This window comes from Lactuca saligna, chromosome 6, assembly GCF_052625555.1.
Source record: "Lactuca saligna cultivar CGN05327 chromosome 6, ASM5262555v1, whole genome shotgun sequence".
In the NCBI taxonomy this organism is placed as follows: domain Eukaryota; kingdom Viridiplantae; phylum Streptophyta; class Magnoliopsida; order Asterales; family Asteraceae; genus Lactuca; species Lactuca saligna.
In genome coordinates this window covers 13,010,352-13,070,000 of record NC_136422.1, presented here as the reverse complement: position 1 = coordinate 13,070,000, position 59,649 = coordinate 13,010,352, and the positions used below count along the sequence as shown (strand labels likewise).

Here is a 59,649-nt window from a genome sequence, read left to right as displayed (position 1 = left end):
AATAATATTATACATACGTTTATATAAATATTACACATACACACTTTTAAATAAATATTATACATATATTTATATAAATTTTACACATACACATTTTTAAATAAATATTATACATGCATTTATAATATATTTATCACATGGACAATATTTTAATAACGTAGAGGATCTGAATCTTGTTTACCTTATTACTAGGCTAATAATGTCGTCATTTGTAGATTTTTATTAAATTATTAGTGTAATATATAGGTTAATTGCATGGTTAATAATATATATTATTGTGTTTGTAATATATATTTTAATTATATATTTTTGTAAAATACGTTATCGTATTTTAAAATTTCAATATGTATTAAAATTTTTATATGAATGTGATACATAAAAAACAAACTTTATATTTATAATTAATTAATATAATCTAATATATAACAAAATATTATAAATATTAAATATTACATTTAAATTATAATTAGTAGAAAAAAATAAACTTAAAATATAAAAATATATAAAAAATACTAAAACCGACAATTCAAAACGAGATAAAATTGGAGAATAATGAAGAAAAAATATAAGGAAATATGAAAAATAAGAATAGGCTGGAGACATTTATCATAAGAACAAAAAAACAAATTAGCCAATAAGTTTATAAATGTCTTTTTTATTGTTATCAACTCGAGGATATAAAAATGATTTTTTTTTTCTTCTCTATTTTATTTTACCTTTCTTTCTTCCTATTTTGTTATTTAACAAAAACCTAAAAACGGTTTAATTTTTATTTTAACATAATTTAAATTTTAATTTATTTATAACTCCGTATCACCGTAGGACTTCAAAGTTTATATTATAATACTAAAAATATTTTTATTCATAAATTAAAAAAATTAAATTAATTGTAATAAGCCCAAGTGTTTGAAAAGTTGCAAGATAAGATGATAACAGTGGGCTCACCGCCAAATTCGGCCCCAAATCTGTTCTATAAATGCAATGCATACACGTCTCATCTCTCGGAAGTTTTTGCTCTTGTGTATGTTAACGTTTTTTTTCTAGGGTTAACGTTTCACTGTAATCTTTCTCTATCTTCTCCATCTATGGATTAGGGCACGTCTCGCTCATAAATTTCAACTCAATCCGCGTATTTTCATTTCAGGTGAGCGTCTCTTGTTTATTATGGCCTAATATCTATGTGGATTTATTTGTTTTGTGATTGTTTGATTGATGATTGTATGCGAATTTTCTTAAACTTACTTGTTTTTTCGTCGACGGTTGTTTTAGCGTAGAAAGATTTGGGTTTTGTTTCTGAATTCGTCGTTGATAGGAGTTTGTATTAGGGCTTTAAGTGAATTAATATTTGTTCCGTTGGAAAGTTGTATTTTGATGTGTGAAAATTGGGACCTTTTGTTTAGGCTTTTACGGTGGTTTTTATTATATTTGCTTGAGTTCACATTAAAGCTTTTATTGGTTGCTAGCGTCAAGGGGATTTGGGAATGGAATCCAGGAGATGCAAGTTTTTAATTTCGATTTCAAGATCAGTATTTGGTTTCTTATGATTAACGCTAATTTTATCGAGGGGATAATTCATAAACTGTTTTCTTGTTTAGTAAATTGTAACCTGTTAGTGTTGCATATCCATGTAGGTTTTGACGTTCATTAGAGTTTCGATGACTTCTATATCCTCACCCAAAATAAATAAATACATAAACAATCAACAACTGAAAGATTCATCTATATTATTATTGTTAGATAAGTGTCTTGTAACTACTTTTTTCTTATGAAAAAGTTATTATTAATGAAGAAATGTTCCTACACCTGTATGAGGTACTCGCTGGTCACATTGATGTGAGGTCTTTGTAGTGGTTTGCTTGTGCATTGATTTTATATCTTAATCATCCATGTTTCTCTCTCTCTCTCTCTCTCTCTCCATTTTTCCTTGGGTTACCTTACACCTGCTCTTCATATCTGTTTCTCTGTTGATCTATATTAATGTTATCAAGCAATGATTGGCATGGAGCTGGCAAGCTTATGATCCGGAAATGGGATGTATCAACTAATTTAAAACAAGATTTGAGAAATTTTATCTTTTTACAATCGATAGTGATTAATATGACTTGTTTTTCTAGTGGAAAAAGATAGTTTGGACTAATTAATAACAAGATACGAGAGGTTCATATGTTTTATTTGGGCAAAAATGATCCAGTGCTGTGCCCTAACCTCCTGAAATTGTTAATGTTTCAGTTGCTTTGGTGTATAATTAGCATAACTGGATGATTTCTCTCTTGCCATTGGTCAAGGCATTTCCCATGAGCTTCGCAGTATCTGGTGTTCAATTGGTTTAAAAATCACTTCATCTGAAGTCGGAGGGTCATATCAGCTACAACTGATATTTTGAACTTGTTATGCCCAAAGTTCTTACTTTTTGTTGTAGTTTAGGATGCTGTTTATGTAATTTTGATGTAAATTTTCTTGCATAGAGCTTTCGTGTTCCAACTTCAGGAGTGTTTACCACAAGAATCTGATTCTTCATGGTGCTTTTTGATCATTTTACACCACTAAATTGATGGGGATGTGAACCAAATGGCATAGCAAGAAGATCTTATCTGCATATCCAGTCTTTAGGCCAAGGGATGATGTGGCATTAATAAAACATAGCAGCAGATGGTGGAGTATCTGTTAAGGGGTTCTGGAAAGCTGTTGGAAGTTCTGACTATTAACATTTGTGGATGTATTTAGGATCCAGTCAAGGTCATTATTCATAATAACACCATTAGTACTCTCCAAAACCACCTCCCTCCACTCGTAACAAATAGAAAATTAGAGAAAGATTACATTTACTCCTTTTGGATAAGGGTATCTTCGTCTTTTAACCCTTTTTCACAAATTTGCTTTCTGTAATGTCTAAGAAGGAAAATCTGAAATGAACACATTTTTTACAAGATAGAGATCTATAGATGATGTACGAACATGCATGATTTAAATTTGACACAAGAATTAGAAAACTACAAGATTATTCTTTCCAAGATTGTTTTCCACAATATTTTGAAACCAGTTTTTGTCAATTTCAACTGATAACTGGATCAAGTAAGAACATCAAAATCAAGCTGTTCAAAATGAGATGGGAAAGAACTGATATAACTATCATTCGAATATGGAGTAGCTTGTAACATACATGAGGTTGATAGTTGACTTAATAGTGATTTCTCCTTAAGGGTTTTCCAGCAACTAATCAAATTATCAATGCAGAAGCAGAGTCATATGTTGATATTATACAATGTTTTGGGCATTCTTGAACTTCCTTGCTATATGTGTCTTATGTATATGGTCTAGGTGCTAAATATATGTGGGGTTCATTAAGTTGTCTAGTCATCTTGTATTTGCACTATTTTGAGTTTTATATCATATGATAAACATTACCTGAGTGAAGTTTCTCATATCCCTGAATTCTTTTTGTATTGTAGACTATAATCCTGGATGTTAATGGGGTGTGCTGGATAAGCTTTTATCATCAAGTCCAGTAGACATGAGCAGCATTGCATCTCAGCCATTATCAACACCTCTTCAAATGGAACCTGTTTCCAATCAAGACTCATCACTTAGTGTAGGCCAACAGAAGCCATTATTACCTTCAAAGAGGAAAGCTACAGCAGAATCTTTCTCCAATAATCCCTTACCTCTTCATTCATCAATTCCAAACAAACGTGTAGTTCAAATAGATGCTCATGTAAATTCAAGTTCACCTCGTGTGTCACCACTCTCTGTGAACAAGAAACAAACGCAAGTACAAACCACGGCTAATGGTCAACCGAATAAAAGAATGATGAGAAATGAGTCAATGTCAAATAAAACCGTGTCTCCAAGGGTACAAATGTCAAAGAGCAAGACTGCACCACAGGAAGTGTCACCAAAAGTTCAAAGTGAGTCATATGTACGTGCAAAAATGAGGGAAACTTTAGCTGCTGCTTTGTCTGTTGGCATTCAGAACAAAGAGGAACTTTCTAATGATGATAAGAATGTGGGCCCTCAGTCTACACCTACTGCTGATGTGGCCATCAAGGAGACAAGTGAGGGACAAAAGCCTCAGTATAACTATGTGATGCCTGACACTGATGGTTCATTTGGGGACACCTTTTTTGTGAAAGATGAGCTTCTGCAGGGAAATGGGCTATCATGGGCATGGGATATGGAAGTAGATGAAAAGTCAACTTCAGTGCCAATTGGTCAACAGGGTCAAGGTGATGAAAATGGAAATGGTAATGGTGTTGAAGAGGTGATTGATTCTCCTCAAGAATTGGGTTTGAAGATTGAAGGTGAACTGTTTAAGCTTTTTGGAGGTGTGAATAAGAAGTATAAAGAAAAGGGTAGGTCTTTGATGTTCAATTTAAAAGACCGAAGTAACCCTGAGCTTAGAGAGAAAGTTTTATCGGGTAAAATCTCTCCTGAAAGATTGTGTTCAATGACACCAGAGGAACTTGCTTCTAAGGAGCTTTCGGAATGGCGAATGGCAAAAGCAGAGGAATTGGATAAAATGATAGTATTACCTGATTCCGATGTTGATATGAGGCGTTTGGTTAAAAAAACACATAAGGGTGAGTATCAGGTGGTTGACTTTGAACAAGATGATGGTATTTCTGTTGAGGTGGCTGTAGGGTCAACCTCTATGGCTACTCAGTTTAGACCAAAGAAAAAGAAAGTGGAATCTGATGGTCAACAAGTCAAAGGTGAAGAAGTGAAAGAAGGAGAGGAGACAGGTAATCGGGTTACTGTTTCTACAGAGGGGACTGATTTCATGCAAGAGTTGATTGTGGAAGAGTTTAAAGATGAGGGATTCTTGCCACCAATTGTTTCATTGGATGAGTTTATGGAATCTCTTGATACTGAGCCTCCATTTGAAAACTTAAGTGTAGATGGTAAGGAAACGAAGGGTGCTGGTGTCTCAGATAAGAAGGACAAAAAAGAAACTGGTAATGAGAAGGTGTCTTCGGGGCCCACTTCTGCTGAGGTGGAAGCACGCGTGGAGTTGTCAAGTGTGAAAAGTGGGGAGACTTCTGTAGAGAGAAAAGTTTTGGCTTCTAGTGTAGCTATTGGTGAATGTTTATGGGAAGGTGACCTCCAGCTCAGCATCTCTTCTTCAGTGTCTGTTATGGGACTGTTCAGAAGGTATGTCTGCCAAGCTGTTTGTTTTAAATTCTTAATGATGAGAAATTTGTCAAGATTTATACGGGTCTGTTTGGTTGGATGGAATGGAATGATTACATTGTATTGTCATGGTATTTATATATTTGGATATAGTATTTATTCACAGTTTAAAAAAAAATAGATAATAGTATTGAGTTTATTTCCACTTTAGATATTAATGAATGAAATTTTTTGAATTTATTATTTATAGTAGTAAAAGAATAACATATAACAAAATCTCGTTAAAGCTTTGAATATTTTAGTAAATAGATATTTTATTTTATTTTCTTAAATAAATTAAAGCTGTTAACTTTTTTGAAAGATGTATGTTATTAAACGTTACACTGAAATGGGAATAATAAGTACTGTGTGATTGATAGTCAAATGTAAACCTTAAGAATGGTCCATTCCATTACACTAAACAAATGCCTTTTCTTTTTCTTCATTCCAATGGATGAACCATTCCATTCCATTTGTTCTCTGATTCCATCACTAGAATGATTTAACCATTCTGTTTGGTCTGTGTGAATGTCTAAATTGCTGGATGGATTTTCATGTATAAAAAAGTATTAGGTTATGTTTATAAACTGAATGGCGTGCATATACAGTTACATTTATCTAATATTTTATTTTTTTTATTTTAATAGTGGTGAAAAAACATCAACAAAAGAGTGGCCTGGATCTATTGAGATCAAGGGCAGAGTGAGACTGGAAGCATTTGAGAAATTCCTTCAACAACTCCCCATGTCAAGAAGCCGTGCTGTCATGGTATACTTATGCTACCAACTACCAAGTCATCTTGTTGCTTTTCATTGCAACTACATAGCTGATGATATCACTCAATTATCCATGCAACAATTTGTACAGCATATTATTATTATTTTTGTTATTACACCATTTTGGAATAATAAACCCTTAAATTTGACACTACAACATTTTTCAACTTTGTTTCCCCTTTGATGGTGTTGTGTGGTGTATACATTTACTTTTCCATGGTATGAGATCAAAACTAGTTGAAAAAAAATATTATTTTTTTTAATTTGTGTACAAAAAAGAATGTGGTTGACAAGAAATCCTAAAATATTTTCGCTACATAAAACTGTCAAACTACAATGAGATGAGACTATTTATTAATTTGGGTGTTTAAAGTATAACCAAAAAACCCATAAAAATTTTATTATCCGCATATTCGGAATAATTTTTTTAAAGCAAATGGCATTGATCAACTAAAGAAACCAATTATTGAAAGTTGCTTGTAGCCATGGAATCATATTAATGAAACTATACACTCTTTTGCAGGTTGTACACTTCAACCTGAAGGATAATTCTCCAGAGTTCCACAGAGCCAGTCTTTCTGAGGTGAGTTTATCAAAGAGGGTATTTTGGTCTTTTTACAGTGTGGCATCTTTTTAAATTTTTGTATACATTGATTGTTGCAGTCTATGGATTCATATGTAGCAGAAGAAAGAGTAGGATTTGGTGAACCAATTCCAGGAACCGAAGTCTATTTCTGTACACCGCATAAAAGAATCACAGAAATGCTGAGCAGACTGCTCTCCAAAGACCAGACCGATATACAAAAGTCAACAGACAACGGGCTCATCGGCGTGGTGGTCTGGCGCAGACCTCAGCCTGCTGCCGCCACGTTGCCGCCTCACCATAAACACCATAGAAAAAACACTCTCTCATCTAGAAGACAAGAAACTATCAACACCATTACAAATTCAAAACCGTTGCATCCACCACCACCTCCACCACCAGATCATGGTGGTGATGATGATGATGATGATGATGAGGACGATGATATTCCACCGGGATTCGGTCCTGGAGTTGTTGCCCGGGATGAGGATGACCTGCCCGAGTTTAATTTTTCCGGCGGCAGTGGCGGGTCAAATTCAAATTCTGCCCAGCTTTCAAGAATGGTTCAGTCTAATAATACTCCTAGGCCTGTAGCTCATATGAGACATCTTGTTCATGAATATGGTCAAACTGGAAATAATAATAATAACAATAATAATAATAATAGCATTAATAATAGTGGTAATAATAATAATAGTAATCATACACATTGGAATGGAAATAGACCTTGGAATCGTGATGAGGATGATGATATACCGGAATGGCAACCACAACCGCAACAGCAACTCCAAATCCATCATCAAGGTGAATTGCCTAACCATATGGTCAACCAAGTTAGACCCATGATGGGACCACCTGTTATGCATGTACGACCACCACCTAATTTGATGCAAAATGTATGGGTGCAACCGCCTGGCCCTCATGCTCTTCTGCCTAATGCCGCCGCCATGCCAGCTCGGCTTTATGGTGGGCAGTGGCGGCCGGAGGAGCCAAGGGGTAGAGGTTTTTGATTGTTGTAGATAGTTAGCTTAGGTTTAGCTTTGCTTTTTCTGTTTTGTGGTAGTTGAGTTTTGTAACATTTTACTTTGTGTACTTGAAATAATGTTTAGTATATTATGCTAATCATTTAGGATCTCTTATTGTATTGTATTGGGCTTTCGTTGGATGGTTGAGATTTTTTTTCTACGTTTTCAACTCTTGTGTTGCAAATCAACCCGACACTTATTTCTCATCTTAGATAAAATGGATTGTTTTATGATCCAGAAGTTGATGTAAGATTATGGTCATTGCTTATATACGAACCAAGATAAAACCTAGTGGTATTTTAGTGTCTCTTAACTTAGATGGCTCTAGTCTTGATGTAGTTAGGAGCATATTGGAGGGTGCATGACTCATCACAAGTCAACACCGATAATATGATATAACTCCAAATTCACCCTTTGATAAAAGGGGTATTCATATTAATTTCCTGTTTTGCAATTTCTAAGGTCTACATGATATTTTTGCAAAGTATAGTACACAAGGTTCGCCAATTTTGTGTTCTTAATCATTACGTTATGCCAAAAATCAATCCCTTCATCCCCAAATATGGGAATCCATAGCTTTCACCCTCAATTTACATCAAATGAAAACCATTGAACACGAGAAAAACTGGCATCTAATGGGTTTTTGATAGTCTCTAAGTTCCAATTATCAATAGAGAACTTCTATTGGTTTCTCCCTTGCCTCTCCATCCATATTTGCGAAAATCACAAAGAAACCCTAACACCCTGTTCCTGAATTAAAATTGAGGGGAAGGAAAGGAAGGAAAAGTAGGTAAAGGAAATGAAGGGGAACTTTCCGTTCATTTCATTTCCTTTCCCTCACAAAGAAACCCTAACATATATGTATCGTTATGTACCATGCTTACATGGTGTAACGTAACGTCATTTTTATTAGCTTCCTAATTTATTAACAATATTCACATTCAAACACTAATCAACTTTATAAGATATTAAAACGAGCAGTATCTTGGCTAGTGGTAGATGCATTTTATGTACCATTTAGTGTGTTCATTACATGGATTTGCATTGCATATAAGTGTTATGATTCATGCATTTTGATATTTTTGGGACATTTTATTAGAATCTTATTATTTGCATATTTTTTGGATGATTTCCAAAGTATTTGAAGTTTTAAGTATGATTGGGATGATGCTAGGGGGTTGCAGTCCAAATTTCAGGAATGAGAAAGTTAGAAATTTTGAGGACATAAGTTATTCTACACTTGGCCTTTCCTATACAGGTTGACCAAGTCGAGGCATGAAGAAAATTGAGAAGCTAGACATGGGAGGCTCGACTCGGTCGAGTAACTCTTTTACTTTGAATTGACAGGATCGAGTTGGGAAAACTGATAATTTTTGGGTCTTTAAATACCACTTTTCATCAGATCTGCCATTCATCTCGACTTTGGTCGCAATCAAGACAAATTTTAAAGAACTTTGAAGATCTCATCTAGAAACAAAATTTTGGTATTTTATTAGTTTGATTAACACTTTAAACTTGTTGAATTAAACTTTTGATTATTTAAAAGCTCTCATTTCCTGTTCAACGTTTGTCTCTGTGTGTTTGATTTCGTTGGATTGAAGTTTGGAATCTTCTTTAATCTAGTGATTCATGTTTTGTTTTTTATTCCTGAATGACCACTTGAGTTAGGTTGATTGTTTCATAAACTAGTAACAAACAATAAATTGGTTCTTTGTTTGTATTTAATCTCAACATAAACATGAAATCATATGTTTTTACACTTCCGATCATAAGAAGTATTAAACATTATTTGGAATACTAGTACAAAACTTAATGCAACTTTACAATTGAATTTAAGAGCTTGTTTAAATTAAGGTAATAAAGTTGGGTTTATTTAAAAAAAACTTATTTTTAACTAAATAATTTTACAAATAAAGTGATACCAGAGCTTGTTAGTGTTGCTTAGTAGTTAGTACCAACTTATATTAATAATGATTCAAACGTTAATTCCGACCTACATTATAGATGAGTAGAACACGAAACCGAAATTGATTCCTTGATTTTCTAAGAAAACTAGTATTTTTTTTTCATGCTATTACTTTTAGTCTTTTGAATAACAAAAGACCTCCATTTGTTACTTTTTATATTTTATTTATCATGTGAATTATACAACAAAGAGGTATTTAACAATTTATTTGTCTTAATGCACACCGATTTAACCCAATATGGATTCAACCCTGCTTTCACTTAGAGCAGCCACATCATTTTTTTTTCAAACCAAATTGCAAAGCCATGTACTCAGTATTTGAAAGCCACGTAGGAGGACTTCTTTCAACTGCTGAAAGAGCATTGCAAGGGGGCCCACAATACTTTAATTAATTTATTATATTATTTTACTGTCATATATTTATGTTGTTTCTTATCTCCTTGCAATTATTTTAATTTCAAATAGAGTATAATTAATTAATTGTCAATACATTTACTTTTATGGCTTCATAAAGATTTTCTCTCTCTCTCTCTCTCTCTCTCTCTCTCTCTCTCTCTTTTATTTTTTATTTTTTATTTTTTAACACAACTATACATTATATCATATTATTAAATTCTTTAAAATTGTTAAATGTAAACATGCACTTTTTTTTATAATTAAGTAAAAAAAATTGTAGGGATACTTTTCAAAATAGATAAACAAAAATAACTTTTAACATATATATATATATATATATATATATATATATATATATATATATATATATATATATATATATATATATATATATATATATATATATATATATATACACACGTGTTGATATTTCATTGATTTGATTTTTGTATTACAAACGATAATGTGATTATGTGACACAATTGAAAGATGATCGGTATTGGAGCGATGTAGATAGTCTTTACTATCTTTTGGTAGACAACTATACATTCTCTAATTAATTTCTTTATTATAAGGGGTATTAGATCTATAGATGGCAAACTACAAGGACCAGAAAGGCTGTATTCTTCTTCTATTCATTAGATCACCCTCTTTTCACAATCTACAAAGCGAAGTGGATGAGCTATGGAAACTGTCCTCTCTCCCTCACATTCTCGCGCCATATCCAATCATCCCAAGCTTTCACTCTTCAGGTACTCTCATTTTATTTCTCTCTCTATATATAAAGCGATGTATGTATCCCATAGATATTATGTCAATGGGCCTTGCGTAACGAGTGCGTGCTTGTGTGTTCTTCAGGGACCAAGCTAAGATAAGTTCATCAAACCAAAAGATATGTAATTCTAACAAGAAATTCGTAGCTTGTTGCTGTGAATCTTCAGAACCCACCTCCCAAAATGGATTTTGCAGGAGGGATATTGTTCTATTCGGGTTTGCTGCTTCGGTTGCTACAGTTTTCCCAGTAGAAGGTAAACAACCATTAAAATTTCCTTTTGTTTCATCTGCTGCATTAGTTTGGCCTTTGATTTTCAATTTGTATAAATTTTGTAGTCTAATGCGACAGAGTGAGTATTTTGTGTATGTTATAAGATCATCTTCCCTAATTTCCTTATAATTTTCAGGATCTGTTGCTGATGAAGAGATTAAAATGGCTCCAATAGTTGATGACCTAAATGCATATTCATATTTGATTCCATTGGAAATGCCTTCCAAGAACTTTTCCTTTAAATGGTTTGTATCTTATCTTCAAACCATGTTTAAGTTATAAATTTGCCCATCACCACCATTACACATAAATTCATGGTATTGATTTGGGTACACAAGATTCCTTTATATTTTGTAGTAAATGACGTTTAAAAAATATCTAATGGAAGGAAAAAAGTCTCCTTTCTTTTGACTTTTTTCTATTAAGTCATTCTTTGCATTAAGAGAGAAAAACACTCATAATAAGTGTATTATGAGTGTGGTTATCTATCTAATGTTTTTTCATCTTTTTTTCTTTTGAAGGGTGGAATCAAGAAAACCCGAACGCTACTCATCTGCAGCACCTCTTTCCCGTATGTTTGTAGCTTTGCTTTCTTCCATAATTGAACCTTCATACTTGTGTGTGTGTGTGTGTGTTTTTACATACATACATACATATTTACATACATACATACATACTGATGAAGTAAACTCTCCATTATGATACAGCTAATGCGCGACTACGGATTGTGGCTGAACGTGTTGATTTTTTTGACAATCTCATTCTTTCTGTAACGGTATTGACAATGAAGTTTACTCTTAAAAAGTCAAAAAGTCAACTTAATTGATGAATTCTTGTACTGAATCTCCTTCCTATTTGCATTATTTTTCAGATAGGTCCTCCGAATCCAATATTCTTGAAATCAAATGATAAGAGTACATGGGAGGCAAAGGATGTTGCTGATTCTGTTTTATCTGACAAGTCTGCTTTGGTAATTTACCAATTTACTTCATAAATTTAAAGTATGGTGTCTTAATTTTTGTGCATACAGCGTGTTACTTCGAGTCAACGCATGGCAGAAAGTTCGGTTCTTGATGCTCACACTTCAGAAGTAAGTTCTCAAAGCTTTGCATTTTGTTTTAATTTTGTTTTTAATATTGATTATTGTTTTGTATTATAGATTAATGGTGAGCCATATTGGTACTATGAATACCTAGTTCGCAAATCCCCTACAAAAACTGTATGTCTTTCTCCTTCTTTTTTTTTTTTTTGTGCTGTAATTAATATGGTTGTTCTTGCTCTGGCTTAAAAATAAATATATGCTAAAGGGTGTTTATTTTATTAATGTTAAAAAATACAGGTGACAGATTCAAGTATCTTTCGGCATTATGTAGCTGCATCTGTTGAACGCGATGGTGTGATAAAATTTCTTCCTCTCTCTTTTTTCCTTCTTTTGGGTTAAGTGCAAGAAATAGCCTTAATTTGAAAACACAATTAAAAGTACAATGTTCTAATATAAACATTACAGTTTGTTAACACACTTGAGTGCTTTTGTGCAGGATTTTTATACACTTTGAATGCTTCAACACTGAACAAGCAATGGGACATGGTAATTCTCTCTTCCTCCATCTTTTCTGATTACTAGTATATTTCCATGTTTAGATTAATATGAATAATACAAAATAGTAAATATCTTGTTAGGGGCTTATTTCCAATTTATTTACTTGTTAGAGATCTTAATCGAGTTTGTTATTTATTTATTTTTTTCAAAACAGATGGGGCCCGTACTGGAGAAAACCGTGGCTTCATTTAGACTTCTCCCTCCCACTGAAAACTATGTTCCACCATACAAGGATCCATGGAGATTTTGGTGATTAATTTGTAATCATTTTTTTTGTAAAATTTTGGTGGGTTAATTAACCCTTTGCAATGTTGCATTAGATTAGGGTTTTGAAACTGCAATCCCATAGCAAGTATGGCGTTTAGCTTCTTGTATTTAGTTCCATTTGTCAAATGATAATGTAGCAACCATTTCAGTGACCATTTGTTACACAAGACTAGACAAACTTTTCAAGGCTATTTTCAATTCTGTTTCATTGATATCAATCTAATGTTCAAACATAAATGCTACCCACATAGTCAAATTACAAATGATGAAAGAAGCTACTTGAGTTTGACAATCCAACCCATTTTATCGTCCACAAGGCCCATTTGTAGCCTTGTCAATGAAGAATAAAGTTGTTGCGATACAAGTCCTACACCATGGCTTCCATAACTCACACTGCACACACACACACATGATGATAATTGATTATTAATTAAACACCAGTGATTGGTGGCCCATAACTTAAAAAGGCTTATAATGGGCCCATACTTCTCTTTTTACCTTTTGCCAAGATAAGTTATGCTACCCACGGGGGATACAACCACGGCTGTTCCTGTGCAAAAAACTTCATCAGCATCAAGCAACTCATCTACTGTTACTTCTCGCTCCTCAACCTGTGTATAGTCGAAATATTCCATTATTTTTTTGGATTATTGGAGGGGTATTTTAGACATTTGAAGTACCTGGAATCCTTCATCACGAGCCACATCAATAATACTCTTTCGTGTGATACCTGGGAGGATAGTCCCTTTTATATCTGGAGTAGATATAGAGTTTCCCTTTACCACATTATATGATAACAGTATTAGTTTATTTACAAAAAAAAATAAATAATAATAATTAGAACAATTTTTATATACCTTTACAATAAAAATATTACACGAGGAGACCTCTTCCAAATACTTCTTGTGCACACTGTCGAGATACAACACATCAGAATAACCTTCTGCTTTTGCTGCACCTTGCGCCTTTAAAACCTACAAACATTATTTTATATAAAAACATTAGAAATCTTTTTATAAAAACAGAGTTGACTTTATCCATTCAGACATCATCACTCATTCAGCTACTTTACCAGAAACTAGCAGTGATAGTAGACATGCTTACCGCAGCATAGTTTCCAATAGTCTTTACACTTCCAGTTCCACCAGGGGTTGCACGATGCATTTCAGTTTCAATTATCAAGTTTATAGGCGATAAACCTTCCTGCATCAGAAAACTCATAGAAAGTGACATAAACAACAAAAATCTTATGAAAAAAATAGACTCATACAATAAACAACATGAACATACCTTGAAGTAATTACCAACAGGAGAAACATAGATCAGAAAAGTATACTCTGGAGCTGGTGCAAGACCAAGTACACTTCCACTCCCTATGAGCAGTGGCCTTATATATAGTGAACCTTTTCCAGGAGGGGGTATCTAAAACAAGACACACGATGCTATTATCAATTTATCATATAGCATATTAGAATCTGTGTGAAGTTATGTACAAACTTTATGTGCTCCAAAAGTAAACATATGTGTTACCCATCTTTCATTTGCTAATACAGTGGCCTTAACAGCTTGAATGAATTGATCAACAGAAGGAGAAGGCATACACATACGCTCTGCTCCCATCATCATCCTTTTAGCATTTTCTTCAGGACGAAAGAGTAAAATGTTATCATCTTCTGTACGATATGCTTTTAGGCCTTCAAACAATCCCTATGAAATTACAAAAGGGAAAATCAGGATTTAGTTACTGCTTACAACAATAGTAGAGTAAATTAAAAGATTCTGCAAGGGTTTTAAGAACTGACTTGGCCATAATTGAGGACTCCAGCACATGGGCTGAGCTCGATGTTCCCAAAAGGCACGAGCTCCCCTTTAGAGAAGCTCCCTCCTAGAGAACATTTCATGGTGTACATATGATCAGTATGCACAAGCCCAAATCCAATGGTGTCCCAATCAATGTCAACTGTATCACTTGGTACACTGCTGAGTTGAAGAAGAGTAGTTATTGTACAATCTCACAAAAATCTACAGAAACTCAGAGAAAACTGAACTTCGAACAACAGTTAGAAGAGGCACCTGACGGGAGAATTCACTCCAACAGCCGGTGCAATGTTAGTGCCGCAAGTGGTGGTGGTGGTATTCGGCAAATTAAAGCGCGACTGATGTTGAAGCTGCTGCCATAGCCATAAATTCAGAAGAAAATCCAAATCTCAGTTACAACAGAATGTGACATCAAATTCGAAATTCAAAAACTGGACGTGCTAGTTCCAATTTTTTAAAACATGATAATTATGACTACAATCGATAATGAGAAAAGCTACAAATCGGAAATTTTAGATGATAAATCGCCAACAATCAAAACAACCATAAACCTACCTTGTTAAGAGGAAGAAAGGAAAAAGGAGTCGTCAGGTAGGGATTGCGGGAGAGAAGACTAGCAGTAGTCGTGTGTCTATGAAAACCGCCGCCGATGGTGGTGGCGGCGTTTAAGAATACAGCGGAGGTCTCCATCTATCTCTCGAATTTGCCTCTTTTCGTTCGGTTACTCACTGTATTCAAGCTTGGAGGAGTCTGACTCATGCACCATTAATCGCACTTTATAAATGTATGTTACGCACACGACGATAGGAGAAAGAAGACATGATTTTGTCCGTGTTTTCTAGCCGTTGATCTTTATTATATCAAATCTGAACCCTTGTTTGTTGTCCTAAATCGTCATAGCACATTCAATAGGGACGATAACAGAATAAAAATAAAAATAATGGATAAAATGGCTAAATTGGTATCGTAAGGTTATAATCGATACCTGGGCTAATGTCAGAAATGGAAAAGACCGAATGCAAAGTAAACACGAGATATTGTTGTCTGGTTGGATGTACTCTTGGGCATTCAATAGAGAACTTGGCAATAGTCTCATAGGATTATTCACGAAATGATCATCCCTCTTAGTCCTATTTGATTTGGGTTAATTACATGACGGTACTAATTGTTTTAAAAAAAGGTTAACAAAATTGCAAAAATAGTCCCTATGGTATGTAATTTTTTTGGGGTTTTAGCAAAGTTCTAAAAAGCTCGTTATGACTCCGCCATGGTGCGCCACGACTCGAAGGCTTGCACCTGCCGCCAAACTTTACCAAAATACCGCCTTAACTCATATATGTATATAAAAATGAATAATAGTTGAAAATACATATAAAAATTATTAATTATATAGAAAATTGCCGCCTTAACTCACGCCTTACAAACGTTGTGACTCGCCTAGGTTCGGAAAAGTTTGAGGCTTGACATTCTTGGGTTTTAGTCAAAATCACGATTTTTTTTGGATTGGTGGTCATTTTGATAGTTTGCATGTGATTTTGGTCCTTCGGTAAACTGAAAAGATTAAATTGCTCTTATTATATTTATTTTTCATTTTTCCTTTTTTCCTATAAGTATTTATATATAAATAATAAAAATATAGGCCCACATACTCCCCCCCCCCCCCCCCCCCCCCCCGCGATAAACTGAATCCACAAGCCCTATCATCTCTCTCTACAACTAATTTCCTCATTTTGGCGATATTCCGATGGAACCGAACGACAAGAACGTCGAAGCAGTGCCACTAACACCGTCAAAGTCGAAGCATTCCAGCAAGTCAAAGCTACCAGAGAATGTAAACCCTAACCTTACTAGCCTTAATCCGAAAGCCTTGAATTCCCCATTAGTCAAATCAGCGACTAAAGTCCAGAAATCGACGATGAAGAAACCTACTCAGATCTTTTCGCCTTCTCCCGAGAACAAGATTCGTGAGAGGAAGTTTGTGGTGGCAAAGAAGAATTCAAAGATAGACAATGATAAAACCCCGATTATAGTCGATTGTAAATGTAAGGCTAGTGATAATTTGGACAAATGTTTGTGTGTTGCTTATGAGACTCTTAGGGCTTCTAATGAAGGGTTTTTCAATCGGAGTGAAGTTATTGTTCAGACAAACAACAATCCTGTTAGACAATTCTAGTCTACTTCATTCAATCCATCTGATCTCTTACTCACTGCAGAAAAACTAGGGTTGTGTCCTTCACTTGATGGCAGCCATGGGAGGTTGGTTGGTCATCATCTAAAAACTCAGCCATGAAATTTTTGTTAAACATGGTTAATTTCGATTATGAATGGGTTTATTTCTACGTTTTAATACTTCAAACAGGATTTCAGGAGGTGGTCGTCAAAGCAGAAGAAACATAAGTCATCATTCATCATTGTTTTTCTAAAATCAAGATCGTTGCTTCTTGTTTATGTTGATTTATTAACTTTTATTCTACTATACAGAGTTCTGATTCATCATCTTTAAGTTTTGGAGGCAGTAGATGGAAAAGACGAACACTCAAGGCTACCTCTTAGCAACCTTTTAAGCTTAGAACAGAGGTTGGCATTCACATTTTATAGTTCACTTATAGGTTACAACACTTGTACCTTTTATAAATCTATTGAATTGAGCACATTAACTCATGAATCTGTAGTAAAGAAAAAGAACAAAACAAGAAGAGTTCATGAAGAAAGTCCAAGAGATGATAATTCAACAAAACAAGAAGAGTTCATGAAGAAAGTCCATCACACACACACACAAAGAGAGAGAGAGAGAGAGAGAGAGAGAGAGATAAGCTTTATCAGTTCAACATTTCTTGAGAGGTGAGTCTCCTCACCATACCAATGGGTCGAAGGCACCAAGGCCTACCAATTTAGTTAGTTGTAGTGTTTATTGTGGATTCACTACTGATATGTCTGGTATGCATGTATATGAGAATGTGCTAGTACTTACAGATTGGATATGTAAAGACCTCGGGGGGAGCCTGTGGTAGTTGGATATAAGACCATGAGGGGGAGTCCATGACATTCCTAGGTAAAGGCCATGTGGGGGAGACCATGACGAGTAGTTAAGACCATGTGGGGGAGCCAATGATACATAGGAGTAAGACCCTAGAGGGAGTCCACGGCATCCCTATATGTTTATGTATGAGTTATGTAGTATGATAGATATTTTTGTGATATATGATATGCTAGTAGATTATTTTGTTATTTGCATGGACGACCCCAGCAGGAGCCCGTGTCAGTTGGATATAAGACCATGAGGGGGAGCCCATGACATTCCTAGGTAAAGACCATGTGGGGGAGCCCATGGATAGTAGGTATAAGACCTTGGGAGGAGCCCACAACATCCTTATATGTTTTGCATGGCTTATGTGGTTATGTAGGTAATATAGCTAATATGGATGATGTAATTATGTAGATTGTGTGTGTGTGGGGGGGGGGGGGGGGGGGTATGTGTAACGCCTGTGTTTCTGGGCTAAGCATTAGTACAGTGATGTAATAGTCAGGTCAACCATTGTAACCTATTTTGAAGTAATAAAGATGAGTTATTTGAGTATTATGTGAATTTATGTGCTTTATACTTCTTTATAAAGGTATAATAAATAAAGGATAAAAATAAGTGTAAAAAATAAAGTCTTAGATAAACCTGATATCTATACATAAAGTTGTAGTGGTCAAAACAAGGATTCCGGATATATAAAGAACGCCAAAATCCGAGTTATAACGAAGAAGTTATGGTTTGCCGAAGTTTCGCGGCAAAACTGGTCCGACACTGCATGACGTAAATAGTGAATTTACTTTAGCCTTAGCGATCTAAACGAAAGTCATAGTGTTCGTTAAACCGAGCATGCATAAAAAGAACACCCAAATCTGACTTCCTATTAGGAAGTTATGATTTTTCTAAGTTTCGGGCCAGCAGTACACAACCCGAAGTTCGAATATTAGATCGATCGATTTTTGGCCGACACAACCTAAACGAGAATCAAAGATCTTATTAATAGTAGCGCAACGGTAAAAAGACAGACAAAAACGGACGTCGGATGACGAAGTTATGAATTTTAATGGACTATTCCTGTCCTGGACTGTTAAAAATATAACTTTTAAAATAAAGTCAAAATTAGTCGATGGAGTATAAATGAAAGTTGTAGAGTATGATCCCACCTACGCATAGATGTAAAGAACGTCGAAAACGAAGCTCATATGCAAAAGTTACGAATTTTAGAAGTCGAGTGGGTTATTTGCGAAGCTATTGCGAGAAGCGATGACGTGTCACAGTCTCAGCCCTCCCTTACACCCCATGGTCTCGCACCCGATGTCGACACCTGTTACTTCGGACGCCCAGCGTAGCCGAGGAACGCCTCGTGTCCGAGTATGCCCTGTGTACGAGGAACAAAAGGCCAACGGTCCGGCCTTCTGTAGTTCCGAAGCGACCACGTAGCCCCACCGCGATTCAGACACTTGTCCTTACACGCCGTGTAGGTCAGCAGTACACCCCGCGTATGCGAGGCCTCTCAGCCTATAAAAGGCATGTGAGGTCAACCTTCTTTCTTCATAAATTCACTTCTTCTTTCTCTTATTACTCTCTCTCTCTCTCTAGCCTACCCTAACCCCCCAAACCCTAGGGAACCCCCTAGCACTAGAAGGAAGCCCCGGAGCTCCCAAAGGCTCCGAGAAAAAGAGCTTTTCGGCTCGGAAACTCTGCTCCAACGAAGCCCAGTTTTTAATAAAAACCTGTTGTAAGTGAGATACGCCTACCATACTTTAAATATAGCTTATATATAAATATAATATCGTTATAAATATGATTTATCAGTGATTCAAAGTCGTTATACTGATTGAACTACTTACGGGAGAGGTGTCTAGAATGGTCACGCTGGGTTTGGTTGTTTGATTTCAGAAAAGCTATATGCCGAAATGGTACTGCCTCCCAACTGTCCTGCCTGGCTGATCCTTACTTGATAGATCATGAATTTGCATGGTTATTCACACATTGTTTGTGATTCTCGGTATCCTAGTCACAAATTTGAAGGGTATAGTCGAGATTAAACATGCCATTGAAAAGTTCAATGAATCTCAAAAGATGTAGGAATTTCATTTAAACCTAATTTATTCAAATTTCATTTTTCGTGGTGAAATTGATAAATCATCATTTACCTACCTTCATATAATTTACAATTGGATTACTACATCCCTCTTCCGAATTGTGAATTATTTTGTTGGGTCCTAGCCTTAATATTTTATTTCGGTGTTATATTAAGGATTTCCTATCTAATAAAAAACTTGTCTTTCTTCTTTTTAAGATGTCTAGCCCAAACAACGCTCCTGGCTCAAACTCCAACAACAACAACTCCTCAAACCCACTCTCGCTCCTAAACATTTGTGGGAGGGTTACTTTTGATGGATCCAATTTAATGATTGGATCAGAAACATCATAATGGCGATGCGATACGAAGATAAGGAACACATTCTCAACACGGAACTCGCCGAGATTGATGAAACTACTGCTACTCCTGGAGAAATGGAGGAGTATAGGTCTCGATGCAAGGAAGCGACCAAAGTGTCGTGAATTATGGTGACCACTATGACTCCCGAACTACAACGGTTCTATGAGGACTTCTTGCTTTACGAGATGTTCCAGGACTTGATGGAAAAGTACTATCAACTAGCACGTCAAGAGAGGTATGAGATTGTTACCTCATTTATAACTACCAAAATAAAGGATGGAGAGTCCATCATGACCCACTTGCAAAGAATGCAAAGGTATGTGGATCATTTGCTCAAGTTGAATGTCAACATTGACGAGGAGCTGGCTATAGATATAGTCTTGCACTCCTTACGTCCCTACTTTGATCAGTTCAAGATGACTTATCATTTGAGCAAGGAGGAAGTCTCATTGAGCAAGCTTCAAGGTTTGTTGAGAACTGCTGAAACTGGAATGAAAGGAAAAGTTATTGAATCCACTCCTGCTGCTGCCCCAATCCTGACTATTGGACATGGAAAAATGAAGAAGAGGAAAGCTCCCTCAAAGAGCTAGAAGGGAAAGTCCCATGATGGATCTTCTTCAAGTGGAACCAAAGAAAAAATTGGTTCTACCACTCCCTCCTCCGATCCTATAGAAGCAACTTGCTTCTACAACCATGATAAGGGGCATTGGAAGAGAAGTTGCCCGAAGTACTTACAGGACATCAAGGATGGGAAGATAAAGCCCTCTTTTGCAGGTATTTATAATATTTTATCTAATAACTCATCACATGCTAGTTCTTGGGTCCTTGACACAGGATGTGGTTTTCATATTTTGTTTTGATTTGCAGGGGCTAAAAAGAAGTAGGAATGTGAAGCATGGGAAGATGAACCTGATAATGGGGAATATGAAATCGTCGCCTGTCACCAAGATCAATGCTTATGCTTTAGTGCTTAATAGTGGGTTAGGGTTAGATTTGAATGAATGTTGCTACTCATGAGAGATGGCGAGGAATATTATTTCTTTCCATGGTTTGTACAGAAAAGGTGTTAGATTTTCATTTAATAGTGAAATTGGTTCTATTAATGCTTATTATAATGGTTTATTTTATTTTGAAGCATTGCCTTGTAGATAACTTAGGAAATAATGTTTTGCATATTGATTCGTCTAATGGTCTAGATAAGGAATGTTTGTGGCATTATTGTCTTGGACATGTTAACAAGAAGTGCATAGCCTAACTCCAAAAGGATGGAATGTTGGATTCATTTGACCTAAAATCAGATGAAATGTGCGAATCTTGTTTACTTGGAAAGATGGCTAAATCACCTTTAACAGGTACTTGTGAAAAAGGTGATGGATTATTGGATCTCATACAAACAGATGTGTGTGGGCCCTTCAGACCCACCATAGGGATGCTAACCGCTTCTATGTGACTTTTACCGATGGTTATAACAGATATGGATATATCTACTTAATCAAGCACAAGTTGGAAACCTTTGAAAAATTCAAAGAGTTTAAGCAAGAAGTGGAAAATCAATTGGACGGGAAATAAAGATGCTTAGATCCGATAAGGGTGATGAGTATCTTCGTATCGAGTTTCACGACTATCTTAAGGAATATGGAATTGTTTCACAATTGACGCCACCTAGGACACCGCAACTCAATGGTGTGGCTGAGAGGAGCAATCAAACCTTGTTGGTCATGGTTCGTTCCATGATGAGTCAAGCTTTGCTACCAATCTCATTATAGGGGTATGCCTTAGAGACTACCGTCCATATCCTTAATCTAGTCCCAACTAAGAAGGTTGCCAAAAAACCTCACAAGATGTGGACAAGGAAGGTTCCCTCGTTGGCACATATCAAGGTTTGGGGTTCTGGAGCTTTCATAAGACGAGAGACTCACGACAAGCTTGAACCTCATATTGAACGGTGTTTTTTCATCGGTTACCCTTAGAAATCCTTTGGATATCTTTTCTACAGACCCAGTGATAAAGTGGTCTTTGTAGAGAGGAGAAGTGTTCTACGCAAGAGGGAACTTATATGCCAAGAGGACAGTAGGGGGACAATTGATCTTGAAGAATCAAGAATCAAGCGATGAAGGAACCTCTAACACTAGCACTCAACCTGAGGAAGGGAATCCTGTTGAACCAGTTGACGAGTCGTTACCTCTCATACGTTCTAGTAGAGTTAGCATTCCACCTATATTATTTGGTTTTCATATTACTACGAAAGGTGATACGTTCATCAGTGATAGTACACTGGTAAATTTCGATGATCCTACTAACTACAAGGAAGTCATAGTGGGCCTTGAGTTTGCTAAATGGAAAGAGGCAATGGACAACGAGATCCAATCCATGTATGACAATCAATTTGGAACTTGGTTGACAATGTACCATGTCGAAAAACAATTGGGTGCAAATGGATCTTTAAGAAGAAGACCGACATGAATGGAAAGGTGCATATATTCAAGGCACGACTGGTTGCGAAGGGCTTTACTCAAACCCTAGGGTTAACTATGATGAGACCTTCTCACCAATGGCCAAGATCAAGTCTATTAGGGCTATGTTAGCTATCGTTGCATTTCATGATTATGAAATTTGGCAGATGAATGTCAAAACCGCCTTCCTTAATGGGAAGCTGGCTATAGATATTTACATGTGCCAACCATAAGGTTTTGTGGATGCTAAATACCCCAATAGAGTGTTCAAGCTTGAGAAATCCATTTATGGATTGAAACAAGCATCTCGCAGATGGAATCTTTGCTTCGATGAGAAAGTCAAAGAGTTTGGTTTCTCTAGGAGTGAGGATGAGTCCTGTGTGTATGTCAAAGCTAGTGGGAGTATAGTTAGCTTTCTAGTATTGTATGTTGATGACATACTACTCATAGGAAACGACGTTCCAACCTTGAAAGAGGTTGAGTCCTGGCTTGGGAAGTGTTTCGCTATGAAGGATTTAGGAGAAGCTGCTTATATTCTGGGGATAAGGATCTTGAGAAATATGAGTAAGAGACTAATTGGACTTAGTCAAGTACTTACTTGGAAAAGGTGTTAAAACGTTTTAGCATGGAAAATTCCAAGAAAGGGGAGTTACCAATCCAAAGCAATACCAAACTAAGTAAGACTCAGAGTCTGAGTACCGATGCCGAGATAGCGGAAATGAGTCAACTGCCATATGCTTCCGCTGTTGGCTCCATCATGTACAGTATGACAAGTACTCATACTGATGTGGCTTTTGCATTGAGCATGGTAAGTTGATATCAAGGGGACTGGGTCCTTGTACTTGGTGGAAATGATGACTTGAGAGTGACAAGGTATAGTGACGCCATTTTTTAGACCGACCAACACAATTTCCGTTCTCAGTCAGGCTGGGTGTTTACCCTAAATGGAGGAGCAGTGACTTGTAAAAGTTCCAAGCAGGAGACCGTGGTTGATTCAGCGTTTGAATCAGAGTACATAGCTGCGAGCGAAGCATCGAAGGAGGCTATATGGTTGAAGAACTTCATTGAAGACCTTGGAGTTGTACCAGCCATAAAGGAGCCCATGAAGTTTTTTTGTGATAATGAAGGAGCAGTTGCCTTAACCAAGGAACCAAGGGATCATTGCAGATCCAAATATCTTAACAGAAAATACCGTTTCATCAGACATCGGGTAGAAGAAGGACTCCTCGTCGTCAAGAGGGTATCGTCAGAAGAAAATCTTGCAAATCCCCTCACAAAGGGTCTAAGTAGGATTAAGCACATTCAACATGCGAGGAGCATTAGTCTGAAGGACGATATTAGTTTTAGTGATTAGATAGATATTTAGAAACTTGTAACATTATAAATGTAATTGAAATTTGATGATTAAGTAATGGAAGATTTATTTATGAGTAAATTTTACTATCTTTTGTCAATTGTTTATTATGTGTTTCACGTTTGCATGTTTTACTTCCTGAATAATTGGATTGTTCAAATTATCCACAGTCAATCATACTTTGGAAGTAAATAATGAGGTAAGACTGTCATGAATTGACTTGTAGATTGTCTAAGTGCTTAGACATAACAAATGTTTGTTGCAACGTTCATGAATACTCCTGAAATTGGATTAAACCCACGCTCATTTGAATCACTTCATGGAATTTATCACTAGTGATTGTGAGACGATAATATGGTATAATCTTTAAACCGATATATATATGAGTTGTTGTTTACGAGTTGGTTGTGCATTGATAATGCGTAAATGCATTAGTAACTTGATGTTATAAAATGTATAATTGTGTACGATTTGATGTGTAAATAGTACAAGTATATAAGTCAAAGATTATATGTTCCTTTTATCCCAAGGGGGGTAAAAGTGATATCTTGGGCCCTTCCATGATTTTGTGTTGACTTATGTGTCGGGTCCGTTCAGGACTGAGTTGATATGTTCGATTAAGTTCCTTGTCATACAAATCATAAATCGGGAAACAAACTGGTGGACACTGAGAATGATTTTGTTCCATGTCTTTGTCCACATGATATCTTGAAGAACAGAAGATTATATGATCCTTTATCTTAAGGACACACAACTGACTAGGTTAGAGTTCGAGAACGGCTTTTGAGAGATATGATTGCTAATCAGATTCTGAAGTCATACTTGCAATTATAGTTATTAGACTTATCCAAGTGGGAGACTATTGGATTAGGTGTCTAAGCCCACAACTATAATTTATATGTACTTGATTTGATGGTAGCGTGGTCCTTTTGGTTTGCCTTCACACTAACAACTAGACAGGATGACTATTGGATCACTCTTATTAGGGAGGGCCGAAAATCCCTAGAAGGTTCTAGGTATTTTCGTCCAAGCCCTAAGGTAAGGGAGTCCATGGACTTGCTTAGGCCCTAAGCTAAGGAATTAGGGTTTTCACCTTAAAACCCTAGCTGGCCTCAAGTATAAATAGAGCCCTTAGTTCTTGAATTCGGTCACACCTTGTGAAACCTTCATATTCACCCTTTTTCCCTAGTGTGTTTGTGAGCCATTAGAGATACTACAATTATGGTACTTGTTCTCAAAACAAAGGATCTTCAAGTTTGAGTTGTTATTACTATATAACAACAGAGGTATGTCATCTAATCTTTCATATGTGATTCATATTAGGGTTTCCTATTTGTGTTCATTTGTTGTATGTCTAATATGTCTAGCTTGACCCTAATTTGTGGACGTATAAAATGGAAAGTCATGTACAAATTATGGTGGTCTGATAATTTAAAAATCAAGGATTATCCCATGATATGATAGTAAACTTATTTTCGTAAATTAAATAAAACTATTACGTACATCAAATCCATACTTTGAAAATTCCAATAAACTACCAAATAACATGTGTAACATGACTATATTTGTTATACTTGAGATAAAACTTTATTTTCTAGAATTTATTTCCACCGCATGAAAAACCTCAACAAAGAAAAAAGATAACTGCCACCTTCTTTTTAGAGATACAAGTCAAAACCACATTTATGAGCATTGATTTGAGTTTGGTGCATGTATGGCTTATAACTTTCCCCCTTGAGAGTCAACAGATTTCAATCTCAATTGAGCAAGAAATTGCTTTACTTGAGTCTTGACTCTTGAGAGGTGGATCATCAAATGGTGATAAGTTATACTTCGAGAAGGATGATGAATGGTAGTACTTTAATCGTTACTTTGGTTGTTCTAATGTTGTTAATACATCCGGGGAGGGCTGGGGTGTACGGGTGCTGGGGTGGGTGTCTCAATCAGTGTGTACTTATCGCCGACAAAAAGCCTGAAGAAAAATCAACATGTTACTGGAATTGCTTAGCCAACTGCTTTCCTGAATCGGGTCAAATTTCAACCCATTCATCATCGGCTAGTGAAATTGCTGGATCTCCATTACCAAATACCCCTCCCATATCTATCAATAACAAACCCACATTTCCTCATTTTGGCTTGGGTAAAAAGTATTATTGCATCATCGGTTGTTCTTTGCATAGCTGTCTTATTCATGGTCATGGTAATCTCTCTCTCTCTCTCTCTCTCTCTCTCTCTCTCTCTCTCTCTCTCTCATCAAGAAGTTGAATTAATTTCCGAACAGAAACACATGTAAATTCTGATATATTGTGAATTTGTGATAGTCCCTTTTAGATTTTGTAGTTAATAGAGGTGATTAAACTTTTTAGAATAAAATCAAAAACCAAATTTGGCTTTGAAGCAAAAACTATTACTAATTTGTACGTAATATATAAAAGGTAACAAGTTGAAAATCTCTAGGAAAACATATTATTTAATATGTCTTGTATATTAACAAGGTTTTTATAAATATGGAGTAAGTAAAGAGGAATTAGTACATATTTTTGCCGTCATTAATGTTGACTTATTTATTGAATGTTTGTATGACTTGATTTTGCAGCTGGAGTCGATTTGAAGCTCTGTCTCATAAGGTGCACCCACAAATGCAAATAGTACTTGGTGTTTAGGTTTTGGTTCGTTTGTATTATTTTATTTCTAATATTCTCGTAAAACCAGAAAAAAATGATATAAACGAACTAAAGATTATGTTAGATACATAGAGTCGAAAAAGAACACTTGCTGTTGAAATAAATTAGATACGTGTAAGCCATAGTCTCGCACTTGTGTATCTCAAATGTGAACAACACTAAACACTAATTAAATAAAATGTTACTTTTAATGTTAATAGAATTTTTTCATTAATTTAATTATTATCGTACAACAAGTGAGATAATAAATAAATAATAAGTTGTGCAACTAAGCTTTTTAAAATGTTTTATTACATTATAGTTTAGCCTTATTATTAATATTGTCATTCTAATAAAATTAAAATAATATGACAGGATATCGACATAAAAAATATTAAAAACCAATATAATTAAAAGATAAAATAAAATATGATTAAAGCATGTGTTTAGATGTAAAAATCATAAAAGTAATATATATATATATATATATATATATATATATATATATATATATATATATATATATATATATATATATATATTCGAGATTATGCAGAAAAACTAAAAACATTTTACCTTTTAAACCCGATCTTGGAGATTCTAATATATGTTACCAAATAAAGGGAAATTATAGTATAAAATGAAATGCAAATAGTAAACATGTTAAAAAAAATATCAAATCAATAAGTTATGACAGTTTAAATAATTTTATAAATTTAATATTTGGTAAATTTAATTTAAGAATGATTGTTTCTATAAATTTAGTTAAATATGGCTCGTTTATGTTATTTTTTTTAATCTCACACCCTTTATGTATTTTTTATTGATTCATTTTTTATTTAGTTAAACATGGCTTGGCTCAAGAGGTATTTTGTATTCTAAAATACCACTTATGTCAATTTATTTTACTCCGAGCTGTTTCTGTAAATCTTACTTAAATATGGACCATTTAAGTTAATTTTTTTAATCCCACGCCTTTTATGCAATTTTTAATACCAAACCTATTTTTTATGTTAATTAGGGAGGGACTGTTTATGTAAATTTACTTTAGAATGGATCATTTCTGTAAATGTAGTTAATCAGGTACCAAAATTGATGTCTTGTTGACTATAAAGAAGTTGTCTCACTCTCTCATATATGTGATTGTGTGTGTCAGTGTCTGTATTTTATCGTATGTGTATGTATGTTTGCCGCTAAAGTGTTTGTGATAATATAGTGTGTGTTATCATTTCTAAGAAAATATTTTGATTCTGTTTGCTTACTTTTGTTTTTTTTTATTTTTTTTATTTTTTTTTATTTTTTTATTTTTTTACTATAATTACGTTTCAAAACTATTATTTATGGATGTACTTATTTATTTATAATTTCAATCACTTATTATTTGAATTATCAATTTATAAATCTTTAATATTCATCACTTAACTATTTAACATTTTTTTTTATATTCAGCTAGTGTTATACACGACTTGCTAACCTTATAAATAAAGACAACTAATAAATAATTTCAACAAACTAATTCACCAGCTCATGGTTTTTTATTAAATACTACCACCTACCAACAAATATTTGACTCTCAACTTTAGTGCCTATGAGGTCCAAATCTTTTCTAGGACGTCAATAAATACAAAAGGTGTCATAAATTATAGAGAGAATAAATCAAATTGTTTTTTTTGACATAAAGCTTCACGGTGTGGGTCTAAGGTGGGGGTCTAACCGTATGGTGGTTGGAACCGTACCCAGGAACACAACAACATGGGTGCGGTTTTAGGTACGATTCATAGGGTTGTGTATTTGAGTGTTGCATTTGGGTCCTGCACTTGAGTGATGCCCATCATGTCATATCTGTTATTTTTTTTTTCGTCAGACTCCTACTCTCAGCAATCTCCGCAATCTCATTATGTTCATCATCAAAAGGAAAGTGAAAATATTTTATAAAAAATAATTTTTTTTCTTCTTTTGATCATTGTATTTCTTTCATTTTTCCTCCTAAAACAAAGAGTTAAAAAAAAACATTTTCTCCATTTTCCTTGGTTTCTTTTCCTTTAAAAAAAACTCAAAACACTCAATTTTTCCCTACACTTAAAAAAAAAAAATCAAAATCACTTATTTCCACAATTTTACTCCATTTACTTCAATTTCATTCCTTAAAATAAGAACTCTTCCGCCTAGTTCCTGAGTTGCAGTAGAGAAAAGAAAAAAATGGAAAAGAAAACAAGAAGAAAAAAGAAATCAAATGAAATTTGTCTTGTGTTTCCGGGTTGAAAAAAAGTGAAAGAAAACTAAACATTTTGTTCTATCTTTCAAAATCCTTAGGTTGCGTTTAGTTACGGAAAAACAATTTTCATTTTCCGTTTTTTGTTTTCCCTTTTCAATTTTCATTTTCCGTTTTCATTTTTCATTGAAAAATTTAGAGAACGCGTTTAGTTAAACTTATTTATTTTTCATTTCCAGTTTTAGAAAATTAGAAAATTAGAAAACGTGTTTAGATGTCTATTTTTCTATCGATTTTCATTTTTAAAAAACGGTAGTGGTAGTAGGGTGTGGATGGGGGCGGTGACGGTAGCGGGTCGGCGGCGGTGGTGGTGATGACAGACGATGGTGGTGGCGGCGTCAATTTTGTCAGTGGTGGACGTGCTAGTGACGGGTTAGTGGTGGTGGTGGTGATGGTAGGTCGGTGATTGTTGTGGTGGTGTTGGGTGGGTGGGGGTGCGAGTGTGTGTTTGTGTGTGTATGTGTGTTTGTGGGGGTAGGTGTAGGTTTGTGTGTGTGTGGGTGTGTATGTCTGTGAGGGTGGGGGTGGGGGTAGGTGTGGGTGTGTGGGTATGTATGTGTGTGTGTGTGCGGGTGTTTGTGTATGGGTGGGTATGTATGTGTGTGTGCTTGTGGGTTGATGTGTGTGTGGGTGTGTGTGTGTATGGGGGGGGGTGTATGTATGTGTATGTGTGTTTGTGGGTGGGTAGGTATGTATGTGTGTGTGTTTGTGGGTGGGTGTGTGTGCGTTTGTTTGTGGGTGGTTGTGTGTGTGTGGGTGGGTATGTATGTGTATGTGTGTGTGTTTGTGGGTGGGTGGGTGGGTATGTATGTGTAAGTGTGTGTGTTTGTGGGTGTGGGTGTGTGTGTGTGGGGGGGGGGGGGGTTGGTGTGTGCGTGTGTATGTTGGTGGGTGTGTGGGTGGGTGGGTATGTATGTATGTGTGTGTGTTTGTGGGTGTGTGGATGTGTATGTATGTGTGTGTGTCGGTTGGTGTGTGTGGGTGGGTGGGTGGGTATGTATGTGTGTGTGGGGTATGTATGTGTGTGTGTTTGTGGGTTGGTGTGTGTGTGTGTGCGGGTGTGTGTGGGTGGGTATGTATGCGTGTGTGTGGGTGGGGGGTGTTAAGGTGGGGGTAGGTAGAAGTGGATGGGGTGAAGTGGGTGTGTGTTTATAGAAAAATTTTGGAATTAGAAAAATATGGAAAACAATGATTATCAGTTTTCCAAAATTTTCCAACTTCTTTGTAATTTTAGAAAACGGAAAATTTTCATTTTCCGTGAAAAATTTAGAAAAATAGACGAACTAAACACGTTTTCAAAATTCTCATTTTTATTGGAAAATTTTTCCGGAAAACGGTCCATTTTTCCGCAACTAAACGCACCCTTATATTTTCTTCGACTTCTTTCGTTGAACACTAATTTCTTTTATTTATTTTTTCTCATTGCATCCATTTTATTCCATTTCTTTCTTTTAATTCGGGATCGGGTCTAAAACCGAGACTAAATAGTCTTTTTTATTTTATTTAAACAGTTTTAAGCTTCAAAGGCGTTCATTCTATTCATTTGTATTTGGTTAATATGATACCGAGATGAATAGATCCAGATCTGGACTTAGGATATATACTTCTCTTTTGGCCAAGTGAATTCTTGCTCCCTAGAATCATAATTCTCCATTAATATATCACCATTTTATGCTAAGGCCTCACAACATCTCAATTATCCATTCATACCAACCAAGTGGTTTTAGTGGCTACTATACTTTAGTCTATCGAAATGATTATATTCATGAAACCATTTGTTTTTCATGGTCTTTTTGCCTATTTCTTTTGTACTCAATGAAATTGACAAGACTTCAGGTGGAATCATAGAAGAAATAGAGAAATGAAGTTTGGAGGAAGACAAAGAGTGATTCCAAGAAGCAGCTTACTCTGTTCTAGACATGCTGAACAATAGAGGGAGTAGCTAATAGCTAAAATTCATGGTAATCATCTCTTTTTGCTAACTTCTTTTTATATTCTCCAAACAATAATGTTTTTTATTTTGGTCTTACATTCTGCGTCTTTGTCTGTAGACAACATTTTGTATGTATTTAAAATGTATACAAGTTATATCTGGAAAAAGAAACTTGGTTTTTTTTTTTTTTTTTTGTATTTCATGTATTCAAGATATAAACAGGTGGTCATTCTCTCTTAAAGCATTAAGATCTTCCACTTGAGATGCATCAGCCATGAGAACTGTAGTTCCTCTTTTCCCAAACTTCTTCTCTGCATGACAACAACTTTATAAATTGAAGAAGATATCTTCATTCACTTACAATCTAAAATTCATTATGGCATTCAAATAATTATAGCTCAAAATACACCAGTTGCAATTGGATTGCTTACCTGCTAAGTTCAAAAGCTCTTCTATTGAGTCTGGTAAGTGGACAAGTTTTCCTGTCCTTTTTCCATCTATTGTTTTCTCATGTGGATGATGTCCATGGATTACCACCCTTAAGAGAAATGTGTTTGAGAGAACAGAAGTGGGTGTAACTAAAAATAATATTTTTAATTTTTTTATTAGATTATTTACCCAAATAGAAAATAAAAAGAAAAAGTAAATAAGATTATCAACAACCTTCTCTATCATCTCGACCATAATTCGATGCTTCACGGTTTTCTGATTGATTAACTGATCTGGTTTGCTATAATGCGGATGGAAAAAAAATGTTAGCTTTCATTTCCTAATGTTGAAATTTCATAGCAATATCAATACAATGTTTTACCTCAATATTCAAGTCCAATAAAAGCTCTGACAAAAATGGCATCTCGTCTTGCATTTCCTTCTTTAAGTCCTTGAGATACTGAGAGCATAAAAATGTCATCTTACTAAAGATCTATGCACTTTTAGAGGGCATGAAATGAATTTAACCCTTAAATTTAGTACCTGTAAGTTTTATATTTTAAATATAGAGAAATATAAATGAGGCATTACTAGTTAAATACCTGTGTGAAGTTGGACATTATCGTCTTTCCATCATCATCAAGTGGCTCCACTAGTTTTTTGAAGCGATGGTGACTAATTCGGACTACTTGAGAAAGCTTCTTGCTTCTTATAGTGAAAGGTTGTGGAATGTTGAAGAGTACACCAATTTCACCAAACATATCCATTGGGCCTAATTTTATCAAAAACTGAAACATAGATGGGCCTTAGTTAATACCCTAGCACCAATACACATACAAATCACAATCTTTTTAAACTTATTGAAGCTAAAGCTAGAGATAGAAATCTTTTTTCTTTACTAAATATATTGATTACTATCTTTACATTGCTAATTAACTACTTAATTCTCTGGTGCCCATTAAGAAAATAATATATACCTGTTCCATTCCGTTTTTGTGTGTCAACACCTCCTAGAATTAATAAACCATTAGAAATTTAGAATCGTGGATGAGTAAATAACATTAGAATTTGATTTATTAAAGATTTTATATACCATTGCTCCAGATACTACAATATAGAAATCCGTTGGTATCTCATTTTGTAATATAACTTCAACCTTTGGTGGAAAGTATTCTGCTTTTAAATCTGTAACCTGCCAACAAAAACCATAATTCAAGTTAACATTCATGCAATAATTCATACCAATTGTCTTCCATTTATTCCCATTACAGCATTGTACTTTCAAAATCCTACCTCATTTTAGTAATCTCATTCAAATACAAAGCAAATATGAATGCTATGATTGGATGGATTTTGCAAAGTATAATAATGTATTATAAAGAAAAAAATTGCTACTAATATATGAAAAGAAGAATAATTCATACCAATTGTCTGCTAAGGTCGTCTGAAATGCCTTTAAAAAGATAAGTCTTTTCAACAGTTTTACGAAACAAATGTTGAGAAATACTAGATCTAATCGCCTTTGGCAAATCATCTAGAACTTCTTCTTGTTGTAGCTCAGCTGTTTTAAACTTAAGTTGCATATGTGCCAACATTTGCTCTTTCAATCCTTCCGGAAGCCTGTTCTTGCTCGCATATCTTAAAATCTCATTGATTGCGTCCCTCTGTAGGATAAAGTTAAAAATAACATATCATCACGTGACATAATCATTACTAAAAAAAAATACTAAAGAATAACTTACCATGGCAAAAGTTCGAACAGCACTATGAACAATTAAATTGGTCATGTTTCCAATTAGATAAGAGGTGAGCCCGATGTTGAATAACATATAGAAGATATTGAATACTTTCTCTCCTGTATTTACTGCATGCAAGTCACCATAGCCAACAGTTGTAAGGGTCACAATTGACCAATACATTGAATACGTGTATCCTAACCAAATGCTTCTGTCCTCAAAGTTGTGAATAATAGATCCGATCCATGTATCATCCGATTGTTTATGATGAGTCGCTATCCAGTAGTAAAAGCATGCAGCTGAGTGCACTGCAAAAAGTGTAACCTGTGGTATCCAAAATATACCGAAACCGGATTATATTTTTTGCAAGTTAGATGATCAAATAGGTTAAGTAAAAGTGATACTAACACAAATTAGCTTGAGAGTTCTTGTCCCGAAGTAGCTGAAGCGTGTATCCTTCTCTAGTCTGTTTAGACAACAAGAGCTTGTTATAGTAAATTTTGTTATTCTTTCAGCAACCCCTGGTCTATACTGTCAAATTTTTTTATTCTTTCAGCAACCCCTAAGGTGGCCTATACTGTCAATTTTTTTTATTCTTTCAGCAACCCCTAAGGTGGCCTATACTGTCAAATTTTTTTTATTCTTTCAGCAACCCCTAAGGTGGCCTATACTGTCATCTAGGTTAATGACATTAGAGGCTTAGGGCCCATAAGGAGTTTAATGGACACTGGAATTGAAATATTCATACTACAATCTAAGAATCAAACCCTTGATCATTGATATTTTGATGCTTTAGATTTTATACTATTTGGCAAAATATATAGAATATTAATTCAAAAAGTTTCATGGTTTGTACCTTGAGAAGAGCTCGCTAACACGCCTTAGCCGCCAAAGCCTAAGAAGATTAAGAAAGCCAAAGACTTCCCCACGGTGTAGTTTTCCGGTGAAGAGTCTGTATATTGCTTGAAATGGGAGTGTTGATGCCACATCCATTGGGAACATCATATGAGTGACATACCTAAAAAAAACAAACAAAGTAGATTGTATAATGGAAAATAATGCATTTTTTTGTTTCACAAAATAGGTTATTCTGTCATGGATTAGCCCACACTGCTGCCCATCTTAGAAGCATCATGTGAAAGGTAAATCAGATAGACAGTTAACCTAATCCATATTGAAATTAAATATGACATTGTTGAGACAGAAACTTTTGACTTTAGATATACCGTATTGGAACCAACTACGAAATGCCATGGGGCAATAATGCATGTTTTGGATACATGTAGAATAGTTTGTTTAGGATACCTTGTGGCTATCTTTTGATGATCATCGACAAGTAGATATGTTGACTTATCCAAATAGGCCACGAAGAAAGTTAAGAAGATGTCACCTACAAAAAAGAAGTCGACTACTAAATCGACGTATAGGAGAGATCCTGTGGCCACCTTCTTGAAAGCCAGCTCAAACGGGGATGACCATGCGGAATATATAACAAGTACCACTAGAAATGCTTGCCACCATCTACATACATTTACATGAACGATTTGAAATCTCAAATAGTTTTTTGAAAAGATGACTTATAAGCTCACTACATTCCAATAAATAACTTATGCGTGCAAAACAATTAGTAAAATTAAAAGGACACCTAAAAAGAAACACGTAGGACAAGCGAGTTAAAAGCTGTCTAAAATATATATTCAGTCCATAAAACATTATTCCCTGTTTCCTTCAATAAATTACAATATTAAACAAACCGAAATAAAATATTATCAATCGACTTCCATAATTTATTGAAAGCCATGATGAAGGGCGTGGTCACTTGTCACAGAATACTTATCCCTTTAATTGCGTTTTTCGTTTAGTACTATCAATCAAGCGGCGTGAATTTTTAAATTTCTTTATTGCTTTTATTAAAAAAATACCAATATTATATTCATTTAATTGATCTGATATTTGGCTTTTAGCTATTCAATTGTTGTTTTGTAATATTTACCATGACAAAGAAATTTGACATAGAATTATTACATATAAAAATAATATTATTTAGTATTTACACAAATTTAATATCCAAAATAAACTTACACCTGAAAGTTAATATCCAAAATAACATCCCTTAACCAAAACCAATTAAACCATATATGCTAAATTTCGAAGTTTCTTGTTTTCTTCAAATGTATGTACTTTATGCAGACATCAAATCTATGCCAAATCTCTAACTTTCTCGTTTTCTTCAAGGTTAAACCTTGTAAATTTCGTGCGAGATGCTGATATTAAATATTTTAGACAATAACAAATAAAAAAAATTACATAAATGTTAAATTTTTAACTTTTGGCTCCTTAGATCCATTTAGTTTGTTTTATTTTGAAAAGTGATTGTTACAAAAAAAAAATTCTCAATACATAATAATATAATAATTCATGTTTTATATATAAAATTGTAATACAATAATTTAAAACATAAATTGTTGTATACAACAATAAAAAATAAATCAATTTTTTATATTTTTTTACTCATTTGATCTATCATAAAAGGTAATTTTAATCAATTTATTTTAAAGTAAATGAGCTCACAACTCTATAAAATAATAACAATAATAATATTACTTTTAAATAAATGAAAATTACCATATCCGATGTATAAGATTTTTGTTATAACTGAAATCCAAAGGCTTAAACTATTAACAAAAGAAGATAAAAAGTTACAAAACATTTTAAGATTCGATGAAAATAATCTTGGAAGTTTCTTCAATGGAGAAAGAACATGCAATCGTACACATTTTGATGCATGGTGTACAACTTTCAAAGATATAAACACTCAACTTACCTGTAGCGTCGATCATAAGGTGCAATAACATAGTCTCTAAGGGGAGGTGAATCGCCGCCAACAACAGTTCCAAAAGCTGGCAACAGACTGCTTGAGACTGATGCCAGATTGTTCATAATATCTCCACTCGAATGTCTCCGGTACAGTAATGGCACCGGAGATCGGTTTTCCGGCGACTTCTCTTTCATCTCCGGTGAGTCTTTAGACAGAGAGAGATTAGATCTATATTTTTATGGGATGTTGATTGGTTAATAGATTCGGATTAAACCAGCAATTAAGGAAGGAGGCATTGGGATTTCCCTTGCATAATTGCATTATTCAATTCGGAGTAGAATATATTAATTAAACAAAAACCCAAACGATAATTACATTTTGCTTAAGATATTGGTGGCTGGTTTGACTTTATTGGTAAATACAAAATTTGTATTTTAAATTTGTTGCTTGCTGGCCTTTGGATGGTTTGACTTTAATGTGTGTGTGTTTGGATTTGACAAAATGAACAACAGCTGTTAAAAGGAGATTGGTCATGGTTTTATGTAATGATTTGAATCAAATTGGATCATGGGTTTATGGATAGGGTTGACCCGATTGACCCAAACACACTTTTTTCCCTTTTTGCTAAAATGAAAGGTTTATATATCTTCGCAAAAAGATTTTACAAAGGTTAATTTAATATATTAAGATAGAAAAAGCGAGATAAGTCAAAATTTGTTTTAAGTGAGACAAACTTTTTTGTGGCACGTGGGCTTGGACTTTGGATTGAGTATCAACACACCCATGTTACTTGGACCAAACCCTTCAATAGTGAACAATGTTTTCGAGTTTCTTTTAGAAAAACATAAAACAAAAAAAAAATATAGTTAACATAATATAGTATTATTTATTAGTGTGTTTTGGAAAAAGAAATGATATCTGCTTTATTTTATTTTATTTTATTTTATTTTATTGTAATATCCAGTGTTTTAAAAACCGGTTCGAACCGGCTGGTTGAACCGGGAACCGGAGGTGAGGGCGGTTCGATTTGGACCGGTTTTATAATGATTTTCCGACTGGATTGAACCGACCGGGTTTGGTAAAAAACCGGTTCAACCGGCTGAATTGAACCAGAATGGACCGGGTTGAACCGGCCATTTTTGGATTTTTGTGTTTGTTTTGGGCTTCTTTGTTTGATTTTGAATTTTATAATGATTGTTTTTATATGTTGCATTCTATTTACGTTTGTAATACTAAAAAGATGACAAGTTTTGTAATCAATGTATGCAGGATAATTAAAAACATATAAAAATATAGAACCGGTTTGACTATCCGGTTGAATCGGTTAAACCAGTTGAACCGGAAAAACGTCATCCGACTGGTTCAATTAAAAAACCGGTTTTTAAAACATTGGTAATATCTGATAAAATAAGAGTAACACTTTTATTCATATTCAAAATGGGAAAGTAACATTTTTAAATGAGTTCTTTTTATTACAAAATAGGAAAGTATATTTAAAATTATGTACTTTATTCCTAGCTGTTTTTTTTCCTTAATATGATAATGTTTCAACTTAAAGAGCCTTGTATCATAAATATTGTGAGGAGAAAAGAAAACAAAAAGATGACGTAACTTGCTAATTCTACTGATAAATGAATTTTGTTAAGAAATTTAAGGTTAAAGGCATAAAGTTAAGATTAAGATTTCAACTCAAAAAGTACCATTTTTTTATATGCATGTTTTTTTTTATATTCTATAGGTAAATAGGAAAGACCCAAAGCCCAAACCACATAAAATAATTTGGGTGGACGGTTTTGTAATTTGGAATTTGCTTAGCCTCATTTCAATTTTGAATTTTTACTTTTTTTTTTTTTTTTTTTTTTTGCCGTAGTTTATAGCCTCACTCGGTCATTCCCTCCTCACAACCACGTTCATCCGTCTCAATTCCTAATCTTTCAATTTCCCCAATAAATTTACTATGAATTTGGTTCATCCACCTCCTCAATTTCTACTATTTCAATACGTTTAGTGTTTCAAATTGGCACAACATCTTATATTTACAAGGTGCAAACTTTAAACCGACATGAATTCGATACAACATAAAGTTTTGACATGACACAACATAAATTTCATCGGACAAGGTTAAAAGTCAAGATCCTTCAACCTATTTAATGTTCCAAACTCATACAATTTCAACCTATTTAATGTTCCAAACTCATTCGAATCTTACACAACACATTTTACATGTCTTGAGGGACAATAATATTTGAAATGGATTTAGTTTCCTTACAATGAATGAAGAATAAAAATATTATGATTAAAAAATTATACCATTTAAATATGATTTGAAAGGTTAGATATTTTAGAAAACTAGTATATCCTTTGAATTCTTTATCTTTATCTTGAAATAAAGAATAAAATGCTATTTAGTAGGTGAAAAGGATAATAGTGAAGTCAAAACTACTAGTGACAATTGTAAAATTGCTCTTTCTAGGCATCAAAGCCTATTGATACTCTCATCGGTGAAACTAATCGTCTAAATAAAACTTCATTATCTCTTTAATTGGTAACACGACTAATTCTCTCCCTATAAATCGCATGTTCTCCATAATTTCATAATGCGTGATATGAGTTGTTATGATTTGCTATCCGACAAATTTGGTCTTTATGTTTGTTTCAATCTCTCATGTAATAATAAACAAATGAAATAAGTCATAACTCATGTAATGAACTTGAAACAAGCAATATAATACAATTTCAAAGATAATTTTCTCTTTCTTAAAGGATAAATTCTCTGAAAATATGAGCTCCATACCCTCCCTTTCTTGCAATTTTAACAAAACTTTATTAGTATCCGACACATCATTCTTGGTTGAACCCTTCAGTGCAACTAAAATCAAAGAAACTGTCTGAGAGTGTGATAATGATCGTGCAGCTGGACCTAATGGTTTCTCATTTAAATTCCTCAGAAAACGTTGGTCCTCATTTGAATCAAATTTCCTTATTCTTTCTCATTTTCACACATATGACATTATCAACCCGAGCTACAACTCTTCATTCATAACACTTGTACCCAAAACAAGCGACCCCTTGTCCCTGTCAGATTACCACCCCATCAATTTAATTGGTTGCATTTATAAAGTGATCGCAAAATTCCTTGCAAATAGATTAAAATTGTCATTGGATATGTGATTGATGAGACCCAAATTGGATTCATTGTCGGAAAAAATATCCTTGACGGCCCCTTATGATCATTGAGTTAGTATCGTGGTTAAAGAAGACAAATAAGAGGTCATTACTTTTCAAAGTCGATTTCAGTAAGGCATTTGACTCGATGAATTGGTGTTTTCTTATCTCTAGAATGGAGCAATTAGTTTCCCGTCTCGTTGGAACCAATGGATCATGGTTTTCCTTCACTCGTCAAGATCCTCAATTTTGGTAAATGGTGCTCCTACTAAGGAATTCATGGCGAGTAAAGGTGTTACGCAAGGCGACCCACTATCTCCTTTCCTCTTTGTAATTTCCATGGATGCTCTCAATGTTGTCATGTATAAAGCATGTAATTTGGGAATTTTTAGTGGTATTTTTACTCCTAATATGGGTCCGACAACATGTCACTTGTGGACGATGCTTTATTTGTTGGGGAATGGTCTCATATTAATCTCTTAAACCTTGCAAGGATTCTTTGATGTTTTAACTTGGCTTTATTTGTTGGGGAATGGTCTCAGATTAATCTCTTAAATCTTGCAAGGATTCTTCGATGTTTAAACTTAGCTTCTGGGCTTGGTGTTAACTTCACAAAAAGTAAAGTCTTTGGGGTTAGAGTGGATACCTCTGATGTAACACCGTAAAAATTTGAACAATTTTTCATTTTTGAAAAACCATGAAATATAGTTTGCATTCATAATAAAAAGAAACATTGTAACAACATTGTATCAGTACAAAACCCCAAGATCAAAATATTTAAACTCCAGTGTGCGTGTGTACGAGTGCGTGTGTACGAGTCATGTCAGCGCCTTCCCGCGATCATCGCTAGTACATGAAACACATAACATATAACACTGTAAGCATAAATGCTTAGTCAGTTCCCCAAAACACCACATATATCACATACGCCTTTCCAGGCCATAGGACCTTACGATCCAAGTGTCTCAGGGGATTTCCATCCCAAATTCGGTTGACCTTCCGGTCTGTATCATCTTGACCTTCCGACCCACATCATACTCATATCACATAACATATCACATATAACTTACATTGCATATACATCATACACATAAGACCCTTTGGTCACATACAATTACCCCATCGGGTAAGGCATAGTGAGAAGACTCACCTCAGACGTCTCGTAAATCTCTGACTTGGTAGAAGTATTTCCTAGCCTTCGGCTATTCACACAAAGTAAATACCCTCATAAACACAACACTAGAGGCTAGACTCGACCCTCTATTGTCACCCTCAGAAGGGTAAAAGGCTATTTTATCCCCCCCCCCCCCCCAAAGACTCAAACACCCCATTGTTGACCAAACCCTCAAAGTCAACAAAAGTCAACGGTCAATTTTGACCCAACTTGCCGAGTGCACTACGGTGACTCGGCGAGTACACACATGTCCACTAACCCTCTGTCCCGCTTGGTACGTCGAGTCCTACCCTATGCTCAATGAGTCACACCTGGCATGAATCGCAGGGCTACCGCGAATCAACTCGCCGAGTCTCAAGAACAACTCGGCGAGTACCGTCTTGAACTCCAGTCTTTTAATCACCTTCTGACTCACTAAGTTATCCCCCAACTCGGCAAGTCTGCTCACTGAATAATCTCTGTGGGACTTAACCCTACTCGCCGAGTCCCAAGAACAACTCGGCGAGTTCATGCCATGCACAAACTCTATAGATCTCCTGTGGTCAGATCTGTGCTTCTAATCCATAGATATGGCCTCCCTAAGCATAAACGTCACGTAAAGTTTGAATCTTGATGCTTATAACTCGACCAATAAGCATCAAATGATGATTTTTTCCCAAACACCTTAACCCAAGGTCATGATCTCCATTGTTCTTCATAAAGCTTGAAGAATAAGGCTCTATGAACCTCTATGGGTCCAGGTACAAAGCCTTATCTCTAGAAGGGACTATTTGGACCTCAAATCAACTTGGTCAAGGGTACAAGAAACCCTAAAACCACACATCCTTCCCAAATCAGAAGAAGAGTCGAAATGTTACCTCAAATGAATGATCTTAGCTTTTAGTCCTTAGAATAGCAACCTATTTTGCTTTCCCTTGGCTAAAACCTCCTTCTTCTCACTAAATGACACCACAAAGATCAACAATGATCACTCCTTGCTTATCAAACGATCTGAGTCTCTCTCTAGGGGTAATAGCCACAATGGACGGCCATAAGGGCCTTTAAATAGGTTCCAAGCCCTGGAAATTAGGGCTTCACTAAACAGCGTGGACTCGCCGAGTCCGGTCATGAATTAGAATGAACATCCGCGTCCCTACTCGGCGAGTCTTGGCGCCAACTCGCCGAGTTCCTTCACAAACTCCAAAAAAAAAAAATTAAATGAACAAGAATATACCTGGGAATCCGGATGTTACAATTCTCCCCCACTAGAATCATACTTTTCCCTCGAAGTCTCACTCTGAAAACAACTCTGGATGCTACTCACGCATCTCACACTCCGGTTCCCAAGTAAGCTTCGATCCCTTCCGATGTTGCCACTGGACCTGTATCAGAGGCACTTCCTTGTTCCTCAGGACCTTGATCTTTCGATCCCGTATCGCCACTGGTTTCTCGATGTAGTTTAGACCCACATCCACCTGAATATCCTCCAATGGCACCACTGCCGACTCGTCGACTATACACTTTCTCAGCTGCGACACATGGAAGGTATCATGAATCTGGTCCAACTCTGCAGGTAACTCCAAACGATACGCTACCCTGCCCACCCTCGCGATCACTCTGAATGATATAATATACCGGGGCCCCAGCTTGCCCCTCTTCCTGAACTGGATCACTCCTTTCCAAGGAGATACCTTCAGGAGCACAAAATCACCAACCTGAAACTCGAGCTCAGATCGTCGCCTATCCGCATAACTCTTCTGGCGACTCTGAGCAGTTAGTAACCTCTTCCGGACCTGCTGAATCTGCTCAGTCGTCAGAAGCACGATCTCTGTACTTCCCATCACACGCTGTCCTACTTCTCCCCAGCAAATGGGGGCCCGGCACCTCCTCCCATACAACAGCTCAAAGGGCGGCATACCAATGCTCGAATGATGGCTGTTGTTGTAGGAAAACTTCGCTAAGGGCAAATACGTGTCCCATCTTCTACCGAAATCTAGTACACATGCTCGAAGCATGTCCTCGAGCCTCTGAATCGTCCGCTCACTCTGTCCGTCAGTCTGCGGGTGGTATGCAGTACTAAAATGCAACCTCGTACCCAACTCCTCATGGAATTTCTTCCAAAATCTGGAAGTGAAACGCACATCTCGATCTGAGACAATCGAGATTGGCACCCCATGTCGCGATACCACCTCTTTCACGTACAATTCTGCCAGCCTCTCAGCAGAAGAGCTCTCACTGATGGCAAGGAAGTGATCGCTCTTCGTCAACATGTCCACAATCACCCAAATTGCATCGACACCCCTAGCAGTCCTCGGCAGCTTGGTGATAAAATCCATGGTGATCTGTTCCCACTTCCACACGGGAACCTCCAATGGCTGCAACTTGCCATGAGGATGCTGGTACTCAGCCTTAACCTTGCGACATGTTAGGCACCTCTCAACGAACAACGCGACATCCCTCTTCATACAAGGCGACCAATATTCCCTCTTCAGATCCAAGTACATCTTAGTGGCACCGGGATGGATTGAGAACTTCGTTCTATGCGCCTCTTCCATCAAAACGGTACGTGTTATGCCCACAAATGGTACCCAAATCCATCCCTGAAAAGTCATAAGCCCTCGGTTATCGGTAAGAAACTCCGATACTTGACCGATAACTCGCTCCCTCTTCTGGTTTTCTGGTCTCACGGCCTCTATCTAGGCTCCTCGGATAGTGTCCAACATCAAAGTCATCAATGTCAATCTCATACAAACGTCTTGCATCAGAACACTCTCCGCCCTACGACATAGGGAATCGGCTACCACATTAGCCTTGCCCGGGTGATACAGGATCTCGCAATCATAATCCTTAACCACATCCAGCCATCTCCTCTGACGCATATTCAGGTTGGGCTGATCCATCAAGTACTTCAGGCTCTTATGATCCGTGTAAATGGTACATCGGACCCCATACAGATAGTGACGCTAGATCTTGAGGGCGAACACTATTACCCCCAATTCCAAATCGTGAGTAGGATACCTCGCCTCATGAGGATTCAGTTGCCTCGATGCATACGCTATCACATGCCCTCTCTGCATAAGCACTGCTCCCAACCCTGATATCGACGCATCACAATATACCACAAAATCCTCCATTCCTTCCGGAAGGGCTAACACTGGGGCTTCGCATGGCCTCTGGCGTAGTGTCTCGAAGGAGGCCTGTTGCTCTGGACCCCAAGCAAAAACTACACCCTTCCTGGTCAATTTAGTGAGTGACATACCGATCTTGGAGAAATCCCTGATAAACCTCCGATAATAGCCTGATAGTCCTAGGAAACTCCTGATCTCCGTTGGTGACGTCGGCACCTCCCAACTCATCACCGCCTAAATCTTGGCCGGGTCGACCAATATCCCTTTCTGGTTAATGAGATATCCCAGGAACTGGACCTCTCGCAACCAGAAATCACACTTGGAGAATTTGGCATAAAGCCTCTCCGATCTCAAAACCCCGAGGACCTCCCTCAAATGCTCCTCATGCTGCTCTCTAGACCTCGAGTACACCAAAATGTCGTCGATGAATACGATCACCGAGCGATCCAACATTGATCTGCACACCCTGTTCATTAGATCCATGAACACTACTGGTGCGTTGGTGAGCCCGAAAGGCATCAGCACAAACTCGTAATGCCCGTAACGAGTCCTGAATGTTGTCTTCTGGATATCCTCATCCCGCACCCTTACCTGATGATATCCAGACCTCAGGTCGATCTTGGAGAACCAAGATGCTCCCTGCAACTGATAGAACAAATCGTCAATCCTCGGCAACGGATAACGGTTCTTGACCGTCAACTTGTTCAACTCCTGGTAATCTACGCACATCTGGTGTGAACCATCCTTTTTCTTAACGAAAAGGATAGGTGCTCCCCACGGCGAACTGCTCGTCCGAACAAATCCCTTCCCCAACAGCTCCTGAAGCTGCAAGGACAATTCCTGCATCTCGGGAGGCGCAAGGCGATAAGGCGCCTTGGCGATAGGCGCAACCCCCCGGGATCAGGTTGATACCAAGCTCTACTTGCCTTGCGGGAGGCACACCCGGCAACTCCCCTGGAGATACGTCCGGGAACTCACGCACTATTGGGACCTCTTCCACTGACCTCGGTTTCTGTGAATCAACCCTCGTTTCCATCACATATGCTATAAATCCCTTACATCCCTGCTGAAGACTCTGTCTCGCCCTAGCGGCTGAACAAAACGCCGACCCAAAACGTGTACCCTCGCCGTACACTGTAAGAACTCCCCGACTAGGGTCTCGCATGGTCACCAGCTGTCGCTCGCAGTCGATGATCGCTCCAAATCTGCTCAACCAGTCCATGTCCATGATGACACAGACATCCCCCATCGCAATGGGGACCAAATCAATCGGAAACTCAACCCCGAAAATTTCAAGCACACAACTTCGAATCACCTCGGTGTCATAGACCGCTCTCTCATCTGCTATAGAAACTCTCAGAGGTCGACTCTACGCCTCTCTACTCATACTGATGTGTCATCTAAATGCCAACGATACAAAAGATCGACTCGTACCCGAGTCAAATAACACTAGAGCAGGTACAGAATTCACAAGAAAAGTACCTACGCATAACATAATATAAGCACAACAGCTCAACATAAAATGAATGCATGATAGAGTACATACCAGCCACGACGTCAGGTGCTACACGTACCTACTCTGCTGTCAGCTGAAATGCTCTCCCTCGTGCCTTTGGCGCCTCGGCTTTCACAGGCCGACCCTCACTAGCTCATGAAACTGTAGGGGCAGATCCCTGAGGTGCTCCCTGCATCGTCCCTCGCAACTATGGACATTCTGCCTTCCGGTGCCCGGTTTGGTTGCAGTGAAAACAGACTATGAATCCCTTGGGGCAATCCTTAGCGATATGCCCCTCCTTGCCACATCTGTAGCAAGCACCAACCCTACAAACTCCGTTATGACCCTTGCCGCACTTTCCGCAAGTGCGGCCCTTCTGACCCCCAGTCCTCGAATCGGCAGGCTTGGCCCGCTTGGCTGTCGGTTGAGACTGTACCAACCGCCGATCCATCTTCTGAGACTCGGCCTCCTCCTTGGCCTACGTCTCCAATTCGATCTCCCTCTTCTGGGCATTTGCCTGAAGCTCAACAAATGTCCGGTATGATGAGTTTGCCACAAACTCACGAATGTCTCTCCTCAAAATGCTCAGATATCGACTCATATGTGCCTGCTCGGTCGACACATGCTCAGGGCAGAACATCGACCTCTCGTGAAACCTCCGTGTAATCTCTGTAACCGACTCAGTACCCTGCTTAAGGGTTAGAAAATCCTGTGCCAATCACTCCCTCTCCACCTGTGGAACGTACTCATCTCGAAACATAGCAGTGAACCCTTCCTAGGATACTGCAACAAGCTCAGCAGGGGTGTAGTGTGCCGTCACACACTTCCACCAGTCCTTCGCTCCCAAGCGAAGTTGGTTCAGCGCGAACCGAACTCTCAGATGCTCCGGACAGGAACATGTGTAGAAGCCCCCCTCTATGTCAGAAACCCACCTCATCGTGGCTATCAGATCCTGAGTTCCGTCAAATTCTGGTGGCTTTGTGTTGCTGAACTCCCGATACAAGAACGAGTCACCCCCTTGCGGTCTGGCAGCAGCAACGGCCGTAGTGGCTGCAGCAACAGCAGCATTAGAAAGAGCAGCATACCGCTCATCAAAAGTATCAATCAAAGTGGTCTTAATAGACCCGAACATCTCTGGAATGTCAGCCCTGATGGCCGCAACCACCTCCTCGTGGATGATCCTATGGATCTCCTCATCACTCGTCCCGTTGACCTCTGTTGTGTGGCGCGTCCCAACCATGATCTCCCTCTGAAATACAACATAAGAATATTAGGGACCCACTCGAGTATAATCACACTCGATAACTCCACCCCACTGGTTCCTTAGTTCTCAAAGGATTCTTACTTGGACTGCGCACCAACCCGGTATCTTCAGTAGTACGGGACCAATGCTACCGTCCATACCGCATCGGCATTCATCCCAAGTCCTTTTCCTTGAGCCCTAAATCCCAAGTTCTCTACTCTTACTATCATGTGCTACCCGCTAGCAATTCTCTCATAAGCACCTCGCTGCTACCTAAACACTCTTAAGCATTTCTAGCAACAAAACCCCTAGACTAAGGCATCATATATCAGGCCACTCTAGTCCTAATAAGAATACCTAGTCTACTCTAGCATGCATATCGTAATACATCATATAGCATAACATAGCATATCTGATAACATTTATTATGAGAGTATTTTGGGAAATCACCGTTCGGGCGCTGGTTGATCGTACACACGGCTCTGCTCCCTTTGTCTCGAAACCCTTTTTCTCTTATCAAAAATTTTACTTTATTAAAAAAATTCCCTCAAATCCCCTGTTTGAGTTCAGATATGCCCGAAGATGTATCCGAATCCCTCAAACCAAGGCTCTGATACCAACTTGTAACACCGTAAAAATTTGAACAGTTTTTCACTTTTGAAAAACCATGAAATATAGTTTGCATTCATAATAAAAAGAAACATTGTAACAACATTGTATCAGTACAAAACCCCAAGATCAAAATATTTAAACTACAGTGTGCGTGTGTACGAGTCATGCCGGCGCCTTCCCACGATCATCGCTAGTACCTGAAACACATAACATATAACACTGTAAGCATAAATGCTTAGTGAGTTCCCCAAAACACCACATATATCACATACGCCTTTCCAGGCCATAGGACCTTCCGATCCAAGTGTCTCAGGGGATTTCCTTCCCAAATTCGGTTGACCTTCCGGTCCGTATCATGTTGACCTTCCGACCCACATCATACTCATATCACATAACATATCACATATAAGTTACATTACATATACATCATACACATAAGACCCTTTGGTCACATACAATTACCCCATCGGGTAAGGCATAGTGAGAGGACTCACCTCAGACGTCTCGTAAATCTCTGACTTGGTAGAAGTATTTCTTAGCCTCCGCCTATTCACACAAAGTAAATACCCTCATAAACACAACACTAGAGGCTAGACTCGACCCTCTATTGTCACCTTCAGAAGGGTAAAAGGCTATTTTATCCCCCCCCCCCCCCCCCATGACTCAAAGACCCTCTATTGGGGTTTCGAAGTCTTCGTGAGGCGCGAAACTCATGATAAGCTTGAACCCCGAAGTGAAAGGTGTATTTTCATCGGCTACCCATAGAAATCCTTCGGTTACCTCTTCTACAGACCCAGTGGGAATGTGGTCTTTGTAGCACGAAGAGGGATCTTTCGCGAGAAAGAATTTATAAGCCAAGGAGACAGTGGGAGGCAGATTGATCTTGAAGAAATTCAAGAATCAATTGGTGAAGGAACCTCAGACACTAGCAATCAACCTGAGGAGGAAACTCCTGTTGATCCAGCTGACGAGTCTGTACCTCCGAGGCGTTCCACACGGGTTAGGAACACACCTTCGTTTTATTATGGTTTTCATATTACTACGGAAGGTGATACGTTTATTAGTGATAGTACACTAGTAAATTTGGATGAACCTAGCAGTGTTAAGGAAGCCATGGCAGGCCCGGAGTCTGCTAAATGGAAGGAGGCTATGGACAGCGAGATACAGTCCATGTATGACAATCAAGTTTGGAACTTGGTTGACAATGTACCAGGCCGTAAAACAGTCGGGTGCAAATGGATCTTCAAAAAGAAGACAAACATGGAAGGAAAAGTGCAGACTTATAAGGCTCGACTGGTTGCGAAGGGTTTTACTCAAACTCAAGGTATTGATTATGATGAAACCTTCTTGCCGGTAGCCAAGATTAAGTCTATTAGGGTTGTGTTAGCCATTGCAGCATTTCATGATTATGAAATATGGCAAATGGATGTCAAAACCGCTTTCCTTAATGGAAAGTTGGCTGAGGATGTGTACATGAATCAGCCAGAGGGTTTTGTCAATGCAGAGTACCCTAATAGAGTATGCAAGCTTGAGAAATCCATTTATGGATTAAAACAAGCATCTCGTAGCTGGAATCTTTGTTTTGATGAGAAGGTAAAAGAGTTTGGCTTCTTGAGAAGCGAAGATGAGTCTTGCGTGTATGTCAGAGCTAGTGGGAGTATAGTTAGCTTCTTGGTACTGTATGTGGATGACATACTACTCATAGGAAATGACATCCCAACCTTGCAGGAGGTTAAGTCCTGGCTTGGGAAGTGCTTTGCTATGAAGGACCTAGGGGAGGCTACCTATATCCTAGGGATAAGGATATTAAGAGAAAGGAGTAGAAGACTAATTGGACTTAGTCAGAGTATCTACTTGGATAAGGTGTTGAAAAGGTTCAACATGGAGAATTCCAAGAAAGGAGATTTACCGATCCAAAGCAATACCAAACTAAGTAAGACTCAGAGTCCGAGTACAGAGGCAAAGATAGCTGAGATGAACCAATTACCATATGCTTCCACAGTTGGCTCGATCATGTATGCTATGACTTGTACCCGTTCTGATGTGGCATTTGCTTTGACAATGGTCAACAGGTATCAGGGGAACCCTGGCAAGGCTCATTGGACCGCGGTAAAGAACATTCTCAAGTACCTGCGGAGGACTAAGGATTGGATCCTTACCCTTGGTGGCTGTGATGACTTGAGAATATTAGGGTATAGTGATGCTGGTTTTCAGACTGACAGGGATAATTTCCGCTCTCAGTCGGGCTGGATCTTTACCTTAAATGGAGGGGCAATTTCTTGGAAGAGTTCCAAGCAGGAGACGGTGGCTGATTCGACTTGTGAATCAGAGTATATAGCAGCGAGTGAAGCAGCGAATGAGGCGATATGGCTAAAGAACTTCATCGGAGACCTTGGAGTTGTACCAGCTATTAAGGAACCTATAGAGATTTTCTATGACAATAATAGTGCGGTTACCTTAGCCAAGGAACCAAGAGATCATGGCAGATCCCGACACATTGACAGAAAATATCACTTCATAAGACACAAGATTGAAGAAGGACTCCTTGTGACAAGGAGGATATCGTCGGATGAGAATCCTGCAGATCCCCTTACGAAGGGACTGACGAGGGTTAAGCATTTTCAGCATGCGAGACGCATCGGTCTGAGGGACGATATTAGTTTTACAGATTAGATAGGTTTCCTGAAACTTGTAAAATGTAATCGACGTTTGATGATGGATAAAATTTGTGATTTATTTATGAGTAAAGTGTTACTATCATTGTCAATTATTTACTATTGTTTCAGTTTTGCATGTTTTGACTTCCAGAATAATTAATTTATTCAAACCTCCACAATCGATCATACATCGGAAGTAGGTATGAATCAAGATTGTCATGAATTGGGTTTGTAGATGCCTTAAAGGTGTTTAGACATGGCAATGGTTGCTGCAACATTCATGAGTACTCATAAGTTATGAGTATTGGTATAAACGCACGCTCACTTGTATCACTTCATGGAATTTATCTCGAGTGATCGTGAGACGATAACATCATAAAAATCTTTAAACCTAGAGATATGAGTTGTTACCTATGAGTTGGTTGTGCATTGATTGGACGTAAACGCATCAGTAACTTGATGTTATAAAACGTGCCTTTGTGTACAATTCAATAAGTAGTAGAACAAGCATATCATTCGAAGTTTATCTGTTCCTTCTAGAAATAGAAGCGATATCTAGGCCCCTCGATGATTTTGTGTTGACCCATGTACCAGGCCTGGTCAGAACTAAACCGATGTGTTCAGTGAAGTTCTTCGTCAAACAAATCGGAAAATCGAGAAACAACTGCTAGACAATAAGCAAGACATAGTTCCATGTGTTTGTCCGGCTGATATCATGAGAACAGAGGATTATGTGATCACTTATCTAAAATGGCGCTTCATAGTTCGACAGAGTCTTCATTATTCGAGGGAGTTTTCGAGAGCTATGATTGTTGGTTGGTTCCTGAAGTTATAGGCAAATATAGTTATTAGACTTATCCAAGTGGGATTCTTTTGGATAAGGTGTCTAAGTCCATAACTTATTTGGTATATACTTGACCCGACCGGCATGGTCCATTTGGGTTGCATCTCATCCAAACTATTATGGATAATTTTATGAGAGTTATACACATATGTTTATTAATAAATTATGAGTTATAATATATTAATATGAAGTTACGTTATTTAATTAGTTTTAGTCTTAAATTAATTATGAATTAATTTAGAGATTAAAAGGAATACTAATTAAATTATGGGCTATTTGTTTTATATAGTGTGGGCTAATACTCATTTGTTAATGGGCTAGGCTTATGTGGAAGTCCATGGATGATCCATGGAGCTTTTAACCCATGGATCCTTGGAAAAGGAAAAGACATGGGTTATTAGGGTTTCACCCTAACCATGCACACTATATAAGCATGCTTATGGAGCATGAAATGGAGCCTAAGAGAAAACTAGTGAACTAGTGTGTGTGTGCATGTGTGTGGCCAATTTTATACAAGGTGTATACTCTCTCAAAGTTTTCCAAGAGTTTGTGGTGTTTGTGATTCCATTTGAGGCATTCACACTATTGGTGCTTGGCCCTCAAACTCCTTAGAACCAAACTCACCAAAAGGTATGTAATCTCTTCTAACTCTTTTATGTTGAAATGTTCCCCATGCCATGTTAGATAGGTTATAAACCTTGGAAAATTATTATTTTGCATGTATTTAGACAAACATAGATCCAAGGTTTATTAGGGTTGCATGCACACTTAGGAAGTGTTAGATTGCTCAAAACCCAACAGTGGTATCAGAGCCTAGGCTTGCTTGTTTGATACTTGATGCAAAATAGTGAAAAAAGTTGAAATCGTTGCTGTCAGCATGGTGGACTCGCCGAGTCCATTGGGGGGACTCGACGAGTCCAAGGCAAACTTCAACCTACTCGGCGAGTAAGTTCATGCACTCGACGAGTAGGATCGAAAGAGTGCAGATTCTCGACTTTTGCTGCTGGAAATGGACTAGAAACATTACCCTAAACTGTTTTGGTGTTATAAAACTTATTTTAGTTGGTGTAATGGTTGTTCTAATCCATTTACAATAGCATATATCAAAATTCCATGATTTTATGTGTTCATATAATTCTTGAATTTTTGATGATCATGTTCATGTTCTTATGAATTTAGAAAATGATAGGAATTATTTGCTGAATTGTTTAGGATTAATTCTTTATCATTTATGTGTTTTAATGGAGTCCATAATTTGTCCTCAAGTTATGGATTACCAAAGGTTACTTTCATTTAACACACACTTAAAACACATAAGTTACATGAAAATGAAGAGTCTTCATTTTTATGAACCTTTAATTCATAAGTTATGAAATGAAGAGTTTTGCAAAGTTACAAAACTTGCCCTCAAGTTTTGGAATTTGTAAAGTTTCACACACTTTAATAAACTTTAATTCTAAACCTTAGAGTTTTAATAGTTAAAATTCAACCCTTATACTATTTATAACATTAATGGTTAATTATTATATATATGTATAAGAATAAGTCGTTTTACCGTTAGTAGGCCTCATTCACGAAGCCGGTCTATAAGGTGGGTATAAGGTTGTTGCCTATAAAATGGCGACTTAATGGGTGTATACTCTCACCCACCGCTTGCTTGATCGGTGGAGGGTCGTTAGCCGAACGGGTAGAACAATGACTTTAAATCCTCATTAAAAGTATAATGAATATTATAAAATAACTAAACTCTTTTAATTCCCAATCTTAGTTATTTTAGGAAAAATGTGAACATGGTGCTAGTCCATGGAATTCACACTTTGTACCTTACCAAGTCGTTGGTGGAGCGTGTGTGGTTAAGCGGCACACTAACTAGGACTAGTAAGGATCACGAAGGGTGACTTAATGTTTGTCATAGATCAATGGAGCGTGTGTGGTTAACCGGCACATTGATTAGGTGATAATATTAAGAGTACCAAGTGAATTAGCATGGTTATTCACACCTTGTTTTGTGATCCTCGGCATCCCAGTCACAAAACTTGAAGGGCACAATCGAGATTGAAACATGCCATTGAAAAGTTCAATGAATCTCAAAAGAATCTAGGAATTTCAAATCCAATTAAACCTAATAAATCATCTCGTATTCATGGTGGAAATTGGTGAATCGTCATTCACCTACCTTTCAAATATATTATTACTTAGATTATGGCATCCCTCTTCTAAGTGTAATATATTGTGATTGGATCCTAGCCTTAATATTACATTTGGGTGTCTTATTAAGGATCCTAAATATCTAATCTAAACTTACTTTCTTCTTTCAGATGTCTTCCAACACTAATGCTTCAGGCTCTAACCCAACTGGTTCTTTCTCTCTCATGAATCTTTGTGGGAGGGTCATCTTTGATGGTTCCAACTTCATGGATTGGATTAGGAACATCAGGATGGTTACTCGTTACGAGGACAAGGAATATGTCCTCGATAAGGAGTTAAAAGAACTTGATGAGTCTACTGCTACTCCTGAGGAGATCGCTGAATTCAGGACTCATGAGAGAGATGCTACTAAGGTGGCATGTATCATGATGGCCACGATGACAGCCGAGCTCCAAAAGTCGTATGAAGATTTCTACCCTTTTGAGATGCACCAAGACCTGATGGAAAGGTACCATCAGAGTGCTCGTCAGGAGCGGTATGAAATAATCTCCTCCATAATAACTACCCGCATGAAGGATGGTGAATCCGTCACGGGCCACATGCAAAAGATGCAAAGGTATGTGGACCGTTTGCTGAAGCTGAATGTTAACATCCCTGAGGAGTTGGAAATTGACATCATTTTGCACTCCTTGCCTTCTTGTTATGATCATTTTCGAATGACATATCATATGAACAAGGAGGAAGTTACCCTCAGCAAGCTTCAAGGACTCTTGAAGACCGCTGAAAACGGTCTTAAGGGTAAAGCGGTTGTTACCTCTACTACTCCTACTCCAACTTCTACCCCTGTTTTAGCTATTGGGCAAGGCAAAGGGAAAAAGAGGAAGCACCCTTCGAAGGGTACCAAGGGAAAGTCTCTTGAAGGCTCCTCATCAAAGACTAAGAACGGTTCTGTCATTCCTTCTGCCATTCCCAAGGATGCTGAATGCTTTTACTGCCATGAAAAGGCACACTGGAAGCGAAACTGCCCTAAGTACTTGCAGGATCTAAAGGATGGGAAAGTGAAACCCACCTATGCAGGTATTTACACTATATTGTCTAATTACTCAACATATTCTAACTCTTGGGTGCTTGATACAGGATGTGGTATTCACATATGTTCTGATTTGCAGGGCCTAAGAAGAAGTGAGGATGTGGAGCACGGGAAGATAAACCTAATCATGGGGAATAGGAAGGTTTCACCTGTTTCCAAGATTGGAGTTTATACTTTGTTGCTTAATAATGGGTTAAAATTAGATTTGAATAAATGTGTGTACTCGTCTGAAATGGCGAGGAATATTATTTCTTTTCATGCTTTGTACAAACAAGGTTTTACCTTTTCGTTTGATAATGAATGTGGTGGTATTAATGCTTTCTTTAATAATGTGTTTTATTTTAAAGCATTACCTTGTGATGGTGTGTATGAAACTGTGTCGATTGTAGACAACTTAGGAAATAATGTGTTGTATATTGATTCTTCTACTAGCCTAGATAAAGCATCATTGTGGCATTGTCGTCTTGGACATGTAAACAAGAAACGCATAGGCCAACTCCAAAAGAGTGGAGTCTTGGAATCATTTGACCTTAAATCAGATGATAGTTGTGAATCTTGTCTACTTGGAAAAATGACAAAATCACCCTTCACTGGAACTTGTGAGAGGGGTGAGGGTTTGTTGGACCTAATACATACTGATGTATGTGGGCCATTCAAAACCGCCACAAGGGATGCTAATCGGTATTATGTGACTTTTATTGATGATTTTAGTAGATATGGGTATGTCTACTTAATCAAACATAAGTCCGAAACCTTTGAAAGGTTTAAGGAATTCAAGCAGGAAGTAGAAAATCAATTGGGCAGGAACATTAAGATGCTTCGATCCGATCGAGGTGGTGAGTATCTTAGTACCGAGTTCCTTGACTATCTTAAGGAGTGTGGGATTGTCTCACAATTGACTCCTCCCAGGACACCACAGCTGAATGGTGTAGCTGAGAGGCGTAATCGAACCTTGTTGGACATGGTTCGCTCTATGATGAGTCGAGTTTCGTTACCAATCTCTTTTTGGGGGTATGCCTTAGAGACTGCCGCCCATATCCTTAATCTAGTCCCTACAAAGAAGGTTACCAAAACACCTCATGAGATGTGGACTGGGAAGGTTCCCAATTTGGACCACATCAAAATTTAGGGTTGCGAAGTCTTCGTGAGGTGCGAAGCTCATGACAAGCTTGAACCCCGAAGTGAAAGGTGTATTTTCATCGGCTACCCACAGAAATCCTTCGGTTACCTCTTCTACAGACCCAGTGGGAATGTGGTCTTTGTAGCACGAAGAGGGATCTTTTGCGAGAAAGAATTTATAAGCCAAGGAGACAGTGGGAGGCAGATTGATCTTGAAGAAATTCAAGAATCAATTGGTGAAGGAACCTCAGACACTAGCAATCAACCTGAGGAGGAAACTCCTGTTGATCCAGCTGACGAGTCTGTACCTCCGAGGCGTTCCACACGGGTTAGGAACACACCTTCGTTTTATTATGGTTTTCATATTACTACGGAAGGTGATACGTTTATTAGTGATAGTACACTAGTAAATTTGGATGAACCTAGCAGTGTTAAGGAAGCCATGGCAGGCCCGGAGTCTGCTAAATGGAAGGAGGCTATGGACAGCGAGATACAGTCCATGTATGACAATCAAGTTTGGAACTTGGTTGACAATGTACCAGGCCGTAAAACAGTCGGGTGCAAATGGATCTTCAAAAAGAAGACAAACATGGAAGGAAAAGTGCAGACTTATAAGGCTCGACTGGTTGCGAAGGGTTTTACTCAAACTCAAGGTATTGATTATGATGAAACCTTCTTGCCGGTAGCCAAGATTAAGTCTATTAGGGTTGTGTTAGCCATTGCAGCATTTCATGATTATGAAATATGGCAAATGGATGTCAAAACCGCTTTCCTTAATGGAAAGTTGGCTGAGGATGTGTACATGAATCAGCCAGAGGGTTTTGTTAAGGCAGAGTACCCTAATAGAGTATGCAAGCTTGAGAAATCCATTTATGGATTAAAACAAGCATCTCGTAGCTGGAATCTTTGTTTTGATGAGAAGGTAAAAGAGTTTGGCTTCTTGAGAAGCGAAGATGAGTCTTGCGTGTATGTCAGAGCTAGTGGGAGTATAGTTAGCTTCTTGGTACTGTATGTGGATGACATACTACTCATAGGAAATGACATCCCAACCTTGCAGGAGGTTAAGTCCTGGCTTGGGAAGTGCTTTGCTATGAAGGACCTAGGGGAGGCTACCTATATCCTAGGGATAAGGATATTAAGAGAAAGGAGTAGAAGACTAATTGGACTTAGTCAGAGTATCTACTTGGATAAGGTGTTGAAAAGGTTCAACATGGAGAATTCCAAGAAAGGAGATTTACCGATCCAAAGCAATACCAAACTAAGTAAGACTCAGAGTCCGAGTACAGAGGCAAAGATAGCTGAGATGAACCAATTACCATATGCTTCCACAGTTGGCTCGATCATGTATGCTATGACTTGTACCCGTTCTGATGTGGCATTTGCTTTGACAATGGTCAACAGGTATCAGGGGAACCCTGGCAAGGCTCATTGGACCGCGGTAAAGAACATTCTCAAGTACCTGCGGAGGACTAAGGATTGGATCCTTACCCTTGGTGGCTGTGATGACTTGAGAATATTAGGGTATAGTGATGCTGGTTTTCAGACTGATAGGGATAATTTCCGCTCTCAGTCGGGCTGGATCTTTACCTTAAATGGAGGGGCAATTTCTTGGAAGAGTTCCAAGCAGGAGACGGTGGCTGATTCGACTTGTGAATCAGAGTATATAGCAGCGAGTGAAGCAGCGAAGGAGGCGATATGGCTAAAGAACTTCATCGGAGACCTTGGAGTTGTACCAGCTATTAAGGAACCTATAGAGATTTTCTGTGACAATAATAGTGCGGTTACCTTAGCCAAGGAACCAAGAGATCATGGCAGATCCCGACACATTGACAGAAAATATCACTTCATAAGACACAAGATTGAAGAAGGACTCCTTGTGACAAGGAGGATATCGTCGGATGAGAATCCTGCAGATCCCCTTACGAAGGGACTGACGAGGGTTAAGCATTTTCAGCATGCGAGACGCATCGGTCTGAGGGACGATATTAGTTTTACAGATTAGATAGTTTTCCTGAAACTTGTAAAATGTAATCGACGTTTGATGATGGATAAAATTTGTGATTTATTTATGAGTAAAGTGTTACTATCATTGTCAATTATTTACTATTGTTTCAGTTTTGCATGTTTTGACTTCCAGAATAATTAATTTATTCAAACCTCCACAATCGATCATACATCGGAAGTAGGTATGAATCAAGATTGTCATGAATTGGGTTTGTAGATGCCTTAAAGGTGTTTAGACATGGCAATGGTTGCTGCAACATTCATGAGTACTCATAAGTTATGAGTATTGGTATAAACCCACGCTCACTTGTATCACTTCATGGAATTTATCTCGAGTGATCGTGAGACGATAACATCATATAAATCTTTAAACCTAGAGATATGAGTTGTTACCTATGAGTTGGTTGTGCATTGATTGCACATAAACGCATCAGTAACTTGATGTTATAAAACGTGCCTTTGTGTACAATTCAATAAGTAGTAGAACAAGCATATCAGTCGAAGTTTATCTGTTCCTTCTAGAAATAGAAGCGATATCTAGGCCCCTCGATGATTTTGTGTTGACCCATGTACCAGGCCTGGTCAGAACTAAACCGATGTGTTCAGTGAAGTTCTTCGTCAAACAAATCGGAAAATCGAGAAACAACTGCTAGACAATAAGCAAGACATAGTTCCATGTGTTTGTCCGGCTGATATCATGAGAACAGAGGATTATGTGATCACTTATCTAAAATGACGCTTCATAGTTCGACAGAGTCTTCATTATTCGAGGGAGTTTTCGAGAGCTACGATTGTTGGTTGGTTCCTGAAGTTATAGGCAAATATAGTTATTAGACTTATCCAAGTGGGAGTCTGTTGGATAAGGTGTCTAAGTCCATAACTTATTTGGTATATACTTGACCCGACCGGCATGGTCCATTTGGGTTGCATCTCATCCAAACTATTATGGATAATTTTATGAGAGTTATACACATATGTTTATTAATAAATTATGAGTTATAATATATTAATATGAAGTTACGTTATTTAATTAGTTTTAGTCTTAAATTAATTATGAATTAATTTAGAGATTAAAAGGAATACTAATTAAATTATGGGCTATTTGTTTTATATAGTGTGGGCTAATACTCATTTGTTAATGGGCTAGGCTTATGTGGAAGTCCATGGATGATCCATGGAGCTTTTAACCCATGGATCCTTGGAAAAGGAAAAGACATGGGTTATTAGGGTTTCACCCTAACCATGCACACTATATAAGCATGCTTATGGAGCATGAAATGGAGCCTAAGAGAAAACTAGTGAACTAGTGTGTGTGTGCATGTGTGTGGCCAATTTTATACAAGGTGTATACTCTCTCAAAGTTTTCCAAGAGTTTGTGGTGTTTGTGATTCCATTTGAGGCATTCACACTATTGGTGCTTGGCCCTCAAACTCCTTAGAACCAAACTCACCAAAAGGTATGTAATCTCTTCTAACTCTTTTATGTTGAAATGTTCCCCATGCCATGTTAGATAGGTTATAAACCTTGGAAAATTATTATTTTGCATGTATTTAGACAAACATAGATCCAAGGTTTATTAGGGTTGCATGCACACTTAGGAAGTGTTAGATTGCTCAAAACCCAACAGTAGTATCAGAGCCTAGGCTTGCTTGTTTGATACTTGATGCAAAATAGTGAAAAAAGTCGAAATCGTTGCTGTCAGCATGGTGGACTCGCCGAGTCCATTGGGGGGACTCGACGAGTCCAAGGCAAACTTCAACCTACTCGGCGAGTAAGTTCATGCACTCGACGAGTAGGATCGAAAGAGTGCAGATTCTCGACTTTTGCTGCTGGAAATGGACTAGAAACATTACCCTAAACTGTTTTGGTGTTATAAAACTTATTTTAGTTGGTGTAATGGTTGTTCTAATCCATTTACAATAGAATATATCAAAATTCCATGATTTTATGTGTTCATATAATTCTTGAATTTTTGATGATCATGTTCATGTTCTTATGAATTTAGAAAATGATAGGAATTATTTGCTGAATTGTTTAGGATTAATTCTTTATCATTTATGTGTTTTAATGGAGTCCATAATTTGTCCTCAAGTTATGGATTACCAAAGGTTACTTTCATTTAACACACACTTAAAACACATAAGTTACATGAAAATGAAGAGTCTTCATTTTTATGAACCTTTAATTCATAAGTTATGAAATGAAGAGTTTTGCAAAGTTACAAAACTTGCCCTCAAGTTTTGGAATTTGTAAAGTTTCACACACTTTAATAAACTTTAATTCCAAACCTTAGAGTTTTAATAGTTAAAATTCAACCCTTATACTATTTATAACATTAATGGTTAATTATTATATATATGTATAAGAATAAGTCGTTTTACCGTTAGTAGGCCTCATTCACGAAGCCGGTCTATAAGGTGGGTATAAGGTTGTTGCCTATAAAATGGCGACTTAATGGGTGTATACTCTCACCCACCGCTTGCTTGATCGGTGGAGGGTCGTTAGCCGAACGGGTAGAACAATGACTTTAAATCCTCATTAAAAGTATAATGAATATTATAAAATAACTAAACTCTTTTAATTCCCAATCTTAGTTATTTTAGGAAAAATGTGAACATGGTGCTAGTCCATGGAATTCACACTTTGTACCTTACCAAGTCGTTGGTGGAGCGTGTGTGGTTAAGCGGCACACTAACTAGGACTAGTAAGGATCACGAAGGGTGACTTAATGTTTGTCATAGATCAATGGAGCGTGTGTGGTTAACCGGCACATTGATTAGGTGATAATATTAAGAGTACCAAGTGAATTAGCATGGTTATTCACACCTTGTTTTGTGATCCTCGGCATCCCAGTCACAAAACTTGAAGGGCACAATCGAGATTGAAACATGCCATTGAAAAGTTCAATGAATCTCAAAAGAATCTAGGAATTTCAAATCCAATTAAACCTAATAAATCATCTCGTATTCATGGTGGAAATTGGTGAATCGTCATTCACCTACCTTTCAAATATATTATTACTTAGATTACGGCATCCCTCTTCTAAGTGTAATATATTGTGATTGGATCCTAGCCTTAATATTACATTTGGGTGTCTTATTAAGGATCCTAAATATCTAATCTAAACTTACTTTCTTCTTTCAGATGTCTTCCAACACTAATGCTTCAGGCTCTAACCCAACTGGTTCTTTCTCTCTCATGAATCTTTGTGGGAGGGTCATCTTTG

The 59,649-nt window shown here is 37.2% G+C and overlaps 4 protein-coding genes and 1 long non-coding RNA gene across 10 annotated transcripts; 3 read left to right on the top strand and 2 right to left on the bottom strand.

The window, feature by feature from the left end:
• The first annotated feature begins 991 nt into the window (after positions 1–991).
• LOC145000016 (SPOC domain / Transcription elongation factor S-II protein) lies at positions 992–7,660 on the top strand. 3 transcript variants are annotated; one of them, XM_078959156.1, is made up of 6 exons: positions 992–1,144; positions 2,230–2,736; positions 3,450–5,148; positions 5,814–5,934; positions 6,466–6,525; positions 6,606–7,660. In XM_078959156.1, exons 3-6 carry the CDS (start codon positions 3,512–3,514, stop codon positions 7,533–7,535), a joined length of 2,748 nt encoding a protein of 915 aa, XP_078815282.1. In that variant the 5' UTR covers positions 992–1,144; positions 2,230–2,736; positions 3,450–3,511; the 3' UTR covers positions 7,536–7,660. The 3 variants fall into 3 exon arrangements, with proteins under 3 accessions (XP_078815282.1, XP_078815283.1, XP_078815284.1); XM_078959157.1 differs by having other exon boundaries at positions 2,230–2,841; XM_078959158.1 differs by lacking the exon at positions 2,230–2,736.
• A 2,850-nt stretch (positions 7,661–10,510) lies between these two features.
• Positions 10,511–13,015, top strand: PPD5 (PsbP domain protein (Mog1/PsbP/DUF1795-like photosystem II reaction center PsbP family protein)). Its single transcript, XM_078959163.1, has 11 exons — positions 10,511–10,664; positions 10,771–10,940; positions 11,094–11,202; positions 11,479–11,528; positions 11,665–11,732; positions 11,829–11,927; positions 11,988–12,047; positions 12,117–12,176; positions 12,297–12,351; positions 12,496–12,545; positions 12,712–13,015. The coding sequence occupies exons 1-11, from the start codon at positions 10,597–10,599 to the stop codon at positions 12,808–12,810; spliced, it is 888 nt and encodes a 295-aa protein (XP_078815289.1). The 5' UTR covers positions 10,511–10,596; the 3' UTR covers positions 12,811–13,015.
• LOC145000017 (branched-chain amino acid aminotransferase 2, chloroplastic-like) lies at positions 13,004–15,431 on the bottom strand. 4 transcript variants are annotated; one of them, XM_078959159.1, is made up of 10 exons: positions 15,198–15,431; positions 14,898–14,995; positions 14,627–14,804; positions 14,355–14,531; positions 14,115–14,246; positions 13,929–14,027; positions 13,682–13,798; positions 13,505–13,600; positions 13,323–13,435; positions 13,004–13,217 (listed from the first exon to the last, which is right to left on the bottom strand). In XM_078959159.1, exons 1-10 carry the CDS (start codon positions 15,330–15,332, stop codon positions 13,100–13,102), a joined length of 1,263 nt encoding a protein of 420 aa, XP_078815285.1. In that variant the 5' UTR covers positions 15,333–15,431; the 3' UTR covers positions 13,004–13,099. The 4 variants fall into 4 exon arrangements, with proteins under 4 accessions (XP_078815285.1, XP_078815287.1, XP_078815286.1 ...); XM_078959161.1 differs by having other exon boundaries at positions 14,898–14,992; XM_078959160.1 differs by having other exon boundaries at positions 14,627–14,801; positions 15,198–15,430.
• Positions 15,432–25,535: 10,104 nt separating this feature from the next.
• On the top strand, positions 25,536–26,661 carry LOC145002018 (uncharacterized). Its single transcript, XR_013661779.1, has 2 exons — positions 25,536–26,114; positions 26,511–26,661. It is a non-coding gene; the product is annotated as an uncharacterized LOC145002018 (long non-coding RNA).
• Positions 26,662–30,703: 4,042 nt separating this feature from the next.
• Positions 30,704–36,094, bottom strand: KAT3 (potassium channel protein). The gene is made up of 13 exons (XM_078960953.1): positions 35,772–36,094; positions 34,253–34,468; positions 33,804–33,965; positions 33,356–33,413; positions 32,954–33,271; positions 32,636–32,875; positions 32,305–32,403; positions 32,189–32,221; positions 31,814–31,999; positions 31,594–31,671; positions 31,446–31,512; positions 31,214–31,360; positions 30,704–31,093 (listed from the first exon to the last, which is right to left on the bottom strand). The coding sequence occupies exons 1-13, from the start codon at positions 35,957–35,959 to the stop codon at positions 30,990–30,992; spliced, it is 1,896 nt and encodes a 631-aa protein (XP_078817079.1). The 5' UTR covers positions 35,960–36,094; the 3' UTR covers positions 30,704–30,989.
• Positions 36,095–59,649: the final 23,555 nt, after the last annotated feature.

Bases quoted from the DNA above. Each gene is read 5' to 3' on its own strand.
- LOC145000016 (XM_078959158.1), top strand. From the start codon at position 3,512: ATGAGCAGCATTGCATCTCAGCCATTATCAACACCTCTTCAAATGGAA. The intron at 5,935-6,465 runs GTATACTTATGC...ACTCTTTTGCAG, and splicing joins CAAGAAGCCGTGCTGTCATG to GTTGTACACTTCAACCTGAA. The intron at 6,526-6,605 runs GTGAGTTTATCA...TGATTGTTGCAG, and splicing joins ACAGAGCCAGTCTTTCTGAG to TCTATGGATTCATATGTAGC.
- PPD5 (XM_078959163.1), top strand. From the start codon at position 10,597: ATGGAAACTGTCCTCTCTCCCTCACATTCTCGCGCCATATCCAATCAT. The intron at 11,733-11,828 runs GTATTGACAATG...ATTATTTTTCAG, and splicing joins ATCTCATTCTTTCTGTAACG to ATAGGTCCTCCGAATCCAAT. The intron at 12,352-12,495 runs GTGTGATAAAAT...GCTTTTGTGCAG, and splicing joins TGCATCTGTTGAACGCGATG to GATTTTTATACACTTTGAAT.
- LOC145000017 (XM_078959159.1), bottom strand. From the start codon at position 15,332: ATGGAGACCTCCGCTGTATTCTTAAACGCCGCCACCACCATCGGCGGC. The intron at 14,532-14,626 runs GTCAGTTCTTAA...GTAATTTCATAG, and splicing joins GAGTCCTCAATTATGGCCAA to GGATTGTTTGAAGGCCTAAA. The intron at 13,799-13,928 runs GTAAGCATGTCT...TAATGTTTGTAG, and splicing joins CTATTGGAAACTATGCTGCG to GTTTTAAAGGCGCAAGGTGC.
- KAT3 (XM_078960953.1), bottom strand. From the start codon at position 35,959: ATGAAAGAGAAGTCGCCGGAAAACCGATCTCCGGTGCCATTACTGTAC. The intron at 34,469-35,771 runs GTAAGTTGAGTG...AAATGTATGTAG, and splicing joins CCTTATGATCGACGCTACAG to ATGGTGGCAAGCATTTCTAG. The intron at 33,414-33,803 runs GTACAAACCATG...TTGTCTAAACAG, and splicing joins GTTAGCGAGCTCTTCTCAAG to ACTAGAGAAGGATACACGCT.